Below are 63832 nucleotides of genomic sequence, written 5' to 3'. Positions count from 1 at the left end.
CCTTTGTCTACGTGCTTGTTGACCCCCTCAAAGAATTCTAGTAGATTGGTGAGGCATGATTTCCCTTTCCAAAAACCATGTTGACTATTTTCCAAAAATTATGTTCATCTATGCGTCTGACAATTTTGTTCTTTATGATAGTTTCAACCAATTTGCCTGGTACTAAAGTGAGGCTTACTGGCCTGTAGTTGCCAGGGTCACCTCTGGAGCCCTTTTTAAAAATTGGTGTCACATTAGCTATCCTCCAGGCATCTGGTGCAGAAGCTGATTTAAATGATAGGTTACAGATGACAATTAGTAGTTCTGCAATTTCACATTTGAGTTAGGTGAATACCATCAGGTCCTGGAGGCTTATTACTGTTTTTATCAATTTGTTCCAAAACCTCCTCAAATGACACCTCAGTTTGGGACAGTTCCTCAGAAGTATGAAGTATCCCGGTTCGATGTCTACCCGATACCACATACCGATGAGCTGGTGGATCGGTTAGGCAAGGCCAGATACTTGACCACCTTGGACTTAACAAAAAGCTACTTGCAGATCCCCCTGGCTGAGGACTCCAAGGAAAAAAACTCCTTCTCAACACCCGATGGCTTCTTCCAATATACTGTCCTCCGCTTCAGTCTCCATGGGCCCCCGCGACTTTCCGACGGCTGGTGGACAGATTACTTTGATCCCATGCCAAGTATGCCCACCTATTTAGACACTGTGGTAATCCATAGCCCTCACTGGGAGATGCACCCTGGGAAAGTGGAAGTGGTACTAGACACTCTTAGACAGGCCGCCTCACCGCTCCCTTCCAAATGTGCAATAGGGCTAGCCGAGGCCAGATACCTCAGGTATGTAGTCGGAAGGGGCCTGGTGAAACCCAAATGGAACAAAGTGGAGGCAATACAGGAATGGAGTGGAGGCGTTACCTAGGGAGGTGGTGGAATCTCCTTCCTTAGATATTTTTAAGGTCAGGCTTGACAAAGCCCTGGCTGGGATGATTTAGTTGGGGATTGGTCCTGCTTTGAGCAGGGGTTGGACTAGATGACCTCCTGAGGTCCCTTCCAATCCTGATATTCTATGATTCTATGAATGGCCTCGAACCGTCCACAAGAAGCAAGACAGAGCATTCTTAGGGATCGTGGGGTACTATCACCAGTTCTTCCCTCACTTCGCCACAAGGGCAGCGCCTCTGACAGACCTGATAAGAATTTGAGGCCCGGAGATAGTTAAGTGCAGCAACGTGGTGGAATAAGCATTCACAGACCTAAGGACGGCCCTTTGCAGTCATCCAGTGCTCACAGCCCCAGATTTCAAAAAGGAATTCATTCTACAAACAGAAACCTCAGAGGTAGGATTTGGGGCTGTCCTTTCACAGATTGTGGGGGATGAGGAGCACCCGATCCTTTACCTCAGCCGACGCTCCTGCCCAGGGAGCAACAGTACTGTAATAGAAAAGGCATGCCTAGCAGTTAAATTGGCCATGGAGATGCTATGGTACTATCTACTGGGGCAGTGGTTCACCCTTGTGACAAACCACACCCCCCACTCCAATGGATGCACACAAACAAGGAGAGGAAAGCACGAGTGACTAGATGCTTCCTATCTCTACAACCTTTCCGCTTCCGGTTACAGCATAGAGCCGGAAGCAACGCGGACGACCTGTCACGACAACACTGTCTCTCATCCCAAGTAGCCCAACCCAGTGTTGTCGAGTGGGGTGAGGTGGGGGTGGGGAGAGGGAGATATGTGATACAGCAGGGCCAGAGGGCAGTGGGAGAGTACTAGAGGGGAGACATAGTCTAATGTAGGCGTGGTTCCCGGTAGACTAGGGAAGGCTACTACAGGCTAAGTGAAGCACCTGTAGCCAAGTAAGACCCAGTCAGGAACCTAAGGTCACACAGCAGCCTAATTAAGGCGTGGTTCCCTGTAGACGAATTGAAGTGTCTGTAGCAAATTAAGGCCCTGTCAGGAGCCTATTTACCCCCCCTTCCCCCTGCTTCAGGCAGACAGGGGGAGTGAGGAAGGAGAGAGGGCTGGAGTTTGGAGATGTGTTGCTGAGATTTGAAAGACCAGAGATTTGGAGGAAGGGAGACCCTGTCCCAGCAGTGCAGGGAGACTCCCTCCCCCAGCGTCAAGGACCGAGGGAACCCTAATCAGGGGGCAAGAGGATTAGAAACCTACAGGGGTTGAGAGGGACTGGAGCTCAGATCCCTTCCCTGTTTCCCTTCTCTATCACCTTCCTGGGCCACTAGCAGGGCCCTCGGCACGCCAACAGCAGGGACAAGGAACGATGTGCGGGACCCACCGCACCAACATCAGACGTTTTGTCACAGTGCTTCGAGTAAAAGTCAGGAACAGGGAATTAACAGAAATTCATGGTCCGTGACCTATCTATGGCCTTTCTTATCAATACCCCTGACTAAACCTTGCCTGGGGGCCTCTGTGTGCTGCTGCTCTGGTGGGCCTCTGTTTGCTGCTGCTCCAGGAGGCCGGGGAAGCCCCACTGGCCACTGCTCCATCCATCCCATGGGCTCGTGGCACCAGCTGCTGCTTGGGCAGGACCTGAAGCCAGCTGCTGGGCATCGCCCAGCAGTGCCTGCTCCAGCCACACAAGCTGCTGCTCCCCATCTTTGTCGCAAGACCCACTGGGCCCAGGGAGGGGATCAGACCCTGCAGCGCTGAGGCAGGGGAGAGGGTTATGGATGCAGATTGGGGGAGCTGCTCCATGAGCCCGGTGGATGACACCTGAGGGTGAGGGCAGGTTGGGGGTGAGGGCTCTGGGGCAGGGGGCACAGTCAGAGTGCGGAGTGGGTGTCCAGACAAGGGATGGATTTGGGGAGGGGGTCCTGGGGAAGGAGGTGCACCTGAGGCAGAAGTCCAAGGGCAGGGTGCAGTCAAGGTAGAGGTCCCCAGGACAGGGGGTGCAGTCAGGGTGGGGTCCAAGGCTGTGTCCATCTCTTGGCTTTGACACGTGTTCACCATGGGGGCTCACATACAGGTTTGGTGCCAGGCCAACAAAAGGTTAATGCAGCCCTAGCCACAGGCAGAGCGGTCCCTTCGCCCACAGGGCTGGAGGGAGCGGGCTGGGGGGCCCGCTCCGCCAGAGATGAGGCTGCGCCCTCGGGGCTGATGCCGGCGGCTCTGCAGCCCTTGTGCCACCATCACGGCCGCAAGGGCCGTTTATTACTCAAGGTGCAGTTGTACCCACGGGGGAAGCCCAGCCAGGGCGGAGGTGACGGAGTGAGAGCTCAGGAGTGAGAGCTCCCGGCCGCACAGTTCTTGCGCCACCATCACCACCACAAGGGGCCGTTTATTTCCCAAGCTGCATTTGCAATAGCAGGGGGAACTAAGTCAACAGGGACGCCCTGTGCCTGGCCAGGTGTGGGGAGTTGGGGTGGGGTGTCACCCAGCCAGGCTGGGCCATGCACCCCTTTTCCAGGGTGAGCGCCCCACAGGGACAGACCCTAGCCCAGCCAATGCGTGACATGACCTGCCCTGCCCCATCGTTCCCTGTGGGGGTCTGGCTCCCACATGCAGCCTCCTGTGGCGGTGGCACCAGCTGGGCACAGACAGGGCAGGCAGCCCGATGGCTCCCCCGACTGTGAGGGGCTCAGTGCCTCCCTCCTTAGCCCTGTCCCCAAACGGCCTCCCCTCAACCACATGTCCAGCCCGTCCCCATGAGGCCATCGCTGGCAGGGACGGCACTGGGAACTCCTGGAGGTGGGGGCTGGTGGGGAGCCCATCCAGTGTCCTGCTCTCAGAGCAGAGTCCACAGACAGGACAGGGCTTGGATGGTCCAGCCAGACTCCTGCATCCCGGGTCTGGACCCCCTGCATCCAGCCCATGCTATGGGTGCAGCCAGAGTGAGAGCAACATGAAGCAACAGGGCATCACCCCATCCCTCCGGGGAGCCGCCCCAGTCCCGATTCTCCCCTGGCCACTGGCTCCCAAAGGACATGAGCACCGTGAAGCCCTGGCCAGTGGCTGTGGCCCTGCTCCGACCAGTCAGGGGAAAGGACCCTCCTGGGTCACGGCTCCCTCCTGGGGAGGGGCGTCCAGGCCAGGAGCACCCCAGCCCATAGACACCCTTGCTGTGCTGCTTTACCTCCCTCCGGCCCACCGGGACACCCACTCCATCCTGCTCCTTCCTCCTAACTTGGATCCTGGCCACATTCTCCTGGGGCCCATGGCTGGGGCCAGGGTCAGGGAGGTCCCTTTACCCCCAGAGAAGGGTGAGGGGCTCGGGAGGGAGGCCCTCGCCTGCTCCCTGCTGCAGACGATGTTGCCAGAGGCCATGGAGACCCCATGGTACTATCTACTGGGGCAGTGGTTCACCCTTGTGACAAACCACACCCCACTCCAATGGATGCACACAAACAAGGAGAGGAAAGCATGAGTGACTAGATGCTTCCTATCTCTACAACCTTTCCGCTTCCAGATACAGCATAGAGCCGGAAGCAACGCGGACGGCCTGTCACGACAACACTGTCTCTCATCCCAAGTAGCCCAAACCAGGGTGTTGAGTGCGGGTGTGGGGGGGGCGAGGAGAATGGATCCAGCAGGGCCAGAGAGCAGTGGGCAAGTGCTAGAGGGGAGATATAGTCTAATTAAGGCGTGTCTCCCTGTAGACTAGGGAAGGCTACTACAAGCTAATTGAAGCAGCTGTAGCCAAATAAGACCCAGTCAGGAGCCTAATGTCACACGGCAGCCTAATTAAGGCGTGGTTCCCTGTAGGCGAATTGAAGTGTCTATAGCAAATTAAGTCCCTGTCAGGAACCTAATTACACCCCCGTTTCCCCTTCCCCTCTACTTCAGGCAGACAGGGGAGTGAGGAAGGAGAGAGGACTGGACTTTGGAGGTGTGTTGCTAAGATTTGAAAGACCAGAGATTTGGAGGAAGGGAGACCCTGTCCCAGCAGTGCAGGGAGACTCTCTCCCCCAGCGTCATGGACTGAGGGTAACCCTAATCAGGGGGCAAGAGGGTTAGAAACCTGCAGGGTTGAGAGGGGCTGGAGCTCAGACCCAGATCCCTTCCCTGTTTCCCTTCTCTATTACCTTCCAGGGCCACTAGCGGGCCCTAGGTACCCAAAAGCAGGAACAAGGAATGATGTCCCAGCCCCTCACCAAGAAAAGTGCAGGACCCACCACACCAACATCAGACGTTTTGTCACAGTTCTTTGAGTAAAAGTCCTGCACAGATCATGGGGAATTAACAGAAATTCATGGTCCGTGACCTATCTATGACCTTTATGATCAACACTCCTGACTAAACGTTACCTGGGGGGCCCCTGGGGCTGCTGCTCTTGTGGGCCTCTGTGCTCCGGGGGCCCGGGAGCAGTCCCACTGGCCACTGCTTCTTCCGTCCATGGGGCTAGTGGCACCAGCTGCTGCTTGGGCAGGACCTGGGGCCAGCTGATGGGCATCACCCAGCAGCTGCTCCAGCCACACAAGCCGCTGCTCCCCATCTTTGTCCCAAGACCCACTGCCCCCTCCACTGGTGCACAGGGAGGGGATCAGACCCTGCAGCGCTTGGCAGGGGAGAGGGTATGGATGCAGATTGAGGGAGCTGCTCCCTGAGCCCGGTGGATGACACCTGAGGGTGAGGGCAGGTTGGGGGTGAGGGTTCTGGGCAGGGGGCACAGTCAGAGTGGGGAGGTGTCCAGACAAGGGGATGGAATTGGGGAGGGGTCCTGGGGAAGGAGGTACACCTGAGGCAGAAGTCCAAGGGCAGGGGGTGCAGTCAGAGTGGAGGTCCCAGAGACAAGGGGTGCAGTCAGGGTGGGGGTCCCCGGAAGAGGCAGTGCAGTTGGGGTGGGGTCCAAGGCTGTGCATCTCTTGGCTTTTTCACATGTTCCCCATGGGGGCTCACAAGCAGGTTTGGTGCCAGGCCAACAAAAGGTTGATCAAGCCCTAGCCACAGTCAGAGCGGTCCCTTCGCCCACAGAGAGGGTGAGGGGCTCGGGAGGGAGGCCCAGGCCCGCTCCCTGCCGAGATGAGGCTGCCAGCTGCTGCTCCCTCGGGGGCATGCAGCCCATGTGCCACCACCACGGCCGCAAGGGCCGTTTTTTCCCAAGCCGCGGTTGTGCCGGGGGGGGGAAGCCCAGCCAGGGCGGAGGTGACGGGTATGTGTAAGGCTCAGGAGCGAGGGCTCCTGGCCGCACAGTTCTTGCGCCACCGTCACCACCACAAGGGGCCGTTTGTTTCCCAAGCCACATTTGCAACAGCAGGGGGAACTCGGTCAGCCAGGACGCCCTGTGCCTGGCCAGGTGTGGGGAGTTGGGGTGGGGTGTCACCCAGCCAGGCTGGGCCATGCACTCCTTTTCCAGGGTGAGCGCCCCACAGGGACAGACCCTAGCCCAGCCAACGAGTGACACGACCTGCCCTGCCCCCTCGTTCCCTGCGGGGGTCTGGCTCTCACATGCAGCCTCCCTGGGGTGGGAGTGCTGGTTGGACACAGATGGGACACGCCTCCCTCCTAAGCCCTGACCCCAAACAGCCTCCCCTCAGCCACACGTCCAGCCTGTCCCCAAGAGACTGTCGCTGGCAGGGACTGCACTGGGAGCTCCTGGAGGGCAGGGGGCTGGTGGGGAGCCCAGCCAGCGTCCTGTCCTCAGCATGGGGTCCACTGCCAGGACAGGGAGAGGGAGGGATAGCTCAGTGGTTTGAGCATTGGCCTGCTAAACCCAGGGTTGTGAGTTCAATCCTTGAGGGGGCCATTTAGGGATCTGGGGCAAAAATTGGGGATTGGTCCTGCTTTGAGCAGGGGGTTGGACTAGATGACCTCCTGAGGTCCCTTCCAACCTGATATTCTGTGACAGGCCTGGGACCGTCCAGCTGGACTCCTGCACCCCCTGTATCCAGCCCAGGCCTTGGGCACAGCCAGAGAGAGAGCAACATGGACCAACAGTGCATCGCCCCATCCATCTGGGGAGCTGCCCCAGTCCAATTCTCCCCACTGGTCACCTGGCTCCACAGGGACTCCAGCACCCTGGACTCCTGGCCAGCGCTGTGGCACTGCTCTGACCAGTCGGGGGAAAAGACTCTCATGGGTCATGGCTCCCTCCTGGGGAGGGGTGTCCAGGCCAGGAGCACCCCACCCCACCCCATAGACACCCTCGCTGTGCTGGTCTACCTCCCTCCTGCCCGCTGGAGACTCCCGGTGCGCCCTGCTCCCCCCTCTAACCTGGATCCTGGCCACATTCTCCTGGGAGCTCACGGCTGGGGCCAGGGGCAGGAAGGTCCCTTTACCCCAGAGAAGGGTGAGGGGCTTGGGAGGGAGGCCCTCGCCTGTTGCAGGCGAGTTCGCCAGAGGCTGCTCCCTTGAAGGCTGCTGGCCCCCTGCCTCTTGCGCCACCATCACAGTTGCAAGGGCCGTTTATTTCTCAAGCCGCAGTCGCACGAGCAGGGGAAGCTGGAGCTGGGCCGTTGGAAGCTCGGTGCGTGGGAGGGAGAGTCCCACTCAGCCAGGCTGGGCTAGGGACCCGCTTTCAGGGTGAGTGCCCCACAGGAACCAGCATAGCCGCCAAAGAGCACAACTCACCCAGCCCCATTGTGCTGGGGGGGCACCACTTGGGCGCATAAGGAGCAGGCAGACCGGCGATCTCCCCAGGTGTGTCAGACACTCAGTGGGTCCTTCCCAAGCCCGGGTGGCTGCGTGACCCCAAACACTCTCCACCCCCCGGCTCTGCCTTCAGTCCCATTGTATGGAGCTTTCACTGGCGGGGCAGCACCAGGAACCCCAAAGGATGGGGATGTCTGGGAGCCCAGGCCCAGCTATGACCCAGGCTGGTCCTACCTATGCTCTTACCCCTCCCAGCACCTACACCTGCCCTGCATTAACCCTGCGTTACAACAGTATTGTGCCCGTTGATCACTGCCAAACCCCAGGCGCTGGACAGAAGCTGCTTGGTCTTAGCACAGGCCATCCCGTGCACCCTCTTAAGGCCTGCCTCAGTTTCCCCTCACCTGGAAAGCAGACTTTCAGGTACCCAACAGAGACCCTTCGGAGGGGACCAACGCAAATCAGACCTTCATCCTAGATTCCCCAAGAGGCTGTAGGGGGTGGAGATGCTGCTGGCGTGGGGCTCTCGGTTACATTTCCCTGTCCCAGACCTACCATCAGTCCTGGATCCTAGTGACTGAGAAACTCTGACTGGTCTAAGTTTCCCACTAGAACCTCTCCCCACCCCAGGGTGACCTTGGAGAGAGGATTCCCGGCTGAAGCAGCTCCATTGATGTCAGGGCTGATTGGCACCCATTGGGAGCTGTCCAAGATCCCATTTCATTGCACAATGCTGCTGGCACAGACAGCCACGATCCAATCTCGCTGAGTGACAGATGGGCATGTTCAGCCTCCTACCCCATCCCCATCCATCTGTCACTGGCCCGACAGGGTGGAAGAGAGCCGGACACACGGACAGAGACGCTGGAGCCTGTGATGGGTTTTCCTGGGGTGCAACCTGGAACTAGGGTACCACTAAGCCCTGTGTGCCACCAACCTGTGCTCCCTCTCACACTGTGATGCTGTGACAAGCTGCAAAGCCCTCCCTATCCTGCACTTACACAGCCATCCAGAGGCAGGGACACCCCAGCTGAGTTACATGAATTCTTCTCCCAGCCACTCATGAACCAACAACAGAGAGGATCCAGCCAATTCCCCCAACTCCACAGCCTTGGACCCTAAGACTATATCACCCTGTGTACATTTATAATTCAGTCCATTCTTCCCTCAATGTGGAGAAGACATGCTTTTGTACACTGAGCAGATTTCCCAAACACTTCAAGGAAAACACACTGTCTTAGGTAAAATATAAAAGAGATTTATTCACTCCAGAAAGACAGATATTAAGTGATTATAGTAGTGAGCATAGAGATCAAAGTTAGTCACCTAAGAAATACAACAAATTTGCAGTCTGAGTTCTATAAACTAAACCGGATTTGAAGCAGGCAGTGTCTCCCCGATAGATGGTAGAGTTCCTTAATACACAGGCTGGGATTCTTCTTTGCAGCCTGAGACCACCTCTCCTGTTCACAGTCTTTGTTCTCCAGACGTGCTTCTAGGTGTTGAGTTGTGGGCCAAGAGGCCAAAAGCCACTTCCCCTCTTTTAGGTTCTTCCAGCTTGCTGGAAAGATCTTCTGTGACATGAGACAAGCCGTGTCCATTGTCGCTGCGCTCCCTCTGAGAAGCCTTCATTGTACACGATCCTGGGATGGTCCTTGGGAGTCTGGATCCCTTAACGTGCCATCAGTGCTGTCTGGCTTCTCCATCGTTGTACCTGAAAGGCTGGTTGTGGGTGTTCCCAACTTCACAACATCTTTCAGTGACACACACAGACCAAAACTACTTCACTTCCTGTACAATACAGTGATAGCGCATGCACTCCAACAGGATATTAATGTTCAACAGGGCAAGGCTTTTCGAATGATGGCTAACAAGGCATGCTGGGTACAAAACATAGCATAATGATATCACCATGTAAATATGGGGGTGCCAGGGTACTGCTTTGGAGCACAGAGGGCCACAGAACCAGACACAGGGACAGAGATGTGAGGCCCCGGGATGCTCTGAAGCTTTATTGGCCTTGCTCCTGAGGCAGAGAATTGGGAACTTCATCCCATCAGCCCCAACATGACACAAACCAACCCCACCCAGACAGGGCTAACGCTACTGCCAGGAGTCTGCCTGGCCTTCGCCACCTCCCATCCACCACTGCTCTCTGCCCTGGCCATCACCATGCCTATCCCTCACCCCCATCTGCCCTAGTGCCCTTGCCACCTCCCATCCCCCACCACGTCTGCCCTGCTGCTTGCAACTTCCCATCTCATTCCCCCATCTGCCCCACCCCTCCTGGCTCAGCCCATGGAGTTTCCTTTCAAGGCAATATTGAATGAAGTAGCTAAGACCCACCTCCCCTGGCCCTGGGCTGGTCACGGGGACAGCAGGAGTGGGCACCACCCCTCTGCTGCATGGGAGGGTGGGGGAGATTGGACCTATAAGAAGAGGGGCTGGGAGATGAGAGCCCATCATTGGGGTCTGGTGTGAACATCCATCAGTGGGTGACGGCACCTCCTGCTCTGGCACCATGGAAACCCTGGTGAGTCCCCACTGCCCCTCATCTCCTGCCCCATGGCAACCCTTGTGAGTCCCCCATCTCCCTCTGCCCCATGGAAACCCTGGTGTATCCCCCCTGCACCTTACCTTCTGCCCCATGGAAATGCTTGTGAGACATCCCCCCCACCTCCTGTCCCATGGAAACCCTGGTGAATCCCCCCTAACCCTCACCTCCTGCCGCATGACAACCCTCATGAGGCCCTTCCACCTCCTCCTGCCCCACAGAAACCCTGGTGAGACGTCCCCTCCACCTCCTGTCCCACGGAAACCCTGGTGAATCCCCTCTAACCCTCACCTCCCATCCCATGACAACCCTCGTGAGGCCCTCCCACCTCCTCCTGCCCCATGGAAACATTGGGGAGGCATCCCCCCACCTCCTGCCCATAGAGGTGAATCCCCCTTTTCCCCCCCTCCTGGCCCATAGAGCCCCACGGAAGACCTGTTTGCCATTCACACCACATCCCATCAGTCTCCAGGGGGTTATCCCCTGCCCCCTCTCCTGTCTGTGGCACATCAGGGGTTAGGCGATGTGGGTTGGCAGGCTCTGGGTCTTTGCCCAGGCTCGGGGGTGCTGACACTGTGGGGTCCTGTGCAGGTGTCGGGGAGGATGCCCAGGGCTGGACTCCTGCTGCTGCCCCTTCTCCTCTGCTTCGGGCCAGAGACTGTCGGGAGCATCAACCCCGTCGTGCTTGGAGAGATTGTGGATCATGGAGATAAGTGAGTGAGGCCCCAGTGGGGCATTTCCCATCTGTCTGTGACCCCTCTGCCCTCCCTGGGTGGTAAATGAAGAAAAAAGGGGGGATGATGCTTCACGTTTGCCCTCTGTGATGTTCTATGACATAGGTGGCTCAGTGCATGGCAGAGCTGAGAGGGGTGATTCTGGGATGCAGGGGGAGCTAGGGCTCAGAGCTAGGAGGGCAGGGGGAGCTGGGGCTTGGAGCTGGGAGGGGTGATTCTGGGGTGCAGGTGTAGATGGAGCCTTGAGCTGGGAGAGGGGTAATTCTAGGGGTGCAGGGGGTGGTGGGGAGGTGGGTCTCATTACTATTATGAAAAACTGGTTGAAATCTGGAACTCCAATTCCCTCGGAAATTCTGAAATTTCTATTTTCTTTTCAGTACAAATTAATACTAACTCTTGAAAACTTCCACGGAATGGGAATTCCAAATTTTGTTTTGGAAAAATTAATAACAGATTTCAGTTAGACCATATCTGAATATTTCATTTTAGAAAGATCAAAATATTTCCATTTCAGCTTCAGCAACTTGACTTTCCTTCTTTATAATATAATATAATATATATAATATAATATAATATAATATATAATATAAATACATGAAAGTCCAGATGTTTTCACCTGTATATTATAAACAGCAATATAACGTAATGAAAGTTTTTTTAAAAAAAGTCATAACCAAATGTTTCAATCTAAACAGATTCTTCTAATAATTTTTCATCCGAAAACTACACAAAATCGATGTATTTGCTTGGAACATTTAGATTTTGTTGAATCAGCCTTTCCCTAAGGAAAACTGCTCTGTAGGAAAAATTTTGAGCAGCAGTAGTCATGTGCTTGCTGTACACTCCCTTTGGAATAAATGAGGACCAGGTACCTTGCACCCAAGATTCTTTAAAGAACTGGCCTGTAGGATAAGTGCCCCCCAGTATTATCAGGGTGAGGAGGTTAGATTTGGACACGGGAGGCTGAGCATTAGCATGAATATTCATGATAGCGCTCAGGCCCTCTAATAGGACAAGCCCCCATGAACCTGGCTTCATTCCCACCCCCTGCTCCGGAGGCTGGGGGCTGCAGAAGGAGGTGGGGGGGCTCAGCTTAGAGGATGAAGGTCTGCAGGGCTAACCCTGTCCCACAGGTGAAACCTGTGCTCCCCCAAGCCTATGCTGTATCCACCCAGAGCAAGATTCCCTCCCAGTAGATGGTAGCTAAGGCGAAGGTGCACTGGGCTGGGAACCAGGAGCTCTGCTCCCAAGTCTGCTGTCTAGCGCACATCACAGCCCTTGTTACTCATTTGTTATCTGCACACTCCACCCACCTTTACTCTTCTGTGGGCTCAAGGTATAACCCAGTTAATTTAGGCACCCCTGCGCTTTCCCAGTTCCTAGGGCTCAGGGAGTAATTTTCTGCAGGTTTGTGGGGCCTTTTACCAGTGAAAGAGCCTTGCCCAGTCATATCCTTAACTTCTATTTGTAAACAATTACCAAAACAGAATACACAGGGGAAGCAGACGATGCTCACCACTCCCAATAAGGAAGAGGAACTTTTCCTGGTGGCCAGGCAGTCTCAGGTCATCTGGGGCTCCAGCTGCTGCATTGAGGGCTGGCAGGGTGCTGAGGGCTAGCGGCTCTGATCTTGGGCTGTGCCTTGGAGTTAGCGTCCAAAGAACTTCCTTCCTTTTGGACCCCAGTTTATATAGTGAAACTTGAGTCCTGCTTAGCTGTACCTTATCCAATGGTAAACTAAAATACTACAAAATTGTGTTTTTCACCAACCCTAGCCCATTACAAAACAATTCTTTACCCAATCAGACCCCACCAGCTTAGATGATTTAAATCTTGCAAAATTAGTTATGCACCAGACAGAAACCACCCAAGAAGCAGACAGAGACCATATAGATAAACAATAGAGAAGTGGGGGACTATAAGGGCAAAACAATAGAAGTATCGATTGAACAATGACAGCTGCTGATAAATGGTTTCTTGCCAGACCGCTGAACGCTGTCAAACAAAGTTTTCTTTAAAGATCTTAAGAGCTGGTGATGGTGGGGACTATTAGGACAGAAATGCCTCCTTCACAGCCCAATGTTACATTGTTATTTTATAACGTAGAGGGGATGTGAGGACGTGACTCTCTGTTTCCTGGCTCCCGTCCCCCTCTTGCGGTGGCTCCGCATAAAAGCTCCGGTTTGCTCCTGGAGCTCAAGCGGTAACGCTCGGCCCTGGGGAGCTGAGGACCAAATCTCATACCGTGCTGATGATCCCCGGGGGGCACCTGTGGCAGTTTCTTCTTAAAACCCCTCCAAGTTTATTTCATTCTCCCAGGGAGCAAACATCCCTCGACCCAGGCTGGAGCCCTAAGAGCCTAGAAGCGGCCAGTGACAGCACCATGTGCGACCCAGCCCAAGTTTGCTGCTCAGGGCTGGGGGCAGAGCTGTTCAGAGCCCCACATGCCCTCACTGCCCTTCGCTTTGCCTTTGCTTAGGGGTGGGCTGGCTGTTGAATACGCCTTCGCCGTCAGCCTGGAGAAAGCCAGTTGCGAGAACACATCTGGTCTGGAACAGGTGCTGCCCAGGAACAAGCTGTGGGACATGCAGGCGGCCATTAACCAAGAGGGCGACCTGCACGACCCAGATGAAGGGCACATTGTGGCTCCCCGGATGAAGCAGCAGGGTGACCAGAACAGCCCGGTGCAGAAGCTCCTGGCCCAGATCTACAACGAGAGAAGCTGCCTGATCTTCTTCACCATCCGCTCGCCCTGTGCGGGGACGTGCCTGCTGGGGAAGAGGCCCGACAACATCCTGTGGCTGGTGAGCGACACCTTCCGCCCCCTTGACCACAACTACAAGGCCTTTGTCTTCCGGCAGATCTACCGGCACCGAGACCTGGGTCCCAAAAGCCTGCTGGAGGCCTGGCACCAGCTGCCCGACGTGCCCCTGCTGCGCTGTGACACCAATGGCTGCAGGGACTGCAGAGGGAACGACCCCAACACCGACACCAACGCCTGCCTGGATGAGATGCGAGCCATGAGGCAGCCGCTGCACCCACCTGGCAGGGGGCAGGAGAGAGAGCAGGGGGCAGAGGGGAGAGCAGAGGTGGGAGGGGAGAGCAGGGGGCATCTTCAGAGGGCTGGGGAGATGGTGGGCAGGAGGCCCCACTGGAAGCTGGGGGGACAGCGGGGCAGAGGGCGACATCGTAACACTGGGGGGATTGTCGGACAGTGCGCTCCTTCGGAAATGTTGCGGACGGGGGAGCTGCAGGCGCTTTAAGTGGGTGGTGCGCTGGAGTCGCCGTTTGAAGCGTTGGGTGGGGTGGTGCAGGAGGCGCTGTAGGAAATGGCGTGAGAGAAGGCGCCGCAGGAACCAGCGTGGCGGCAGGTGCCGGAGGGGACGGCGTGGCGGCAGGCGCCGTAGGGGACGGCGCTCCTGGAGGGTTGGGGGGATGGTTGGCCATGAGGCGCCGTTGGGGGAAAAGGTGGTGGAGGGTTAGGAGGCTCCATCAGAGGGTTGGGGGGGTGACGGGGCAGCGGGCACAGTTGGGGGAGGGTGGAACGGGGCATAGTCAGAAGATTTGGGGGATTAGGGGTAGGGGGTGGAGGGGGTGGGACATTTCTTCTCTCAAGGCCTGTAATTTTGTGGCTTCCCCCCCACCCTGAATGATTAACACCAATAAACTGTCGGAGCATCCTGCGGTCTCTTGTCTCTGTCCATGTGTCTGTCTCCCTCCTCTCTGTCCGTGTGTCTGGACTTTACACAGCGTGGGAGGCCTCCCAGTCTCCCTGGCAGTGCCTCCTTCATCGGGCCAGGCCTGGGCCCCCACTTTTTGCCTGGGGCTCCCCCTGAGCCCAGACCCCTGGCACAGAGCTCACTCCCTTGGGAGAGAAGCAGGGCAGCCTTTGCCAGACACCCAGTTCGCCATGGATTACCCTGGCCATCTGCTGCCATCTGCTGGTGATGTGAGGTAGACACATGAAAAACACAGTGGGCAGACCCCAGTTTGCACGTTTCCTGCCGGCCCCCCACTGGCTGGATCTGACGGGAGGGAAGCTCAGAGGGGGATGAGAGGGGTCGGGGCACATCTGCCCTGTAGGCTCTGGGCGGGTCAGGTGCCTGTTGCTAAAGCCCATGCTTCATAAGACAATTCAGAGGAGAAGAAACAGGTTTCTGTTCCAGGAAGGCAGCTCCAATCAAACACAAGAGAAACCCAGTAAAGCTTTAAAATCTGGACAATGAGCAGGGATGGGATTGTAGCAATCAGAAAGAATTCTATTTAATGGAAAATTGCAAGGATCGTTCAATCCCACAATCAGGAAGTGACAGGGAAAGACTTGTGCGTCCCTTCCCAGCTTCCCATTGCCCACAATGCTGCCCATAACTCTCCTTTCATGGCCTTCCCCGACAGACACCCAAGAACTATCCGTCCCCAGCGCCACCGAAGCTGCAGGGAAGTCAGAACCGACAGGACCTCTCCTGGGTCTGGGCACAAGGATGGTGCCAGGGCATGCAATGTGTGGCTGAGGGATGGGCTACTGTAACGGAGATATAAGCAGAGGGGTCACTGCTCAGGGGCTGCGTTAGCGGGGCAGTTCGGGGCACGTAGTGCACAATCTTCACTCACCTCCCAAAGCGCTCAGGGAAATTGGCTGTGGCCAGGAGCAGCTGGGCCTGTGCGGCACCAGCCGATCTGCCCGGGCTCTCCCCTGCCCTCCCGTGTGAACCAAACCTCACCACCGTGGAGCAGGCTGACGAGGGACACCTGCCCATGGGCTGGCTGCCACAGCAGCCAATGCTAGGGACTGGATCAACAACGCCAGGCTCGCAGGCTGAGCCTTGTCACAGACTCCCCGGGTCTGTGTGTGGGGCAGGAGGCCGACCGCAGACCCACCCTGGGGCTTCCACAGGCAAAGCATGCGACAAACATCTGATGTGTGTGGGTCAGGGATTCACACCGTAACTGACCCAGCGACCAAGTTGTGAAGCACAAACCTGTTTTCAAGGGGGCTTTTCACTGCACAAATCACATGAAACCAGAGCATGGTAGTGCCTCGGACCCCAGTCCTGGACCAGGCCCCATCGTGCTAGGCGCTGCACAAACCCAGAAGGAAAAGACACTCAGCTTCCGTGTCAAGGTTCCTTCCCCACTCTGAACTCTAGGGTACAGATGTGGGACCTGCATGAAAGACCCCCTAAGATTATTCTTACCAGCTTAAGTTAAAAACTTCCCCAAGGTACAAACTTTGCCTTGTCCTTGAATCGTATGCTGCCACCACCAAGCATTTTAAACAAAGAACAGGGAAAGAGAACGCTTGGAGACGTCTTCCCCCAAAATATCCCCCCAAGCCCTACACCCTCTTTTCTGGGGAAGGCTTGATAAGAATCCTCTCCAATTGGTACAGCCCCAAACCCTTGGATCTTCAGAACAATGAAAAATCAATCAGGTTCTTAAAAGAAGAATTTTAATTAAAGAAAAGGTAAAAGAATCACTTCTGTAAAATCAGGATGGTAAATACCCTACAGGGTAATCAGATTCAAAACATAGAGAATCCCTCTAGGCAAAACCTGAAGTTACAAAAAGACACAAAAGCAGGAATATACATTCCATCCAGCACAGCTTATTTTACCAGCCATTAAACAAAAGAAAATCGAACACATTTTCTAGCTAGATTACTTACTTACTAACTAACAGAAGTTCTGAGGCTGCATTCCTGATCTGTTCCCAGCAAAAGCATCACACAGACAGACAGACCGTTCCCCACCCCCCCTCCAGATTTGAAAGTATCTTGTCTCCTCATTGGTCAGGTGCCAGCGAGGTTATCTTAGCTTCTTAACCCTTTACAGGTGAAACGGTTTTGCCTCTGGCCAGGAGGGATTTTATAGCTTGTATACAGAAAGGTGGTTACCCTTCCCTTTATATTTATGACACCCCGCATAGATCAGCAGCCAGCTTTCAATCCCTCAGATCCCCAGCTTGTTCTCTGAGCTCCAGGAGCAATTAGTGGCCCCTTCCTCAAGGAGCCACCAAAGAAGGACATGGGCAATGCTGTCTCAGTGGGTTACCCAAGCAGTCACTTGTCAGCAGTAGCAAGTTAGCACCCAGGAATCCTGGATTCTTTCCACCCCTGGTTCTGGGAGAGGAGTGTGGCTTAGTGGTTAGAAATCTGAGACTCTAACTTGGATTGGTCATTCTGAAAGACAAGATGGGGCCGTAGCAGATCAGAGTGGCTTCTGTGATCTTAGAGACCTGGGTCTTGGAAATGTTTAGCCATTTTTCACACACCCCATTTTTGTCATCAAATTGAAATTTGGCAGCTTCAAACTGAGGCACAAAATTCACCGTGATCACTTTAAAGTATTTTTCAAAAACCCACATGTGAGTACTTAAAAATGGTATTCTTGGAGACCATAGACCTCGTCTGTGAACTATGATATCTGCAAATGTCACACACACACACACAGAGTCCGTCACGGGAAAAAATCACAACCCAGGTTTTGTTTTATTAGAACTCACTCAGCAACACAAGAGATTAGTATCCTTGCCACTGCCCAACACAAACGTGTTGCACACAACCCTCGCTCTGGTGTCGCTGCACCTCATCCAGACACATTCCAGCCTCTGGTTACGTTTTGCTTTTTGAAACTTGCTCAGGGCACTGATCAGACACCGGCCTTTCCACCGTGGAGGGTGGGAAGAATGATCCTGGGGGTGATGCCTGGGTCTGGGTGCCAGGACACCTGGGTTCTAGCCTTAGCTCTGCCCCTGTCTTTGGCAGGTCCCCTCCTGTCTGGGTGCCTCAGTTTGCCCCTCTCTAAGCTGGATCTGTAACATTTGTGAGGCTTCTAAGGGAGCTAACAACCAGCGCAAATCTGAAGGCAACCACAGAAATGACACCCCACCAGTGTGTGCCCAGAGCCAGTGCCCACACGTGACTGATGTGACAGGGAAGTATGTCCGCACAGCAACTTTAGGGTTGCCAACTTTCTAAGAGCAGAGAACTGAACACCCTTGACCCACCCCCTGCCCCGCCCCTTCTTCAAGCTCCTGCCCCCACTCATTCCACCCCCCTCACTCGCTCTCCTCCACCCTTGCTCACTCGCTCATTTTCACCAGGCTGGGGTAGGGGGTTGGAGTGTGGGAGGGGGTTTGGGGAGTGGGGTCTGGGGTGGGGGCAGTGGGTTGGGGTGTGGGAGGGGGGCAGGCTCTCGCCTGGGGATTTGGGCTCTGGGTTGGGGGCATTAATGAGGAGTTTAGAGTGTGGGAGGTGGCTCCAGGCTGGGGTAGGGGGTTGGGGTGCGGGAGGGGGTTCGGGAAGCAGGCTCTGGGTGGTGCTGATCTCAGGAAGCTCCCAGGAAGTTGCAACATCTCCCTCCAGCTCCCAGGCAGTGGCACGGCAATGGGGTTCCACATGCTGCCGCTATACACAGGCGCTGCCCCCACAGATCCCATTGGTTGTGGTTCCTGGTCAATGGGAGCTGTGGAGCCAGCGCTTGGGGCAGGGGCAGCGTGCAGAGCCTCCATGGCTGCCCCTGTACCTTGAGGCCGCACCCTGCAGGGACATGTCGGCTGCTTCTGGGAACTGCAAGGAGCCGGGTGAGGAGCCTCCTTGCACCACCCAACCGGACTTTTAACCCAGCCACCAGGGTCCCTGTTCGACCAGGTGTACCAGTTGAAAACCAGACACCTGGCATTGGGCAGCCCTAACTGGGAGGCGTGACTCTCAGCTCATGTAGAGGGACCCGTGCTTCTGCCTGTAAACATCACGGCAGCACCAGTTGTGTGGTGGGTGCTTGGCCCAGCCGCCCGAGTAATCGATCACTGTGGTCAGACATCCCCTGTCAACAGACAGATCCTCCTCCTACTCTCCCCTGTCGCGCCCCCCCTTCTCCCAGCCCAGGTTATTCACCATCCCCCCCTTTCCAGAAGAAAAGACTTTCCTGGTTTTCTCAGGTGTTTGGTTTCTAGCAAGGGGTTTAGGTGAGAATTTTCTGCTTACAGTGACGGGGCCTCCCCCACCCCCAGGCCTGGCCCCACGGTTCAGATCACAAGCCACGAATGGCAGCAGAAGGCCCCTGGGTGGCTCCAGATGTCTCCAGTCCAGAGCAGGGAGGAAACTGAGGCAGGGGTTGGGTAGGGAGGGGTGTGTAGATGTGTCAGACTTCTGTGCACAATGTCTGTGTGTCTGTGATGCACCTCCCAGGGGGGCTGATGAAGGGGGGCCCTCCTGGGGCTCCCACCTTTTGGTGGAGCTCTGCCAGGGGGGTGTTTAAGCTACAGGAGAGTCTGAGGGGTCACCCCTGGTTGCGGGGGCTGGGCAGGGCGCCATGTCTCTAAGCTGTCAACGGAGGTGCTAGGCAGAGGGTCTGCACCCTGAGAGTGTGCCCAGGGACCCCAAGAGAGAACCCGGGCCTGGGCTCTGTTCGGAGTGGTCAAGAGGGGGCGCTCGTCTGCCACTCACTGCCAGGCTAAGGGACCGGGGCGCTCTCCCTGGGGCTGTGTGGTGGCTTTGCTGAGTAATTCCAAAAAAACCCCAGCGGTCCTAGGCAGTGGGGCCAGCAGGAGAGACGGGCCCAGGCATGGAGAACGGAGAGGAAGGGGGTGAACTCTTTCTCTCTGTCACGGCCTGGGCCAGGCCTGGGCCAAGCCCCCTGACACCCAGGATGTGTTGTGTGTTGGAAGGGAGTTTGACCGTGTCTGAGCGGCCTGCCAGGGGGCAATCCCAGACGCCGCCCTGCCAGGGGCGCTTGGCATCTCAGCAAGGCTAGCGTGGGGAGAGCCATCCAGTTGGCACGCACAGGCCATGGCTCTGGAAGGAGGCTCAGCTGCTGGCCCATCCCCTGTGGAGCAAGGGTGTCTGCATGTGAGACTGGCCTAGCCAGGGGCATGGAGCTTCTGAGTGGGGTCATGGGGCAGAGACAGACCCCTATTGATGGGGGTGTTCTGCTCCGGGAGGCCAAACACCCCCCCAAGCCAGAAGGCCGTGTTGGGGAGACCGAGGCAGCGGCAGGGAAGCTGCATGTTCTGAACACGGGCAGACTTGGGTTCACCGAAGTGGGAGCTCGGTGGGATAAAGGAGAGCAAAATCCCAGCTCTGTGCTCACTGCTGATCAGGTAATGTCAGCCCAGGGCTGGCCTGTTGCTGGGAGTCATACGCCCCTTCCCAGCTCCTGCTGGCGTGTGCCACGTCCACAGGCACAACCAGGACCAACCCGCTGGAGTCGTTGTCAGACACATCTGTGGTGGGGCTGCCAGGACGTGCCCTCCTTTGCATGTTTCCTGGTGGAGTGGGGTGCACGGAAGTCTGTTCGTTCTGCCTGTCCTGGGCCATCAATCCATCCGCACCTGGAAGAGAAAGTCCTTCAGCGTTGAGCACCTTGTGTCTGAATGATGGGCTTCGGGAACGTGGGAGATCCTGGACCGCTCAGCCAGAGAAGCACAGAGACAGCATGGGATAGCAAGAGCTGGGAGGGGACTCAAGGGCTGGTCTAGATCCCAAACACACTGAGTTGGGGGTCAGGACAACTGGTTTCTTTCCTCAGTTCTGCCACTGACCCGTTCTGGGCCCCGGGGCCAGTCCCTTCCCCTGTCTCCTCTTGCCACCTGCCTATTTCCTGTTTCAAGGCAGTCCCAATATCTCGTCCCCTCTCTCATGCAGTCCCAGTCTGTCTGGGACAGGGTCTGCAGGGCCTGCAGGGCTACCAGGTGTTGTCAGACGTCACCGGTGTGGTGCTCTGCTCTATCCAATGTTGATAACAGTCGGCTGCGTGTGCTCCCTCTGTGTGCTGCCCCGGCTCTGCGCAGATCGCTGACACAGCTGACCCCGAGAGAACCCCCAGTGACCACAGACTCCGATAAGGTACGAAGGCACCCGGCCAGGTTTATTTTGCCTAATGAAACACAGTCTCCAGCTCCCCGGATCAGATGTCTACAGTTCTACTCGTACATGTGTGCTCCCTGACAATGGACCGGCTCAGTCAGTGTCGGGATTCTCCACTGCCCCCTAGGCCAGACAGAGACAACCCCTCTTATTCTTATACAGAGGGCCAAACAAGTTACACCTCACTCCTGACGCACTGAGGTCCAGCTCTTCTACGCGTTAGGGTGCCGCCTCTCTCCTGGTTATCTGTGTGGAATGTGCAAGTATCGGAGTGTTCTGGTACCAGCCTGGCACATGTTTCTATCTCTCGTGTCCAGGACCTTTTAGGAATGTGTATTTTTGCAACATCAGCCCTTTCCTTGCCAGACTCTGAGCAGAGCCTGCCTCTTGCTCACAGTTTAACTTGGCTTTATGTTAACAAAGGCTTGACCATTACTTTAGTACAGGCTTTAGGCCTCATACCAGGCCTCTGATAGAAGGGTTTATGTTTCAGGGCCTCATCTTACTACATTCCCCCACTTTTTGTTTTTTATGGGGAGAATGTTTACTCATCATCCCGAGAAGCATCGTGCATGGACTAAAGGTAACCCAGTGGGCTAGACACTGTTATGTGGTTACCTTATGTTACCATCCAGACACTCATGCCCCATCTGTTTTTTTCGCCTGCACGTTCCCTCGTACGACTGATGGACAGATTTCATTATCCAATTAGTTTTTAGTCCCTTATGGTGGGCCTGGGAATGTTAGGCCCGCGACTATGACTGAGGAATGCAGTATTATGATTGAGCCTTAGAGGCACTCCCAAATAATTAATATAAATGAATAATATGGATACGGCATATATATTTGTAGTGTATATGGGTATCTATGTATGTTTACATATCACAGCACTTTATATCCAAGCATAACAATTCTTTTCCAATCTGGTGGTGTAGTTTGGTCCTTGCGGTACTGCAGATAGCAACCCACTTTTATGAGGGCAATTACAGTTACCATCTGTATCATTATTAGCGGTAGGTTGAGTGTTTTGAAATACTTGGATAGGGATTGTGATAATGTGTCCCACAGTGCTAGGAAAAGGAGAAGTAAAAGAGAAATTTGGAGTAGTGACACTACCACTGAGGCCTTTATATATATATATTGTAATTAGTTACTACACAGGACTGTCCATTCATGTTGTAGGTTACCCTTCCTGCTGGTTGTCACCCTGTGGTAAGCGTCACTGGGCAGGAAACAGAAGTGGCCAACTTCTCTGTTCCATTGGTTGAACTGCTCTGTGATAGCCCAGTAGATGACGTAGATCCATTTGTTTCTGGTGGATGCTGTCTTCCAGATAAACCTACTGCATGGACAGTAACCAATTTAGCAAGTATTACAGTGTCAGGATGGAGTACTGGTATCCAGACACTGATCAGGATTGTTTTGAATAACATGTGCCTCAGTTAGGTTGCAGTGTCACTGACCCAAATTGTGACAGGTACTAACAGGCAATTTGTTTACCCAATCTGTAGTTACCGTGTAACTTAATATCTTTACCAGTTTGTTTTTTTCCTTGCCTTCATGTTTTTTGCTGCCGTTCATTTGTTAATTTTTACCTGTGTGTTGGCTAAACAGTTTAGCCATGTTATGCATGTTGTAAATGATATAGAGCAAGAATACAGCAATACAACAATAAGACAACACCACAACAATAATACAGTAATACAGCGATAATAGTTGCTTTTACAGAGTAGCCAAATTCAAATGAACTGACAGCGATTTCTAGCTGATGGCCAACTTAATTGTTCATATATGGAAGACTGAAGTGTATTTGGCCAGTCTCTTATTTCTAAAGACTTCATTTTTCTTTTCTTGATGCTTGGGGGGCTTCTTCACTGTATACTGAGATCATCTGGTATTTTGTGGTGCGATATCTTCTGGTGTCTTTGGTCTGTGGGGTGCAACCTTAAACAACCTAAGTTAGTTAACGTAATACATTTTTTGTTTGTTTGTTTTTACATTTCTCTTGTTTATAGCAACCCAGATTTAATACACAGATTAATTTAGTGTGTTTACAATGTAATAGGGACCAAGTCTTTTGTAACACAAGCTATACTTTTGCAATTGTTGTGTAGACGTTCATTTTCACTTGAGGTGCATTACTAATATGTTACACTAAATGTAATGCTTAACAGCTAAAATAGATGCTCACAATCTTCCATGAGAAGATGTATTGCTTTCCCTTGCTAAACACTTTGTTTTAGCAAAAGAGTTAGTCACAATATTTTAATAAGCTTTTTAGAGTTAATTTGCTTGTGATACCAATTTCACTTTTGTTGACTGTTTAGAAGCACAAATGTTAGCAACCACTACTTCCCTTTAACATAACTTAAAAGAGAATAACAATTAAACCAAAATGAATTTTAAATACAGGTCGATGCAAATAATTTGAAGGTGTTAAAGTTTTCTGACACTTGGTTGTGTTTGGGAGACAAAAGTGGAAGCGTGTTGAAAAGGTGGAAACCTGTTGAAATTGTTTGGTTAGCTTTATGAATAAATTGTTATGTTTAAACATTTTTGCTATGACATTTTTATCACTATATTTAAAAGTGCAAACAAGTTTTTAAAACCCCAAGCAAGAAATTAACATTGTTTTAATATTACCTTAATGTTGAGATTTCCCCTTACTTTTTTCTTTCTTTGAATAAAAAATAAAAATGAAACACAGAACTGTGATTAATAAAAGAAAATTCTTTTGGTTTCCAATTGCATTATTTGTTGAGGAAGATATATATATATATATATATATATATATATATATATATATATATAACTGAGACCTTTTTGAAATTTGAAAAAGAAATTGTAAAAGTATGCTGGTTATACCCTAACCATAATCTTAAAATAGTGTGGGGCCACTTACAGATGTTTTTAAAAAAGGGTAGAAACTTGACTGTTGTTGCAACAAAATAAAAATAATAAAAAGTAGTCATGTGACACTCACAACATACAACACAGGCCAACATACATGACATACAGGACAAACTTACAACTAAAAACAAATGGCTCCAGAATTCTATTTATAACTATACAAAATAAAGGCAAACAAAAATAAAAATAATTTTAAAAAAGGGTTAGACATAAAAAAGTGAGCGATTACCTTTTTATTTAAAACTTTTAATCAAAATTGGTATTAAGTTATTTGCCAGATTTCTTGTATTACTTTAGTAACTTAAGGCATTTTTATTACTTTATATCAAACTTTAGTTTAAAACTTTGCTATCTGAAAATAAGGAAAGCCCATGTTTCAAATCTTAGGCAGTGGTTAGGATTAGAAGCAAAGTCTGCATTTCTGTTGCTTGGCAACCGTATTTTCAAGAAAGTTAGGAGTAATTCCAGCTGTTGCATTCCTGAAGGGTTAAAATAATCTACTGGATTTATTTAAAGTAAAAGTTTTTAACCTTGTGTTGTTTTTGTTCTGTTTTCAATGGCTTTATCTTTTAGAGGTTTCTGTAAAACCTATAATTAACTTTTAAAACAAAGAGAGAGAGCCGAAGTGAGGAGAAGCAGGGGAAAGGGAGTGTGTGTGGGTGTGTATGTAAAAATATTTGAGAAAGGTGGTTGTATTTTTAGATATGCTCTCGGAGTGTGGTTCGGTGGGTCAAAGCAGTTTGGGAACCTGCACAGTTGGAAACCGCGCCCTGGTTTTTATCCTGACTTTGACAGGAGAGTACGGGTAGTTAGTTACCTGCTCTTGTAAAACCTGAATTTCTTCTCCCAGTGTCTGTTACTTTTGTGTGCATGCCAAATGGATTGCAGGAGTGCCCTTTTTTGCTGCAGTTAACTGTTTTGGGGCAGATCTATGTGTTAATGTATTAATTATAGGGGTTAACCCGCTTAATCTTGGTTTTTCACTTTGAAATTCTTTTTTATTTACTTCCCTGCCATTGAGTCACAGCTCCAGTCTCCTAATGTGGTCTGGGAACCATTTCATTTTTAGCTTCATCTGATTTACTAATTCAGTGACGGTATTGTTTGCTACTTTCCCTCCTGTGCACTTACTTGCCCCGTTCTGACAGGCACCAATCTAGGTTTAGGTTTTTATCATACAGTGGTGGTTGCAATAAAGTGGACACCGTTTCATCTTTTAATTTTGCTAGGGCCACCTTTTTCCATTTCTGTCCCCATTCTTCAGGCACAGGGTAGCTACCTGAAGCCAGCTGTTGACCGCAAATGTTTATAAGAGGGGACAGCACATTATTCTTCTGTGGGTTTTCCACAGCTGTCTCCAATTTTTTAAATTAATTATGATAAATTGCACTATTAATTGCGCAGTTAAACAATAATAGAATGCCATGCATTTAAACATTTTTGGATGTTTTCTACATTTCCTGATTTCAATTACAACACGGAATACAAAGTATACAGTGCTCACTTTATATTTATTTTTATTACAAATATTTGCACTGTAAAAAACAAAGGAAATAGTTTTTTTCAATTCACCTCATACAAGTACCATAATGCAGGCTCTTCCTCATGAAAGTTGAACTTACAAATGTAGAATTATGTACAAAAAATAACTGCATTCAAAAATAAAACAATGTAAAACTTTAGAGCCTAAAGTCCATTCAGTCCTACTTCTTGTTCAGCCAATCGCTCAAACAAACAAGCATGTTTAAATTTGCGGGAGATAATGCTGCCCACTTCTTGTTTACAATGTCACCTAAAAGTGAGAACAGGCATTCGCATGACACTCTTGTAGCTGGTGTCGCAAGATATTTACCTCCAGATGTGCTAAAGATTCATATGTCCCTTCATGCTTCCACCACCATTCCAGAGGACGTGCATCCATGCTGATGACGGGTTCTGCTCGATAACAATCCAAAGCAGTGCGGACCTACGCATATTCATTTTCATCATCTGAGTCAGCTGCCACCAGCGGAAGTTGATTTTCTTTTTTGATGGTTTGGGTTCTGTAGTTTCCACATCAGAGTGTTGCTCTTTTAACACTTCTGAAAGCATGCTCCACACCCCGTCCCGATCAGATTTTGGCACGCACTTCAGATTCTTAAACCTTAGGTTCAGTGCTGTAGCTATTTTTAGAAATCTCACATTGGTACGGTCTGCGTTTTGTCAAATCTGGAGTGAAAGTGTTCTTAAATGACCAACATGTGCTGGGTCATCATCTGAGACTGCTACAACATGAAATATATGAGAGAATGCGAGTAAAACAGCAGGGGACATACAATTCTCCCCCAAGAAGTTCAGTCACAAATTTAATTAACGCATTTTTTTAAAATGAACATCATCAGCATGGAAGCATGTCCTCTGGAATGGTGGAAGAAGCATGAAGGGGCAACACGCATGTTAGCATATCTGGCACTAAATACCTTGTAAAGCTGGCTACAAAAGTGCCATGCAATCGCTGTTCTCACTTTCAGATGACATTGTAAATAGAAGTAGCAACAGTATCTCCCATAAATGTAAACAAATTGTTTGTCTAGTGATTGGCTGAACAAGAAGTAGACTGAGTGGATTTGTAGGCTCTAAAGTTTTGCATGTTTTGTTTTTCAGTGCAGTTATGTAACAACCCCCTGCCTACATTTCTAAGTTACACTTCAGGATAAAGAGATTGCACTACAGTACTGTTTGAGGAGAAAGAAAAATACTATTTCTTTATTTATCATTTTTACAGTGAATATTTTGTAAATAAAAATAATATAAAGTGAGCACTGTAACTTTGTATTCTGTGTTGAAATAGAAATCAATATATTTTAATGTAGAAAAAAACATCCAAAAATATTTAATAAATTTGAATTGCACTGACCACTGACAAGCACTGAACAAGGATCTGTACTATGTATGTATTATTATAGTTTGCTTCTATAGTTCACTCAGTGTGGGAAAGCATGCCCAACAAGCTTGTGTTAACCAAACCGAGATTTCCCCAGACACTTCATTCTACTACTATAAGGGCCCTACCATCATCAAACCCTAACCCCGCCCCTTGACCTTAGCCCCGCCCTTTCCCCTTAGCGCCACCCACCGGAAGCCCGCCCCATGGGTTTACTCCGTCAGGCGCCACATGACCGGAAGCAAGGTATGTCATGTGACCCCTCTAACAACTCCTCCCACTGCCCTCTACCAATCAGGATGGGTTTCGCCCCTGTAGGACTTCCCCCAAGAGGAGCTTTGACCAATCAGGGCGAGTTCCGGAGCGGGGTGTCCTCTCCGGAAGTGGGTCTTGTGACCCTCTAACAACTCTCCTCCCCCCCCACCTCTACCAATCAGGATGGGTTTCGCCCCTGTAGGACTCCCAGAGAGGAGCTTTGACCAATCAGGGAGTTCCGGGGGGGGGTGTCCTCTCTGGAAGTGGGTCTTGTGACCCCTCTAACAACTCCTCCCCCAACCCCGCTACCAATCAGGAGGGTTTTGTTCCGATAGGACCAAGAGGATTTGACCAATTAGGATGAGTTCCGGGGGCGGGTGACCCGTCCGGAAATGATTCGTGTGACCCCTCTAACAACTCCTCCCACCAACCTCTACCAATCAGGCCGGCCCGAGAGCAGATTTGACCAAAATAGGGCAGGTTCTGGGATGGGGTGAACCGCCCAGAAGAGGGGCGTATGACCCCTCTGCCAATCAGAGCGCAGCACCATCACCCCATAAGGCCCAGCGTCGGCAGAAGAGGCTGTCTTTTACCAAGAGCGCGTGTTTTAGAAATCGTGGAAACATGGACTCCTTCACCACCCCCGTGAGAACTTCGGACTTTGTTTTAGCCCCAGGGCCTTCAACAAACCGCGGAGAAAGCGCTACATCAGCGACAGTTCCGAGGAGGAGGAGGGGGCGATTGAGGGGAGCCCTTTGGCCCAGCCATTGATGGATACCCCGGACCCTGAAACCCAGCCGCTTGTGGGGCCCCGCGATGAGCGTGATGGCCTCTTGTTGTCCACCCCCCGGGAGGAGGAAGGTGATCGCAGCTCGGGGAAGTCACTAGTGGACAAGATGAACGCTCAGGTAAATGAATGCTTAAGAAGTGACGGTCGGGGTGGGGGTGTAACGGGGCTAGGAACCAGGGATTGTGTAAATCAAAAACCAAGCAGTGGGGTGCTTACGCTGTTTCTTTTTGAAAAAAATCTCTCAACAGCTCGATGATGCCTTTCTAGAGGACCCGGAGACTCTGGACAGCGTTGCACCAAGCAGCGAAGATGAACCGGGCCCACCTTGTTTTTGCTCAACGCCGATACAAAATGTTGAAGAGGACTCCGAGGATGATGGCTATGAGGAGTTTAGGAGGAGGCTTGGCATGGAACTGACTGAGCCCGTGCCAGGTCGTGAGCGTAACAAAGTCATGCGGACTATTGTACGCGTTGCTGTTTATTCTGTTCTTAATCACTGTCTTAGGGAAAAGCTTTTTGAAGATTGTGAGGGCTGTGTCATAGATGCACCAGGCCAGCGGCACCATGACTGTGTGACTTGGACTTCAGTGGATATAAACTTCAAGCTCCGGGGCCTGTGTGCTGAGCTGTGTTTGGAAAGCTTATTAAACACTGTGATTGCCATAGGTTATGCTATGCAATGTCTGTGCCTAACCCAAGAACATTTAGCACAAGGGGTGACCTTGATAAATGCTGTGCAATTCAGTGGAGACCCTGACCATGTTTTAAAGAAAATGACCAAACCGGAAGATGCCTGCTTAGAGCGTTATATTGACCGTCTGGTCCGCACAAAAAGTTACAGAACCCTGCTTAAGAAAAAGGCTATTTGTAAGAAATCTAAAAGGATTAAGTTAGAAAATGGTGAGGTGCCAAACATGCGATATAAAACTTGGTAGCTGTAAATTTAAAAAAAAAATCTATTGAAAAGGGCTTTGTGACTATTTGTATTTCTGTTAAAAGGTCTCTGGCCCTTAAGGGAGCTTAAAGTCTTTTTTTCTTTTTTTTTAATGGAGCATCTTGGTTTGTTTTCAAGGAGCTGTATGTCTTTTAAATAAAAAAAAATTGTTTGTGAGAACCTAGCTCTTGTGTCTTTTGTGTAAGAGAGACCCATTTACAGCAAAAAAAAAAAAAAAAAAGCTGAAATGTATGTTGTGGGAGGGGGAAAAATACCCTAAAAATGTGTTTACAATAAAACAAACAGGGATGGTTCAGACATGTGGTTGAGTACAATAGAGTGACTTATTCTGTTGAACTGAACGGGTTTAACCACCCCCTCACTGAATAGCCAGGGTGACTGTGATTACTCACCCTTGTTGCCATAGGGTTAATTTTGATGGGGGTGCACCCATAGTAAGGGAGGTGGGTGGGTGAGGATGGTGAGTTCTGATTAATATGAAATGAAATAAAACCTCAGGAGTTTGCAGATGCTATTGGGCAGTTTAAATATAACCCCTGGAGTTGGTGGAATGCTATAGGCCAGTTTAAATATGGCCCAGGAGTTGGTTGAAGGCCACGGGGCACTTTTTCTAGAAATCACCCACCCCCCGCCCCACCAAACTTTAAGCATGAAAGAACATGTTTTTAAAAACAAAAACAAGCCCCAAGACATTCATTGATATCTGCAAAGGGCCCCTCACTTGAAATGGTTACTGTAAGAAGGCCCTACAGGGGGGGGGAACAAAAAGTATTTGAACTTAAAAAAAAAAAAAGAAAAGCAGCCCAATTGTGCAGAAAAACTTATTCCCCACCCCCGATCACAAAAGGGAATGCTAGGGAGGGGTGATCCAATCAACCTGCTAACTATTTTGAAACAAAAGAGTTAGGATGGTGTAAAAAAAAAAAAAACCTCAGGTAGCTTGGAGACTGTCTCTTTCAACAGAAACTCTCTTGAATTGCTGCTGGGCTGCAAGTGGAGGTATGTTCCCTGGTTTTTTTTTAACTCTGAAAATATATATATATATATAATGCCATTTTTTGGCCATGCTATCTTAGTAAATAATGGTGCATATCTTTATTGCAGTGTGATCTGTTTAGCATGGAGCCAGTAACTTTAAGTTGCAGTTCATCACCAGGCCAAGGTAAAAACCATTTTTAACTTTACTTGTGCTTAATAACTTCAGGTATTACATAGGTTGAATAGGGATTTGGGAGCTAATACTAACTAACATTTTGGCTTGTTTTTCTTACCCCAAAGACCCCAAACACACATGGCTGGGGCGGGGGGGGCCAGAACAACCAGGGATCTTTTTAAAAGCATGTGGGTTTATTGAAAAGTATTTTGTTGCAAACAGTGTTTTAAACTCTGTGTGTGTGTGTGTGTGTGTGTGTGTAAAACATAGGTGGTTTTTAAAAAGTATATGTCTACAAACTGATGGTGATGGTGTGTTTCCAATTAACAGGGTTTTTACTTTGCAAAATGAGATGTATTTTTAAAAAAAAAATATTTGTGGGGGTTGTTTTCAAAGTGGTAGAAATAAACTCAAAACCTGTGTTTGTTGTACAGCCTGAAATGGATTATTTTGTTTTAAAGCTATGACTTTTTTAAATAGAAAAAACACCCTAATGGATATTTTTTTATTTTATTTTAAAGTTTACTAGACAGTTTCATGTGTTTTATTAGAATGTTGTTTGCTTTACAGCACGGTCAAAACATGAGCGGGTAAAAATGCTCAAAAGAAAAAGGAAAGAGACAATGAAAAGAAAAATTCACAAGTATCAGTGACAGATGGATGGATGAAGCCGGGTAAATATATTTTGCTTATTAGTCTGGTTAATTTATGAGGTTTTGTATTTTAAGTACATACATAGGTGTGGGTGAGAAAGCTGGCAAAGTTACGTTTTTGTAAAATGCTTTTTCCCCCCCCCGCCCCAAGCAGGCATATGCAGCCCTTCTGACAAGGCTGTAGTGGGAGCTACAAGGACCCCTCCCCGAGAACCACCAAAGAACCAGGAATCTGCTTTGAGACCTTTAACAACGCAAAACAGCACAAGAGTGCAGATGAAGCATCAGCCCAGTCCAAACCTCATTTACGTCAAACCCAAGGACAAAACAAAACACTCTGGTAAAAAACATCCATGCAAACACAACTCCAGTTCCTCAGCGGCCACCGCCACGCCAAGCCCTGAGAAAACTGTGAGCGAAAACGCCCACATTCACAAACCCAGAACAGGCGCTCTAGGGGTTGTGAATAAAAAACCAAGGATTGAAAACACCTGCGATGCCAAGGTATTGCAACCATGCAAACACAACTCCAGTTCCTCAGTGGCCACCGCCGCACCAAGCCCTGAGAAAACTGTGAGCGAAAACGTCCACATTCACAAACCCGGAGTAGGCACTCTAGGGGCTCTGAATGTGTGCAGAAACACACACATTCACAAACCCAGAGCAGGCGCTCTAGGGGTTGTGAATAAAAAACTAAGGACTGACAAAGATCCCCCATATTCTAGTATTTGGGAAGAGTTTGATGCTTCATTCAGAAAACTGATGGACGCTGTATCCTCGGGGGTCTAAAATTACGGCATTCTAAAAAGATTTGGAAAAAATACGACGCTTTGTTCAGAAAACTGATGGACACTGAATCCTCAGGGGGCCTAAAAGAAAGGGGGGCTGGAAAGGGGGGCTCTGATCAGGCATGACTAGGTGTGGAAAGGGGTACCCTCAAGGGTGCACATCAGCTCATGTGTAAACAAAAGGGCAGACGGCGCTTGGGGGATAAACAGATGGCTGCCAAAAAATTCCAGGCCAGGGTCGCTGTAAAAATTTTAAAAAGGGCTAAAGAGGTAATGAGGGAAAAAAAACAAAAAGAGATGCCCCCTACCAGAGGCTCTCAAACTGGCATGTCTGAAAATGGGGAGGTGAAATCAGACTCTGGTTTAGAAAATTCCCCAGAGTGCTCTCTAGACGGAGTCCCATCGACTCCCAATGCCCCTCACGGAGGCGTCTCAGAGTCTGACTCTCAATTAGTATCGGATGTAGAAGATGCCACTGATGGTTCCGTAGAGGAACCCCCAGTAACCCTGAAAATGCAGAGGTGTATACGGAGAGAGTGAGAAGTTGGCAACGTGAATTACCTAGATTTGGGGGGTCGGTGTATTGTGAGGAGTTTCGTTTTGTCCATCTTGAGCAAATAAATTCAGCTCAACAGGCTGTTGAAGCCATACACAGAGGGATACAGCTAGTTCTTGATGACGTTAATGGTAGGGTAGGCCCTGATGATTACGTACAGTTACGTTTAGAGAGCCGTCGTTTAACTAACCCTTTGTTTTCAGTCAGAAGAACTAGGGATGAGCTGTCCGCTGAGGATTTCTTAAACCAGACCTCAAAGCTGCTTCAGAGCAATAGAGAATTGCATCTCAATGGGACGTTGCGCCTCGTTGTGACAGTTGTAAAAAATAGGGGTGGGGGCGCTCGAAGAGTTTTAAATTCTATCCTTAGTAGTCAGATTATTCATAAAAAGAGACAATGTTTAGTAGACCTGACTTACACCGGTACCAATCTATGTTTTGCGGGAGGGCTCTTGGCTGTCATGGCCGGTCATAAACCTACGGATGCAGAATTGTTAGCAGAGGCGAGAAAGTTGCACGAGAAACTGGGGTGGTCAGATCAAAAAAAGGTTATGCTCAGTGATGTAGCACAGTTTGAACAGCATTTAGGAGTTAACATACAGGTGGTGCTGTATGCGGTGAAAGGTGGCTGGGGTTTTTTTAAAACGGGGGGCCCCGTGTACCCTAAGACTTATTTCATCCTGTTGCACAATGAACATTACTATGGGGTTCTGGATGTGAAAAAGTTGTTCGGAGCAAGAAATTACTGTGAGTTTTGCCACACGGTGTACAGTCACGACCATTCTTGCAGGTATCGTTGTCGTCTCTGCTTGAGCGCAACATGCTCTGACAACATGGGTGTGCAGCTGAGGTGTCCTAGCTGTAAACTGTATTGTCGGTCCAAAGAGTGTTTAGACAGACATGTCAACTGTGCGTCAAAAAACCAAGTTGAATGCCTGTCTAAAACTTTGTGCGATAAGTGTCAGGCGTACGTGGACAAGCGGCACAGGTGTAAAGGGAGGCGCTGTAAGCAGTGTCAGGGTTTGACCGTTGGAGATGTAGACGTTCACCTCTGTTTTATGGACAGCCTTAGAAAGCCCGAATCATCAGAAAAGTATATTTTTTATGATTTTGAATGCATGCAGGAGACTGGGTTGCACACTCCCAATTATATTTTTGCGATGTCCTAAAGCCGGAAAAATCCTGGGAATTTAAGGGTGACGAATGTCTTTCTATGTTTGTTAAGACCTTTATTGGCAAAGAGTTCCGGGACTACACGTTCCTAGCACACAATTCCAAAGGTTATGATGCGTATTTCTGCGTTAGACAGTTACTGAAGGAAAAGATGTGCATAGAACTGATCACTCAGGGCAGTAAACTAATGTGTGTGGAAGTTAAGGCCCTTGGCATTCGTTTTATAGACTCTTTAAACTTCTTGCCCATGAAGCTTAGCAAGCTCCCACAGGCGATGGGGTTTGAAGGTTGCAAAGGGTATTTTCCACATTTTTTTAACACTTTAGAAAATCAAAATTATGTGGGGCCTATGCCCGGTGTGGAGCACTACGGTGTAGAAAGCATGATGCCCAGGGAAAAAGCAGAGTTTCTCGACTGGTATCAAGACCACAGCTCTGAGACTTTTGACCTGCAGAAAGAGCTTGCGTATTACTGCCAGCAGGATGTAAAAATTTTGAGACAGGCTTGTATCCTATACAGAAAAGAAATTATGAATATGACGGAGAAGGTCGATCTAGTAGAAAGAACCCGGTAAATTCACCGAGATAAAACTGTGTATAGATCCGTTCCGGTACATAACGCTGGCATCCGTCTGCATGGCTATGTACAGGTTTATGTTTTTGGAGCCTAACACGGTAGCTCTTCTCCCTCCAGACAACTATCACAGACAGAAAAAGAGATATTCGACCCCATCTATCCAGTGGCTGTTGTATATCTCTCAAAAAGAAAATATACAAATACGGCACGCTTTACAGGGTGGGGAACTACAGGTAGGCCCCTACTTTTTAGACGGTTATGCCAATATTGACGGGGTGCACACAGCCTTTGAGTTTAATGGGTGTTTTTTTCACGGCTGTGTCGCCTGTCATTGTGAAAAAGCACAAAAGCCTATGATGGGTACAACTTTTGGATTTCTTTTACAAGACGCAGCTCAAGACCGACTATCTAAAACGGCTTGGTTTTGTAGTGAGGACTCTTTGGGAGCACGAGTGGGTGGTGATGAAAGAAACAGACAGGGAGCTTGCGAGCTTTTTAAACCGAGCCCAGTTACCCCAACCTCTCATGCCTAGGGATGCTCTTTTTGGGGGAGGACGAACGCCATCCATCTATATTATAAACCTAAGCCCGGCGAAGAAATCCACTATTATGATTTTACCAGCTTGTACCCTTTTGTAAACAAAACCAAAGACTACCCTATCGGGCACCCCGATATAGTTTATGACAAATTTGGACCCCTTGCAAATTATTTTGGAATTGCAAAAGTTAAAGTGTACCCCCCACGAGGCCTCTTTTTCCCATTGTTACCTGTCAGAGTGGGCGGCAAGCTTATGTTCCCGCTATGCCGAACCTGCGCGGAAACCGTGCAGCGGGAGACGTGCACCACACTGACGAGGAGAGGGCCATCCTGGGGACTTGGTGCACTGTGGAATTGAACGCAGCCATAGCGAAGAGGTACGTGGTGGCTAAAATCTATGAAATCTGGCATTTTAATGAAAAATCTGATGAACTCTTTTCGGAGTACATAAAATTACATCTCCGCCAGAAACAAGAAGCTTCAGGGTATCCCAGCTGGTGCACAGACGAAGACAAACAAAATAAGTATGTTAACGATTTCTACCAGAAAGAAGGCGTGCTTTTACGCCGACACGAGATCAGGCTAAACCCTGCTCAACGCCAAATTGCTAAACTGTTTTTAAATTCTCTGTGGGGTAAATTCGGCCAAAGAACCAACCTACCCAATACCAGCATCGTGAGAGACCCCGACGAACTCTTTCAGTACCTATTTTCCCCCAACTACGAGGTTTCATCCTGTGAGTTTATCGACGATGAAACAGCGTGCATATCTTGGAAGCACGCAAAAGACCGTTATTCTGTCTCTGGCAATACCAATGTTTTCATAGCCTGTTTCACCACCGCTTATGCCCGCTTAGAACTATATAACCTCCTAGACGGATTGCAAGAGCGGTGCCTGGTACCCACGACACTGACTCTGTGATATTTGTGAAAAGGGAGGGGGCCTGGAATCCCCCTCTGGGGGATTATTTAGGGGACCTCACGAGCGAGATCCCACCAGATCAACACATCACCGAGTTTGTGTCGGCAGGCCCAAAAACATACGGGTATAAACTGTCGGGAGGAAAGGCTTGTTTGAAAGTCAAAGGTATTACCCTGAACGTAGCAAACTGTGAAAAGATCAACTTTGACAGTTTGAAAGATCTAGTCCTGGACTATTGCACGGGTCTGTGAGAGAACCCTCAAAAAAGATAGAGGTGCAGCAACCCTCTATTGTAAGAAACAAAAATCAGTGGCAATAGAGACAAAAAACCCTTAAAAAAACACAGAAAGTCGTTTACAACAAGAGGTCCTAGGAGAAGGGTTTAAAACCCTGCCCTCCGGCTTTTTGAAAAAATGGATACAGGTGGAAACACCCCTTTTCCTTGCAATTCTCGCGGGGCCTAGCAACTGCGGGAAAAGTTACTTTATAAAAAAATGTATTGGATAACGCCAAACAAACATTGTCTGTTACGCCTGAGAGATATTGTGTGGTGTTACAGTTGTTGGCAACCTCTGTATAAAGAACTGCTCTGTAAATATCCCTTTATCAATTTGTTGGAGGGTCTGCCTGATGCTTTTGACGATGACCGTTGTTTCCTACCAATAAAGGTGAACATGATTATCATAGACGATCTGATGAACTCCGCTTGTGAAAGCGATGAAATCGAGAAGCCTTTACCAAGTACGTGCATCACAGGAGCTGAGCATTATGTATATAGTTCAGAACGTATTTGCCAGGGAAAAAAAGAGTCCGCACTATTAACCTAAACACAAAATACATGGTTCTGTTCAAAAAACCCCAGGGACAGATTACAAAATTGCTACACTCACTCGGCAAATGTACCCCGGCAAAGCTCAGTTCTTTCTAGAAGCTTTTGAGGATGCTACCAAAAGGCCTTATGGCTACCTGGTGGTGGATTTAAATGCTTCCACACCAGAAGCTTATAGGCTAAGAACTGGTTTTTTCCCTCCAGGCTGGCCGGCAGTTTATACTTTAAAAAGAACAACAGCCCGGTATAAAAAGAGATGAATTATTGGCAGGCCCCTTTTTAGCAGCCGGGGTTGCTGACTGAAAACATGTCTAGCAGCGTGAAAAGAAACCTGGGCCTTTTAAAATTACTTAGCAAATCGTCCCCACAGCAAAGGAGGGCTTATACTGTGCTCGGCCTCTGACGATCTAGTAGCAGCCATCTCAGAAATAGCGCTCAACACCTTAAAAGGAACGTACCTTTAACACCGAAGCAAGTGCGTGTGCTGAAAAAGAAACACACGCTTCTAAAAACTTTGTGTAATAAAAGGGTTCACTTAAAAGAAAGAAGCGTCTGGTGAAGCAGTCTGGGGGTTTATAGGACCCCTGTTAAGTTTTGCTATCCCTCTGATAACGGGGCTTTTAACTATCGATAATGGAGTATGCAGAAAAAATGTACCTGGTGCCCAGCCGGCAGTTGGAGCAATTAAGTGCTCCCCCTCCGGCAGAGGAAAATATCAGAACGACCGCAACGCGCTTACTGGATGCTGAAATGAAATCTGTTCTTCAAAGAACTGACTTAGGTGAATATGAAAAGGCTAAACTTTACAGCACCGTGCTTCAAATGTACCTAACGTACGTGAAGCAGAGCGATGTGGACAAAGGAAAAATAAGTCTGTTTCTACCAGAACAGGAACAGAGTGTGACTGCCAAACCCTCCGAAACACCAAAGACCTCAGACTCTGTTGCTCAGGAGGTGTTGGATAACGTGAATAAGCGTTATAAGAAAAATGCATCAGTATTGCTAAATAAGCTGGGCCAAGATAAAAACCGATAAAGGGTCTTTTGTGTACAAAGGCTCTGTGGTTAATGGTTCTAACATGCTCGACTTAGTCAGGGCCGTCACCCAGACGCGCTCTGTTCCTAGCAGACATGTACCTAAAGGATGGGATGTGTTTATGAATGCCATGGCGGAACTGAACATACCATCTTCCGTCATGGGCAACGCGACCAACAGAGATCTTTTGGAATGCCTCAAGGCCTCAATCGCTGACACCGGTGTGGACCAAGAAATAGTGACCCCTTTTTTGCCATCTAAAAAACGAAATGTGGCTAAAAGAGCCAAATGGCTCAGTTTGTGATCTTTTTCACGTTCTATTTTTTTTAAAAAACTGGTAATGTTTTGCTTTAAATAAAACATTTCTGAATTGGGTCATTGTGTTTTGTTTTTTTTAAAAAAACCACACCAAACATCGATTGTCTTTAAACCCCTCACCTGGGGTGCTTTATTGGGTAACATGACTATGAAAATCGTTGCAAGATACGCATGTCTGGGCTTGCTGAAACATGCTTTGAGCAAGGCTAGGCATGGCCAAGTATTTAAATTTATTTTTTACAAAATTCATCACCATCCGGTCGTTTTGCACTAAGTCATTAGAATACAATTTTAAAATCCGGTCAAAAGATCAACCCTTGCTACGATGGTGTAAGAAAAACACGCAGTGATAGCCGCAGGCAACGGAGCTGGGGTCTTGTAATTGTCTGTTGTGAAACACAATGTCTGTGGCATTTTTGTTTAAAAATTTCATAATGCTCTTAGGAAAGAACACACTGTTCGGGGGATGCCCGTATGAGTCAAAAAACTCTCCAAGGTTACGCTCCACCAGATACACGGCAAGCCAGTGTTCACCTGGTCGACTGTGTGGATTCATGTTGACCACCAAACCTAGGGGTCTCTGAGACAGCTTGCCGCCAGGGAGCCAATCGCAGGGAAACACGTCTAAGAAATTCTTTTTCGTGTAAAGGTCCGTTGATAAGACACGTGAGAGCTGCACGGTGTCCATGTTCACATGTAGTCAAACAGAACATTTCTCCTCTGATTTATCTCTATGACGTTGTCAAAAACCCCATACACGATCATATTGACGGTAATGGTTAAAGCCTTCCCAAAACGAATTTCTGCTCTCAGGTTCCCGGTTTTAATCAGGGAATAGTGATCGGCGCATTCCTGGTCAGGGGACAGGTCAAAGGCAAACATGGTGTAACCCTGTGCAAACTGCTCACGGTCGATTAACAGAGAACGATCTTTCATGTGTTTACCGGCCGTCTGTACCAGATTCATGCATTCTCTCACGCAGCGTCCTGCCTCGAAGTCTGGTTGCAGAGGCTTGGTCGGTATCTGCTCACCATCCACATACAAGGCCACAAAATTAATATCGTAATGCTTAAAATGAAAGGGATTTTTAGCGTAACTTCCGCTAAAGGCATCGTTATCCACGAACCCCAGGACAAGCATTTTGGGCAACTGTCCCAAGAACAGGTTCTCCTGGTTACTGACCCTGCTGCCCGGATCAGTAGGCAGGGATGCTAAACACTTTCATTCCCACACGGTCCACGGGGTATTTGGCATTAGCAGTAAGCAGGGCCTCGGCGTGCCCCAGACGAACGCTCGGGGCCACACGTACTTTCTTCACAAAAAGGGATGCTGATAGAATGCGCGGTTTAAAGCCTTTGGTTCCGCTGCCCATTAAACAGAAAGGATCTTTACTGCGCGTCAGTTTAATTTTCACATCCACTCCGTACAACAATAGTTTTTCTTGAAAAAACAGGTCGCTGTGTAGATGACCCAGAAGCTCTACTGTTCTGCTTTGAGCGGTCAGCTTTGCACGCCTCACAAACCCTAGATTCTCGCCATCCAAGTCTGTGTCTTCCTGTTGTCCGGCAGTGTCTTTGTAAAAGAGGCCAGCGGAAAATTGTGTGGCGAGGGTGTCGTTGCTGTAATTGAGCACCGATTCTATAAAGGCCCTGTAAGGGTAACAGTTGTTGCTTTGGCTTACAAGACGGTCTCCGAGCGTGACATCCAGCTGACTAAAAATAGAGGCCACTGGGTAATTCACCAGGCCCTCCTCGGCGTTCATGTTGAGTTCAGTTCCGTCTCCTTTTACAATCTTGCAACACAGGTACAGCAGTGTGTTGTTTAAATCCATATAATCTACGCCATTCCCTGCTATAAAGAAGTCAATGGGGGCAGACTCCGTAACGGCCGACAGAGGTGGCACCTCGATGTAGATGCTTTTCTCAATGCTGGTCTGCGTAGGGGCTATTTGGAACAAGTCTAGTTCGGATTTGGTGCATTCTTCAGACCCGCAGTGAACGAAAGCCTTGTTGATTAAAATATATCTCTCGTATCAGCCGGCGAGTGTTTCCTCTTTCGCCCAGGCTTCCTCTTGGACTTTAGCTTATGGCCGACCCTGCGGGTCAAAGCCCTTCTTTTAAAGGGTTTCGGGGGACCTGCGCGTCGTGGGTATGACGCATTTCTCTTTCTCTTCTTCCTCCTTTTAATGTACATCAGCCCCGATCCTTCCTGTGAAGCTGTGTTCCCCACCTTCTCCAGAACAGCGCGGGAGACGTGACCTACCACGTCTTTAGCTATGTTTTGAGCGGCGGTTTTTACGTGGGGTTTAATAATCTCTAGCCCCCTCCTCAAAAGCAGTACGGCTTTTCAAAAGAGGCTACGGAATATTCCACCCACGCCTGCCCCATACATCACGGGGGCCCCATGATATCCGGGAAGGGCGTATCCCGCCTGGGCTTTGTAATAGTTTCTGTAGACGTTGGGGTCGCCGTAATTTTTTAGGATCGCCATAATACTGTTTTGCTTTTTTAGAAAACTCGCTCTCTCCGGGGGCGCAGGTGTAGCTTGATGATCACCTTGCCAAAGCGAAATGAGACGCTTTTGTTCTGATCTGTCTTTATTTCAATGGTAATGGTGTCGATGTGGTGTTCACTGATAGGGACGTAATGAGGTTTATCGTAGGTGATGGTGACAAACTCGTTGTTCCTTCCTTGGACGGGGACACAACGTAACAGGGGAACAGAAAAATCCCCCACAAACTGATGTTCTACGATATCCGTGTACAGATACAAGGAATTAAAACCCCCTGTAATGTCTGCCGAGAAAGGGAATTTTTGGACGTTGTGTTTGGGGCCCAAGCCCAGAATGTTAGCTAGCTCCCCGCTGGTAGAAAACATATAAGTAAAAGTGGCGGAGTTAAGTCTAATTTTTCTACCCACGGGGTCATAGTTCATGACCATCTCAGGCGGTCCGGGGTGACGAGCTATGATCTTGTTCATATGATCCAGTAATTCGGGTATGGACGTGTAATAACCTCGTCGTAGGATGAAACTCCATGCCATATCTCCAAAGGTGACTTCAAAAGGGGTGTCTTCGTTGATAGTGTTCCAGCTGTGCGGGTATTGTATTTCCACTAACCCCACCTCCCAGGCACTCCGGAGATCCAAGGGCTTAATTAGCCGTATTGTAAAGTTCGAGCTGGTGTTTTGGGGAAAAACTGCAGAGCTGGCATTGCTGGGCAAAGTAATGTAAAACCCGCCGTCGCTCATCTTCTCTGACTTTGCGGGGAGGAATAACTTTTGTTTGTTTGTTGTTTGCGTCTAAATGTCACAGAGTCGAGAAGCTTTCACCCAGCTGTTAAACTTATCAGGCCACCCCAACCATTTTACCAGTAGTTGCTTTTTTCTCCCTTTTCCTTTCTCCGCTAGAACTTTTTCAACCCTGTAAATCCTGTCTTGTTTGGGGTTTACTTTTTGTAATTCTTCAGGGTAAAAAGATCCCGTAACTGTCTCACCCTCGTAGTCTTTTAATCGGTATACAGGTCTCTGACCCCTGGTTAAGGCTTCATCCACTATGAATATCTCATCGGTAAATGTCTGTTCATAACCTTTTTCAAAAGCTCCTTTGGTTTTAGATAGTCTCAGGTGGTCGCCTTTTCGAAAAGGGCAACAACCGGTTTTATTTTAATATCATCTCCATAAACCATTTTCCATACCTTCAGAGAATTTGAAGGGTTAACATCAGCGGGTCTGGTATGTATAGTTCTGTGAAAGCTCTGGTTGTAACTCTTTATAAAGTCAGGTAACACATCGATGTAGCCAAAGGTGTTATGGGCTGTAAAATATCTCCACATCCTAGTTTTTAAAGTTCTTTTAAACCGCTCCACAACCCCTGCTTTGACTTCATTATTAGTAACAAAATGGTGAATGCCATGCCGTTTTAACAATCTGCTTAAGGGTTTGTTTAAAAATTCTTTCCCCCGATCGGTTTGTAATTTTTGAGGCACACGCCCTTCGCTAAAAATAGCTTTAAAGGCCTTGCATACCTCACCACTCGTCTTGTCTCTTAGGCCTAAGGCCCAGGCATATTTGGATAGAATGTCTACCACTGTTAAGATGTACTTAAAATTGCTGTTCCGTTTGGAGAACTGGTGCATATCCACCAAATCTGCCTGCCATTGCGCATCCACATCTGAAACAATGGTCTTGTTTCTTTTAAAACGTATTCGAGCCGGTTTGTGTAAAGTATAAGCATCCTGGTCTGAAAGCCAAGCTGTTACTTGTCTTCTATTTAAAGTTTTACTATGCTTTTTGGCCACTTGAAAAAGAGGGTTCACCCCGCCAAAGCTCCCAACTTCCCCGGGGGTGTAATATATTTTCTTTAACAGAGCCGCCTGTGGAGACATGACTGTTACTGGTACCATCTTTTACTAACACAAGTGTGGGTGGGGGACAACATTCATATTAACACATTTAAATAAGTTTTATTAATCGCCTGGTTTAACACAAGCTTTTACAACCGCCTGTAAAAATGGACGCCATGACTCCTAACATGAGGGTGTCTGTGCTGGTTCATTCTTCCATTTTGTCCTTTTCCTCTTGAGATCTGTGTCTCATACATGAGCAAAAACAGCTGATGCATGATACATTTACTCCCACAGGGCTACCGATGTGTAAGTTTTCAAAGGCCTCCAGAAAGGCATCATCGAGCTGTTGAGAGATTTTTTTTCAAAAAAGAAACAGCGTAAACACACCACTGCTTGGTTTTTGATTTACACAATCCCTGGTTCCTAGCCCTCCCACCCCCCACCCCCCGCGTTACACACCCCCACCCCGACCGTCACTTCTTAAACATTCATTTACCTGAGCCACGTCTTTTTCATTCACCTTGTCCGACCGTAACTCCCCCAAGCCGTGATCACCTTCCACCTCTCGGGGGGTGGACAACAAGAGTCCATCACGCTCATCGTGGTGCCTCACAAGCAGCCGGGTTTCGGGGTCGGTTTCCGGTGTGTCCATCAACGGCTGGGCCAAAGGGTCCTCCTCAGAACTCTCGCTGATGTAGCGCTTTCTCCATACAAGTCCAAAGGCCTTCAGGGCTAAAACAAAGTCCGAAGTTCTCACGGGGGTGGTGAAGGAGTCCATGTTTCCACGATTTCTAAAACACGCGCTCTTGGTAAAAGACAGCCTCTTCTGCCCGACACTGGGCCTTATGGGGTGATGGTGCTGCGCTCTGATTGGCAGAGGGGTCATACGCCCCTCTTCTGGGCGGTTCACCCCATCCCAGAACCTGCCCTATTTTGGTCAAATCTGCTCTCGGGCCAGCCTGATTGGTAGAGGTTGGTGGGAGGAGTTGTTAGAGGGGTCACACAAATCATTTCCGGACGGATCACCCCGCCCCCCGGAACTCATCCTAATTGGTCAAATCTGCTCTTGGTCCTATCGGAACAAAACCCCTCCTGATTGGTAGCGGGGTTGGGGGAGGAGTTGTTAGAGGGGTCACAAGACCCACTTCCGGAGAGGACACCCCGCTCTGGAACTCGCCCTGATTGGTCAAAGCTCCTCTTGGGGGGAAGTCCTACAGGGGCGAAACCCATCCTGATTGGTAGAGGGCAGTGGGAGGAGTTGTTAGAGGGGTCACATGACATACCTTGCTTCCGGTCACGTGGCCGGGGCGGGGTTAGGGTTTGATTGATGGTAGGGCCCTTATACTACTCCCGCCCTATCACCCTGCTCCTCCTCTGTGGTGGGGTGAGGATATTCCCCCTGCCCTCCCTTATGAAGCTGGCCCCCCAAGCCCTGCCCCTTCCCCCCGCCCTCCCACACAGAGATGCCTCCCAGCCCACTCTCCTTTCCCCCTCCCTTCTCCACAAGGCTGCCCTCCCCCAACAACCTCTCTCCTTACCCCACATGCGCTGGCTCCCCCGAGCCCATCTCCTTCCCCCCTTCCTCCCATGTGAAGCTGGCCCCCTGAGTCCCTCTCCACCCGACATTGTACACCTGGGTAGAGTGAAACACCCAGTGGTCAAGTGAATTGCTTACAATCTCGCACAAAGTGAATCAGGTATCGCTGCTAGTTAGAGAACTCAAGAGTCCCGACTCCCAGCCTCCAACACTGACCAATAAACAAGACTGTTTTAATACAGAACCTCATGTCTCATCTACAACATTTGGCACACAGGCAGAGTTCTCTGGCATAATGCTGTGTTAGTCCCGCCTGCAAGGTCTCTTGGCTGGGGGAGTCTCTCTGCACTGGGCCCTCTGCTCCGTGTCCCCCGTGCTCTCCCCAGCTGCTCCCTGCACCCAGCTCTGGACTGCTCCAGCCCCAGAAGTACTGCAGCTCTCCTCCCAGCACGGATCTGCTCCCTGGCCTACTTCTCTAGTTCCCCCTGGCCGGCACGGCCCTGCCCCCAGCTCAGTCTAGCCCAGGCTCCTGCTCTCTCCGTAGCTCTGCCCTGTTCTGGCCCAAGTGGCTCCACCAGCTCACAGGGAGGATGGGACCCCCCTCCCTCCCTCGTTAGCCTGTCTGCCCTGTCAATCAGGCTGCCCGGGAGCATTGGCCTCTTCCCATTGTCCCTGGGATTGTCACAATCAGTGTCCTGGTTTCCCATAGACCCTTCTGCTTGGTACTGGGAGCTACCCAACCAAAAACCGCACCGAGTTTAGTAAGGGGCCAACAGTCCCCTTACATAAAGGACAGATCCACCGCAAACCAGCCCTGCTAGGGGCCAGCACTGCTCCTATGGGGTCAGTGGGGCTGGGCTGCTCACGCCAGAGCTGGGCTAGGCCTGGCGGGAGCCAGCACCCCCACAATGGGGTCAGTGGGGTCAGGTCTGGGAGGCCCCGTCACCGTGAACAGCTTATTCTCACCTAAAACCCTTGTTACAGACCAAACACCTGAGACAGACCAGAAAAGTCTTTTCTTGGGGAAGGGGAATAAGTTGGGAAGGGGGAAGGGTGGGATGGGACGGGAGACAGGATGGGAATGGGGGCTGAGGGTGGAAGGGGGATGGGGCAGGTGACACGTAGGGATGCCAACTGTCTAATCACCCAAACCCAAACACTCTTGCCCTGCTCCCTGCCCCACCCCTTCCCGAAGCCCCACCCAGCTCCCTCCATCCCCCCTCCCTCCGTTGCTCACTCTCCCCTACTCTCACTCACTTTCACTGGGCTGGGGCAGGGGGTTGGGGTGCAGGAGAGGATGCCAGCTCTGGGAGGGAGTTTGGGTGCAGGAGGGGACTCAGAGGCAGGGCAGGGTGTTGGAGTGTGGGAGAGGGTTTGGGGTGCAGGCTCTGGGAGTGGTCTGAGGGCTGGCTCAGGAGGTTGGGGTGTGGGAGGGGACGTAGGGCGCTTACATCAGGCAGATCCCAGTCCACGGTGCAGTGGAGCTAAGGCAGGCTCCCTGCCTGCCCTGGTCCTGTACCGCTCCCAGAAGTGGCTGGCATGACCAGATGGTCAGGTCAAGCTATTTAACTGCACTCTCAAGAGCATGATCTGAAAGGTGGTGGCCCAAAATGGAAAAGACTGGGATACCCTTCTACCATGCCTGATGTTTGTGATATGAGATGTTCCCCAGGCATCTACTGGATTCTCCCGCTTTGAGTTACTGTATGGACGCCACCCATGTGGTATATAGGACATTGCAAAGGAGGAATGGTGGGGACAACACAATCCAGGAACGAACGTCATCGCACACATGGCCCAGATGAAAGAACTAATAGCCTGAGTGACCTCCATAGAAAGCACAAGAGGCCCCTCGAACCTACCACAACCGTCAGGCGAAAACACGGAAATTTCAACCAGGAGAACGAGTGCTGGTGATGATACCAACAACAGAAAGCAAACTTCTGGCCAGCTGGCGTAAACCCTATGAGATCATGGAAGCTGTTGGAAGGTAAATTATAAGGTGAAGCAGCCAGACCGTCGAAGGCCAGAGCAGATCTACCATGTCAACTTACTGAAACCCTGGCGTGAAAGGGAAACGTCTATGACCATCTTGCCGGCCCCACCCCAGGCAGATGGCCCACAAGGGCTGGTAAGGATATCCCCCGAACTAGCCCTAGAACAACAAACAGAGATCACTGAGATGATTCAGTGGAATCAAGACATGTTTTCCACACAGCCAGGCCGTACAACGCTGATCCAACATCACATCGTCACCTGTCCCAGAGCAAGGCTGATGATAAAACCCTAACGCATATCAGAGGCAAAAAGAGAAGAAATTAGGGCAGAAGTAAGGAAGGTGCTGGAGCTCGGGGTGATTAAGGAATCGCACAGCCAGTGGTCCAGTCCTATCGTCTTGATCCCCAAGCCTGATGGCACCCTGAGGTTCTGTACTGACTTCTGGTAGTTAAGAACATAAGAACGGCCATACTGGGTCAGACCAAAGGTCCATCAAGCCCAGTATCCTGTCCTCTGACAGTGGCCAATGGCAGGTGCCCCAAAGGGAATGAACAGACAGATTATCATCAAGTGAGCCATGCCCTGTCACCCAATCTCAGCTTCTGGCAAACAGAGGCTAGGGACACCATTCCTGCCCATCCTGGCTAATAGCCACTAATGGACCTATCTTCCATGAATCTATCTAGCTCCCTTATGAACCCCGTTATAGTACTGGCCTTCGCAACACCCTCTGGCAAGGGGGTCCAGAGGTTGACAGTGCGTTGCGTGAAAAAATACTTTCTTGTGTTTGTTTTAAACCTGCTAATTTCCTTTGGTGGCCACTTGTTCTTGTATTATGAGAAGGAGTAAACAACACTTCCTGATTTATTTTCTCTATACCACTCATGACTTTATAGACCTCTATCAGATCCCCCCTTAGTCGCCTCTTTTCCAAGCTGAAAAGTCCTAGTTTTATTAATCTCTCCTCATACGGAAGCTGTTCCACACCCCTCATCATTTTTGTTGCCCTTTTCTGAACCTTTTCCAATTCCAAAATATCTTTTTTGAGATGGGGCGACCACATCTGCACACAGTATTCAAGGTGTGGATGTACCATGGATTTATAGAGAGGCAATATGATATTTTCTGTCCTATTATCTATCCCTTTCTTGATGATTCCCAACATTCTGTTGGCTTTTTTGACTGCTGCTGCACATTGAGTGGATGTTTTCAGAGAACTCTCCACAGTGACTCCAAGATCTCTTTCTTGAATGGTAACAACTAATTTAGACCCCATCATTCTGCATGTACAGTTGGGATTATGTTTTCCAATGTGCATTACTTTGCATTTATCAACATTAAATTTCATCTGCCATTTTGTTGCCCAGTCACCCAGTTTTGAGAGATCTTTTTGTAGCTCTTCACAATCTGCCTGGGTCTTAATTATCTTGAGTAGTTTTGTATCATCTGCAAATTTTGCCACCTCATGGTTTACCCCTTTTTCCAGATTGTTTATGAGTATGTTAAATAGGACTGGGCCCAATACAGATCCCTGGGGGACACCACTGTTTACCTCTCTCCGTTCTGAAAACTGACCATTTATTCCTACCCTTTGTTTCCTATCTTTTAACCAGTTACCAATCCATGAGAGAACCTTCCCTCTTATCCCATGACTGCTTATTTTGCTTAAGAGCCTTTGGTGAGGGTCTTTGTCAAAGGCTTTCTGAAAATCTAAATACACTATATATACTCCATCTCCTTTGTCTACGTGCTTGTTGACCCCCTCAAAGAATTCTAGTAGATTGGTGAGGCATGATTTCCCTTTCCAAAAACCATGTTGACTATTTTCCAAAAAATTATGTTCATCTATGCGTCTGACAATTTTGTTCTTTATGATAGTTTCAACCAATTTGCCTGGTACTAAAGTGAGGCTTACTGGCCTGTAGTTGCCAGGGTCACCTCTGGAGCCCTTTTTAAAAATTGGTGTCACATTAGCTATCCTCCAGTCATCTGGTGCAGAAGCTGATTTAAATGATAGGTTACAGATGACAATTAGTAGTTCTGCAATTTCACATTTGAGTTAGGTGAATACCATCAGGTCCTGGAGGCTTATTACTGTTTTTATCAATTTGTTCCAAAACCTCCGCAAATGACACCTCAGTTTGGGACAGTTCCTCAGAAGTATGAAGTATCCCGGTTCGATGTCTACCCGATACCACATACCGATGAGCTGGTGGATCGGTTAGGCAAGGCCAGATACTTGACCACCTTGGACTTAACAAAAAGCTACTTGCAGATCCCCCTGGCTGAGGACTCCAAGGGAAAAAACTCCTTCTCAACACCCGATGGCTTCTTCCAATATACTGTCCTCCGTTTCAGTCTCCATGGGGCCCCCGCGACTTTCCGACGGCTGGTGGACAGATTACTTTGATCCCATGCCAAGTATGCCCCACCTATTTAGACATTGTGGTAATCCATAGCCCTCACTGGGAGATGCACCCTGGGAAAGTGGAAGTGGTACTAGACACTCTTAGACAGGCCGGCCTCACCGCTCTCCCTTCCAAATGTGCAATAGGGCTAGCCGAGGCCAGATACCTCAGGTATGTAGTCGGAAGGGGCCTGGTGAAACCCAAATGGAACAAAGTGGAGGCAATACAGGAATGGAGTGGAGGCGTTACCTAGGGAGGTGGTGGAATCTCCTTCCTTAGATATTTTTAAGGTCAGGCTTGACAAAGCCCTGGCTGGGATGATTTAGTTGGGGATTGGTCCTGCTTTGAGCAGGGGGTTGGACTAGATGACCTCCTGAGGTCCCTTCCAACCCTGATATTCTATGATTCTATGAATGGCCTCGAACCGTCCACAAGAAGCAAGACAGAGCATTCTTAGGGATCGTGCGGTACTATCACCAGTTCTTCCCTCATTTCGCCACAAGGGCAGCGCCTCTGACAGACCTGATAAGAATTTGAGGCCTGGAGATAGTTAAGTGCCGCAATGTGGTGGAATAAGCATTCACAGACCTAAGGACGGCCCTTTGCAGTCATCCAGTTCTCACAGCCCCAGATTTCAAAAAGGAATTCATTCTACAAACAGAAACCTCAGAGGTAGGATTTAGGGCTGTCCTTTCACAGATTGTGGGGGATGAGGAGCACCCGATCCTTTACCTCAGCCGGACGCTCCTGCCCAGGGAGCAACAGTATGCTGTAATAGAAAAGGCATGCCTAGCAGTTAAATTGGCCATGGAGATGCTATGGTACTATCTACTGGGGCAGTGGTTCACCCTTGTGACAAACCACACCCCCCACTCCAATGGATGCACACAAACAAGGAGAGGAAAGCACGAGTGACTAGATGCTTCCTATCTCTACAACCTTTCCGCTTCCGGTTACAGCATAGAGCCAGAAGCCAACGCGGACGGCCTGTCACGACAACACTGTCTCTCATCCCAAGTAGCCCAACCCAGTGTTGTCGAGTGGGGGCGGAGGTGGGGGTGGGGAGAGGGAGATATGTGATACAGCAGGGCCAGAGGGCAGTGGGAGAGTACTAGAGGGGAGACATAGTCTAATGTAGGCGTGGTTCCCGGTAGACTAGGGAAGGCTACTACAGGCTAAGTGAAGCACCTGTAGCCAAGTAAGACCCAGTCAGGAACCTAAGGTCACACAGCAGCCTAATTAAGGCGTGGTTCCCTGTAGACGAATTGAAGTGTCTGTAGCAAATTAAGGCCCTGTCAGGAGCCTATTTACCCCCCCTTCCCCCCTTGCTTCAGGCAGACAGGGGGAGTGAGGAAGGAGAGAGGGCTGGAGTTTGGAGATGTGTTGCTGAGATTTGAAAGACCAGAGATTTGGAGGAAGGGAGACCCTGTCCCAGCAGTGCAGGGAGACTCCCTCCCCCAGCGTCAAGGACGGAGAGGAACCCTAATCAGGGGGCAAGAGGATTAGAAACCTACAGGGGTTGAGAGGGACTGGAGCTCAGATCCCTTCCCTGTTTCCCTTCTCTATCACCTTCCTGGGCCACTAGCAGGGCCCTCGGCACGCCAAGAGCAGGGACAAGGAACGATGTGCGGGACCCACCGCACCAACATCAGACGTTTTGTCACAGTGCTTCGAGTAAAAGTCAGGAACAGGGGAATTAACAGAAATTCACGGTCCGTGACCTATCTATGGCCTTTCTTATCAATACCCCTGACTAAACCTTGCCTGGGGGGCCTCTGTGTGCTGCTGCTCTGGTGGGCCTCTGTTTGCTGCTGCTCCAGGAGGCCCAAGGGAAGCCCCACTGGCCACTACTCCATCCATCCATGGGGCTAGTGGCACCAGCTGCTGCTTGGGCAGAACCTGAAGCCAGCTGCTGGGTTTCGCCCAGCAGTGCCTGCTCCAGCCAGAAAAGCTGCTGCTCCCCATCTTTGTCGCAAGACCCACTGCCCCCTCCACTGGTGCACAGGGAGGGGATCAGACCCTGCACCGCTGGGGCAGGGGAGAGGGTTATGGATGCAGATTGGGGGAGCTGCTCCATGAGCCCGGTGGATGACACCTGAGGGTGAGGGCAGGTTGGGGGTGAGGGTTCTGAGGCAGGGGGCACAGTCAGAGTGCGGAGCGGTGTCCAGACAAGGGGATGGAATTGGGGAGGGGGTCCTGGGGAAGGAGGTGCACCTGAGGCAGAAGTCCAAGGGCAGGGGTGCAGTCAAGGTAGAGGTCCCCAGGGACAGGGGGTGCAGTCAGGGTGGGCTCCAAGGCTTTGTCCATCTCTTGGCTTTGACACGTGTTCACCATGGGGGCTCACATACAGGTTTGGTGCCAGGCCAACAAAAGGTTAATGCAGCCCTAGCCGCAGGCAGAGCAGTCCCTTCGCCCACAGAGAGGGTGAGGGGCTCGGGAGGGAGGCCCTGGCCCGCTCCCTGCCAGAGATGAGGCTGCGCCCTCGGGGCTGAGGCCGGCGGCTCTGCAGCCCTTGTGCCACCATCACGGACGCAAGGGCCGTTTATTACTCAAGGTGCAGTTGTACCCACGGGGGAAGCCCAGCCAGGGCGGAGGTGACGGAGTGAGAGCTCAGGAGTGAGAGCTCCCGGCCGCACAGTTCTTGCGCCACCATCACCACCACAAGGGGCTGTTTATTTCCCAAGCTGCATTTGCAATAGCAGGGGGAACTAAGTCAACAGGGATGCCCTGTGCCTGGCCAGGTGTGGGGAGTTGGGGTGGGGTGTCACCCAGCCAGGCTGGGCCATGCACCCCTTTTCCAGGGTGAGCGCCCCACAGGGACAGACCCTAGCCCAGCCAATGAGTGACACGACCTGCCCTGCCCCCTCGTTCCCTGTGGGGGTCTGGCTCCCACATGCAGCCTCCCTGTGGCGGTGGCACCAGCTGGGCACAGACAGGGCAGGCAGCCCGATGGCTCCCCCGACTGTGAGGGGCTCAGTGCCTCCCTCCTAAGCCCTGTCCCCAAATGGCCTCCCCTCAACCACATGTCCAGCCCGTCCCCATGAGGCCATCGCTGGCAGGGACGGCACTGGGAACTCCTGGAGGCGGGGGGTTGGTGGGGAGCCCAGGCAGTGTCCTGCTCTCAGAGCAGAGTCCACAGACAGGACAGGGCTTGGATGGTCCAGCCAGACTCCTGCATCCCGGGTCTGGACCCCCTGCATCCAGCCCATGCTGTGGGTGCAGCAAGAGTGAGAGCAACATGAAGCAACAGGGCATCACCCCATCCCTCGGGGGAGCCGCCCCAGTCCCGATTCTCCCCACTGGCCACTGGCTCCCAAAGGACATGAGCACCGTGAAGCCCTGGCCAGTGGCTGTGGCCCTGCTCCGACCAGTCAGGGGAAAGGACCCTCCTGGGTCACGGCTCCCTCCTGGGGAGGGGCGTCCAGGCCAGGAGCACCCCAGCCCATAGACACCCTTGCTGTTCTGCTTTACCTCCCTCCGGCCCACCGGGGACACCCACTCCATCCTGCTCCTTCCTCCTAACTTGGATCCTGGCCACATTCTCCTGGGGGCCCATGGCTGGGGCCAGGGTCAGGGAGGTCCCTTTACCCCCAGAGGAAGGGTGAGGGGCTCGGGAGGGAGGCCCTCGCCTGCTCCCTGCTGCAGACGATGTTGCCAGAGGCCATGGAGACCCCATGGTACTATCTACTGGGGCAGCGGTTCACCCTTGTGACAAACCACACCCCACTCCAATGGATGCACACAAACAAGGAGAGGAAAGCATGAGTGACTAGATGCTTCCTATCTGTACAACCTTTCCGCTTCCAGATACAGCATAGAGCCGGAAGCCAACGCGGACGGCCTGTCACGACAACACTGTCTCTCATCCCAAGTAGCCCAAACCAGGGTTGTTGAGTGCGGGTGTGGGGGCGGGGCAAGGGAGACATGGGATCCAGCAGGGCCAGAGAGCAGTGGGCAAGTGCTAGAGGGGAGATATAGTCTAATGAAGGCGTGTCTCCCTGTAGACTAGGGAAGGCTACTACAAGCTAATTGAAGCAGCTGTAGCCAAATAAGACCCAGTCAGGAGCCTGATGTCACACGGCAGCCTAATTAAGGCATGGTTCCCTGTAGGCGAATTGAAGTGTCTATAGCAAATTAAGTCCCTGTCAGGAACCTAATTACACCCCCCGTTTCCCCTTCCCCTCTACTTCAGGCAGACAGGGGGAGTGAGGAAGGAGAGAGGACTGGACTTTGGAGGTGTGTTGCTAAGATTTGAAAGACCAGAGATTTGGAGGAAGGGAGACCCTGTCCCAGCAGTGCAGGGAGACTCTCTCCCCCAGCGTCATGGACTGAGGGTAACCCTAATCAGGGGGCAAGAGGGTTAGAAACCTGCAGGGGTTGAGAGGGGCTGGAGCTCAGACCCAGATCCCTTCCCTGTTTCCCTTCTCTATTACCTTCCAGGGCCACTAGCGGGGCCCTAGGTACCTCAAAAGCAGGAACAAGGAATGATGTCCCAGCCCCTCACCAAGAAAAGTGCAGGACCCACCACACCAACATCAGACGTTTTGTCACAGTTCTTTGAGTAAAAGTCCTGCACAGATCATGGGGAATTAACAGAAATTCATGGTCCGTGACCTATCTATGACCTTTATGATCAACACTCCTGACTAAACGTTACCTGGGGGGCCCCTGGGGCTGCTGCTCTTGTGGGCCTCTGTGCTCCGGGGGGCCCGGGAGCAGTCCCACTGGCCACTGCTTCTTCCGTCCATGGGGCTAGTGGCACCAGCTGCTGCTTGGGCAGGACCTGGGGCCAGCTGATGGGCATCACCCCAGCAGCAGCTGCTCCAGCCACACAAGCCGCTGCTCCCCATCTTTGTCCCAAGACCCACTGCCCCCTCCACTGGTGCCCAGGGAGGGGATCAGACCCTGCAGCGCTGGGGCAGGGGAGAGGGTTATGGATGCAGATTGAGGGAGCTGCTCCCTGAGCCCGGTGGATGACACCTGAGGGTGAGGGCAGGTTGGGGGTGAGGGTTCTGGGCAGGGGGCACAGTCAGAGTGGGGAGTGGTGTCCAGACAAGGGGATGGAATTGGGGAGGGGGTCCTGGGGAAGGAGGTACACCTGAGGCAGAAGTCCAAGGGCAGGGGGTGCAGTCAGAGTGGAGGTCCCCAGAGACAAGGGGTGCAGTCAGGGTGGGCGTCCCCGGAAGAGGCAGTGCAGTTGGGGTGGGGGTCCAAGGCTGTGCATCTCTTGGCTTTTTCACATGTTCCCCATGGGGGCTCACAAGCAGGTTTGGTGCCAGGCCAACAAAAGGTTGATCAAGCCCTAGCCACAGGCAGAGCGGTCCCTTCGCCCACAGAGAGGGTGAGGGGCTCGGGAGGGAGGTCCAGGCCCGCTCCCTGCCGGAGATGAGGCTGCCAGCTGCTGCTCCCTCGGGGGCCTGCAGCCCATGTGCCACCACCATGGCCGCAAGGGCCGTTTATTTCCCAAGCCGCGGTTGTGCCGCGGGGGGAAGCCCAGCCAGGGCGGAGGTGACGGGTAGGTGTAAGGCTCAGGAGCGAGGGCTCCTGGCCGCACAGTTCTTGCGCCACCATCACCACCACAAGGGGCCGTTTGTTTCCGAAGCCACATTTGCAACAGCAGGGGGAACTCGGTCAGCCAGGACGCCCTGTGCCTGGCCAGGTGTGGGGAGTTGGGGTGGGGTGTCACCCAGCCAGGCTGGGCCATGCACTCCTTTTCCAGGGTAAGCGCCCCACAGGGACAGACCCTAGCCCAGCCAACGAGTGACACGACCTGCCCTGCCCCCTCGTTCCCTGCGGGGGTCTGGCTCTCACATGCAGCCTCCCTGGGGTGGGTGTGCTGGTTGGACACAGATGGGACACGCCTCCCTCCTAAGCCCTGACCCCAAACAGCCTCCCCTCAGCCACACGTCCAGCCTGTCCCCAAGAGGCCGTCGCTGGCAGGGACTGCACTGGGAACTCCTGGAGGGCAGGGGGCTGGTGGGGAGCCCAGCCAGCGTCCTGTCCTCAGCGTGGGGTCCACTGCCAGGACAGGGAGAGGGAGGGATAGCTCAGTGGTTTGAGCATTGGCCTGCTAAACCCAGGGTTGTGAGTTCAATCCTTGAGGGGGCCATTTAGGGATCTGGGGCAAAAATTGGGGATTGGTCCTGCTTTGAGCAGGGGGTTGGACTAGATGACCTCCTGAGGTCCCTTCCAACCCTGATATTCTGTGACAGGCCTGGGACCGTCCAGCTGGACTCCTGCACCCCCTGTATCCAGCCCAGGCCTTGGGCACAGCCAGAGAGAGAGCAACATGGAGCAACAGCAACAGGGCATCGCCCCATCCATCTGGGGAGCTGCCCCAGTCCCAATTCTCCCCACTGGTCACCTGGCTCCACAGGGACTCCAGCACCCTGGACCCCTGGCCAGCGGCTGTGGCACTGCTCTGACCAGTCGGGGGAAAGGACTCTCATGGGTCATGGCTCCCTCCTGGGGAGGGGTGTCCAGGCCAGGAGCACCCCACCCCACCCCATAGACACCCTCGCTGTGCTGGTCTACCTCCCTCCTGCCCGCTGGAGACTCCCAGTGCGCCCTGCTCCCCCCTCCTAACCTGGATCCTGGCCACATTCTCCTGGGAGCTCACGGCTGGGGCCAGGGGCAGTAAGGTCCCTTTACCCCCAGAGGAAGGGTGAGGGGCTTGGGAGGGAGGCCCTCGCCTGTTGCAGGCGAGTTCGCCAGAGGCTGCTCCCTTGAAGGCTGCTGGCCCCCTGCCTCTTGCGCCACCATCACAGTTTCAAGGGCCGTTTATTTCTCAAGCCGCGGTCGCACGAGCAGGGGAAGCTGGAGCTGGGCCGTTGGAAGCTCGGTGCGTGGGAGGGAGAGTCCCACTCAGCCAGGCTGGGCTAGGGACCCGCTTTCAGGGTGAGTGCCCCACAGGAACCAGCATAGCCGCCAAAGAGCACAACTCACCCAGCCCCATTGTGCTGGGGGGGCACCACTTGGGCGCATAAGGAGCAGGCAGACCGGCGATCTCCCCAGGTGTGTCAGACACTCAGTGGGTCCTTCCCAAGCGCGGGTGGCTGCGTGACCCCAAACACTCTCCACCCCCCGGCTCTGCCTTCAGTCCCATTGTATGGAGCTTTCACTGGCGGGGCAGCACCAGGAACCCCAAAGGATGGGGATGTCTGGGAGCCCAGGCCCAGCTATTACCCAGGCTGGTCCTACCTATGCTCTTACCCCTCCCAGCACCTACACCTGCCCTGCATTAACCCTGCGTTACAACAGTATTGTGCCCGTTGATCACTGCCAAGCCCCCAGGCACTGGACAGAAGCTGCTTGGTCTTAGCACAGGCCATCCCGTGCACCCCCTTAAGGCCTGCCTCAGTTTCCCCTCACCTGGAAAGCAGACTTTCAGGTACCCAACAGAGACCCTTCGGAGGGGACCAACGCAAATCAGACCTTCATCCTAAATTCCCCAAGAGGCTGTAGGGGGTGGAGATGCTGCTGGCGTGGGGCTCTCGGTTACATTTCCCTGTCCCAGACCTACCATCAGTCCTGGATCCTAGTGACTGAGAAACTCTGGCTGGTCTAAGTTTCCCACTAGAACCTCTCCCCACCCCAGGGTGACCTTGGAGAGAGGATTCCCGGCTGAAGCAGCTCCATTGATGTCAGGGCTGATTGGCACCCATTGGGAGCTGTCCAAGATCCCATTTCACTGCACAATGCTGCTGACACAGACAGCCACGATCCAATCTCGCTGAGTGACAGATGGGCATGTTCAGCCTCCTACCCCATCCCCATCCATCTGTCACTGGCCCGACAGGGTGGAAGAGAGCCGGACACACGGACAGAGACGCTGGAGCCTGTGATGGGTTTTCCTGGGGTGCAACCTGGAACTAGGGTACCACTAAGCCCTTTGTACCACCAACCTGTGCTCCCTCTCACACTGTGATGCTGTGACAAGCTGCAAAGCCCTCCCTATCCTGCACTTACACAGCCATCCAGAGGCAGGGACACCCCCAGCTGAGTTACATGAATTCTTCTCCCAGCCACTCATGAACCAACAACAGAGAGGATCCAGCCAATTCCCCCAGCTCCACAGCCTTGGACCCTAAGACTATATCACCCTGTGTACATTTATAATTCAGTCCATTCTTCCCTCAATGTGGAGAAGACATGCTTTTGTACACTGAGCAGATTTCCCAAACACTTCAAGGAAAACACACTGTCTTAGGTAAAATATAAAACAGATTTATTCACTCCAGAAAGACAGATATTAAGTGATTATAAACTAAACCGGATTTGAACCAGGCAGTGACTCCCCCGATAGATGGTAGAGTTCCTTAATACACAGGCTGGGATTCTTCTTTGCAGCCTGAGACCACCTCTCCTGTTCACAGTCTTTGTTCTCCAGACGTGCTTCTAGGTGTTGAGTTGTGGGGCCAAGAGGCCAAAAGCCACTTCCCCTCTTTTATAGGTTCTTCCAGCTTGCTGGAAAGATCTTCTATGACATGAGACAAGCCGTGTCCATTGTCGATGGGCTCCCTCTGAGAAGCCTTCATTGTACACAGATCCTGGGATGGTCCCTGGGAGTGTGGATCCCCCTTAACGTGCCATCAGTGCTGTCCGGCTTCTCCAACGTTGTACCTGAAAGGCTGGTCGTGGGTGTTCCCAACTTCACGACATCTTTCAGTGACACACACAGACCAAAACTACTTCACTTCCTGTACAATACAGTGATAGCGCATGCACTCCAACAGGATATTAATGTTCAACAGGGCAAGGCTTTTCGAATGATGGCTAACAAGGCATGCTGGGTACAAAACATAGCATAATGATATCACCATGTAAATATGGGGGTGCCAGGGTACTGCTTTGGAGCACAGAGGGCCACAGCGCCAGACACAGGGACAGAGATGTGAGGCCCCGGGATGCTCTGAAGCTTTATTGGCCTTGCTCCTGAGGCAGAGAATTGGGAACTTCATCCCATCACCCCCAGCATGACACAAACCAACCCCACCCAAACAGGGCTAATGCTACTGCCAGGAGTCTGCCTGGCCTTCGCCACCTCCCATCCCCCACTGCTGTCTGCCCTGGCCATCACCATGCCCTATCCCTCACCCCCATCTGCCCCAGTGCCCTCGCCACCTCCCATCCCCCACCACGTCTGCCCTGCTGCTTGCAACTTCCCATCTCATTCCCCCATCTGCCCCACCCCTCCTGGCTCAGCCCCATGGAGTTTCCTTTCAAGGCAATATTGAATGAAGTAGCTAAGACCCACTTCCCCTGCCCCTGGGCTGGTCATGGGGACAGCAGGAGTGGGCACCACCCCTCTGCTGCATGGGAGGGGTGGGGGAGATTGGACCTATAAGAAGAGGGGCTGGGAGATGAGAGCCCATCATTGGGGTCTGGTGTGAGCATCCGTCAGTGGGTGACGGCACCTCCTGCTCTGGCACCATGGAAACCCTGGTGAGTCCCCACTGCCCTCATCTCCTGCCCCATGGCAACCCTTGTGAGTCTCCCATCTCCCTCTGCCCCATGGAAACCCTGTGTATCCCCCCTGCACCTTACCTTCTGCCCCATGGAAACTCTTGTGAGACATCCGCCCCACCTCCTGTCCCATGGAAACTTCTGAGTGGGGTCATGGGGCAGAGACAGACCCCTATTGCTGGGGGTGTTCTGCTCCGGGGGGCCAAACACTCCCCCAAGCCAGAAGGCCGTGTTGGGGAGACCGAGGCAGCGGTAGGGAAGCTGCATGTTCTGAACACGGGCAGACTTGGGTTCACCGAAGTGGGAGCTCGGTGGGATAAAGGGGATCAAAATCCCAACATTCCCAAGGTGCTCAACACTGAAGGACTTTCTCTTCCCGGTGCGGATGGATTGATGTACAATGTAGTGTATTATTATAGTTTGCTCTATAGTTCCCTCACTGTGGGAAAGCTATGCCCAACAAGCTTGTGTTAACCAAACCGAGATTTTCCCCAGACACTTCATTCAAAACACACTGATAAAGAGAAAACATAAAACAAGTTTATTAACTACAGAGAATAGATTTTAAGTGAGTGTAAGTGATAGCAAACAGATCAAAGCAGATTATCTAGCAAAAAACAAAAATGCCTATTAAGCTTAACATACTAGATGAATAGGATTTGAATTAGCAACTTTGTACCCTGACTAATGAATCAAGCAGTCCACCATACACAGGCTAGAAATCTCTTTACCTGCGACCAGCACTTCCCCCACTTCAGTCTTTGGTCCTCAGGTGTTTCCAGGAGTTCTCTTGTGTGGGGAGTAAGGCCCTGAGATGATGTCACATCATAGGTTTTCCATATGCCAGGAACCCTTTGTTCCAGACTCAGTTCCCAGGCCAGTTTGTGGAAAAATACAGGTACGAAAATGGAGTTTAGCGTCATGTGGTCTGGTCACATGCCCTTGCATGTCATAGCAGCCATTATCCATAGGCTGTCTGGAGAGTTTCCAGGAAGGTTCACCAGGTGCAGGATAAGCTTCTTCAAAGGCTATTGTTTCCCCTAATGCACCATTACCTTGAATAGGCCCTTCACAACCAGCTGTCTAGACTGGAAGCATCTTGCCTAGTGGGTGTCACCCAGATCTAACTACATGTGAATTACAGATAGATCATCAATATTCATAACTTTAGAAACAAAATTGATGCATGCATACAAATAGGATAATCATATTCGGTTCTCTTGCAGAAGTAAAACCCAAACCAAAATAAGTTATGTGATAAAAAGGTACTTTTTACTTTGCAGGCTACATTTCTAAGCAGCACAATAAACAATGGGAATCACTTTTTAGCTTTCGCTTTTAGAAATGTACCTGCTGAAAAAAAGAAGGCCCAAGTGGTTAAAGGTGTAAATAAAAGACTTGAATAAAACTCAACGCGTCCTTTATTGATGCACATTTTAAACTCATCGCAAGACAGATGTGTCTGGATTACCATGTAGTCTGAAGGGGCCTGTGGCCATGGGCCTTGACAAATTGGGGGGCTCCCACAGGCCGGAACTCCAGCCCTACCACTCTGCCCCTCCTCTGTGGTGGGGTGAGAATATTCCCCCTGCCGTCCCATGTGGAGCTGCCTACCCAAGCCCCGCTCCTTCCCCCTTTCCTACAGCATGGGGTTGCCCTCCCGAGCCCCTCTCCTTCTCCCCTCCCTCCAGTGTGGCACTGGCCCCCTGAGTCCCTCTCCCCCACACATTGTACACCTGGGTATAGTGAAACACCCAGAGGTCAAGTGTATTGCTTACAGTCATGCACAAAGTGAACCAAGTTTCACTGCTAGTTAGAGAACTCAAGAGTCCCGACTCCCAGCCTCCAACACTGACCAATATACGAGACTGTTTTAATACAGAACCTCATGTCTCACCTACAACAATACTTGGCACATAGACAGAGTTCTCTGACATAATGCTGTGTTAGTCTGGCCTGCAAATTCTCTTGACTGGAAGAGTCTTCTGCACTGGGCCCTCTGCCCAGTGTCCCCCCGTGCTCTCCCCAGCTGCTCCCTGCATCTGGCTCTGGCCTGCTGCATCAGCTCATGTGGAGGACGAGACCCCCTGCCTCCTGACTCCCTTGTCAGACTGTCTTACCTGTCCATCAGGCTGACCTGAAGCATTGGCCTGTCCCCATTGCCCCTGGGGACTGTCACACTCAGGGTCCTGATTTCCCATAGACCCTTCTGCTTGGTACTGGGAACCACCCAACCAAAAACTGCATGGAGTTAAGTTAGGGGCCAACAGTCCCCTTACATAAAGGACAGATCCACCCCAAACCAGCCCTGCTAGGAGCCAGCACTGCTCCCATGGGGTTAGTGGAGCTGGGCCCCTCACCCCAGAGGTGGGCCAGGCCTGGGAGGAGCCAGCACCCTCCCCATGGGGTCAGTGGGGCCAGGCCTGGGAGGCCCCATCACTGTGAACAGCTTATTCTCACCTAAAACCTTTGTTAGAGACCAAACACCTGAGACAAATCAGAAAAGTCTTTTCTTGGGGAAGGGGAATAAACTGGGATGGGGGAAGGGTGGGATGGGATGGGAGTCAGGAGCTGGATGGGGGCTGAGTGTGGAAGGGAGATGGGGCAAGTGACACACAGGGATGCCAACTGTCTAATCAGAAAAAAAAATTGTCCTGCTCCCTGCCCTGCCCCTTCCCCAAGCCCCACCCAGCCCACTCCATCTCCCCTCCCTCCGTTGCTCACCCTCCCCTACTCTCACTCACTTTCACTGGGCTGGGGCAGGGGGTTGGGGTGCAGGAGAGGGTGTGGGCTCTGGGAGGGCTCAGAGACAGGGCAGGGGTTTGGGGTGTGGGAGGGGTTGTGGGGCGCTTTCCTCAGGTGGATCCCAGTCCTCGGTGCAGCGGGGCTAAGGCAGGCTCCCTGCCTGCCCTGGCCCCGTGCCACTCCCGGAAGTGGCTGGCATGACCAGATGGTCAGGTGAAACCATTTAACCACACTTGCAAGAGCATGATCCGAAAGGTGGTGGCCCAAGACGGAAAAGACTGGGATACTCTTCTACCGTACCTGATGTTTGCAATATGAGACATTCCCCAGCCTTCTACTGGATTCTCCCCCTTCGAGCTACTGTATGGACACCACCCACGGGACATATCGGGCATTGCGAAGGAGGAATGGGAGGGACAACACAACCCAGGAAAGAACGTCATCACCCAGACGTTGCCCAGATGAAAGAACGAATAGCCCGAGTGACCTCCATAGAAAGCACAAGAGGCCCAGTGAACCTGCTACAATTGTCAGGCGAAAACACAAAAATTTCCACCAGGAGAACGAGTGCTGATGCAGATACCAACAACAGAAAGCAAACTCCTGGCCAGCTGGCTTGGACCCTATGAGATTATGGAAGCTGTTGCAGAGGTAAGTTATAAGGTGAAGCAGCCAGACTGCCAAAGGCCAGAGCAGATCTACGATGTCAACTTACTGAAACCCCACGCATGATCGTTAAACATGTGTGGCCATCTTGCCGGCTCCACCCCAGCCAGATGGCCCACAAGAGAGGAGGTAAGGATATCCCCCAAACTAGCCCCAGAACAACGAACAGAGGTCCTCAAAATGATCCAGTGGAACCAAGATTTGTTCTGCACACAACCAGGCCATACAATGCTCATCCAACATCACATCGTCACCTGTCCTGGAGCAAGGCTGACGATAAAACCATATCACATACCAGAGGTAAAAAGAGAAGAAATTAGGGCAGAAGTAAGGACGATGCTGAAGCTTGGGGTGATTGAGGAATCCCACAGCCAGTGGTCCAGCCCTATTGTCTTGGTCCCCAAGCTTGATGGCACCCTTGAGGTTCTGTACTGATTTCCGGTAATGAAATGAAGTATCGCAGTTCGATGCCTACCCGATACCACGTATCGATGAGCTGGTGGATTGGTTAGTCAAGGCCAGATAGTTGACTGCCTTGGACTTAACCAAAGGCTACTCACAGAAACCCCCGGCTGAGGATGCCAAGGAAAAACCCCCTTCTCTGCACCCGACGGCTTCTTCCAACATACCATCCTCCCTTTTGGGCTCCATGGGGCTCCCACAACTTTCCAATGGGAGATGGACAGATTACTTCAACCCCATGCCAAGTACGCTGCCACCTATTTAGATGATTTGGTAACCCGTAGCCGTGACTGGGACATGCACCTGGGGAAAGTGGAAGTGGTACTAGACTCTCTTAGACAGGCTGGCCTCACTGCTATCCCTTCCAAATGTGCAATAGGGGTAGCCGAGGCCAGATACCTCGGGTATGTTGTCGGAAGGGGCCTGGTGAAATCCCAAGGGAACAAAGTGGAGGCAATACAGCAATGGCCCCGACCGATCTGCAAGAAGCAAGTCAGAGCATTCTTAGGGATCGTGCGGTACTATCACCAGTTCTTAACCTCACTTCACCACAAGGGCAGCACCTCTGATGAACCCGATAAGAACTTGGGGCCTGGAGATAGTAAAGTGCACCAAGGTGGTGGAATAAGCATTCACAGACCTAAGGACGGCCCTTTGCAGTCTTTCAGTGCTCACAGCGCCAGATTTCAAGAAGGAATTCATTCTACAAACAGACACCTCGGAGGTTGGACTTGGGGCTGTCCTTTCACAGATGGTGGGGGATGAGGAGCACCCGATCCTTTGCCTCAGCCAGAAGCTCCTGCCCAGGGAACAATGATATGCCATAGTAGAAAAGGAATGCCTAGCTGTTAAATGGGCCATGGACATGCTATGGTACTACCTATTGGGGTGGTGATTCACCCTTGTGACAAACCACGCCCCACTCCAATAGATGCACACAAACAAGGAGAGGAAAGCATGAGTGACTAGATGCTTCCTATCTCTACAACCTTTCTGCTTCCGGTTACAGTATAGAGCCGGAAGCCAACGCGGACGGCCTGTCACGACAACACTGTCTCTCATCCCAAATAGCCAACCCAGTGTTGTTGAGTGGGGCGGTGTGGGTGGGGAGAGGGAGATATGTGATACAGCAGGGCCAGAGAGCAATGGGAGAGTACTAGAGGGGAGAGATAGTCTAATGTAGGCGTGGTTCCCGGTAGACTAGGGAAGGCTACTACAGGCTAAGTGAAGCACCTGTAGCCAAGTAAGACCCAGTCAGGAACCTAATGTCACACAGCAGCCTAATTAAGGCGTGGTTCCCTGTAGACGAATTGAAGTGTCTGTAGCAAATTAAGTCCCTGTCAGGAACCTAATAACCTTCCCCCCTGCTTTAGGCAGACAGGGGGAGTGAGGAAGGAGAGAGGACTGGATTTTGGAGGTGTATTGCTGAGATTTGACAGACCAGAGAATTGGAGGAAGGGAGACTCCTTCCTGCAGCGTCAAGGATGGAGAGTAACTCTAATCAGGGGGGAAGAGGGTTAGAAACCTGGAGGATTTGAGGGGACTGGGGCTCAGACCCAGATCCCTTCCCTGTTTCCCTTCTCTACACCTACCTGGGCCAATAGCGGGGCCCTTGGCGGCCCAAGAGCAGGGACAAGGAATGATGTCCTAGCCCCCCACCAAGAAAAGCATGGGACCCACCACACCAACATCAGCCATTTTGTCACTCTATTTTAGTAAAAGTCCTGCACAGGTCATGCGGAATTAACAGAAATTCATGGTCCATGACCTATCTATGACCTTTATTATAAATACCTCTGACTAAACCTTGCCTGGGAGGCCCCTGGGGCTGCTGCTCTGGTGGGCCTCTGTGGGGCCTCTGGGTGCTGCTGCTCCGGGAGGCCCGGGGTCAGCCTCACTGGCCACTGCTCCTTCCGTCCATGGGGCTAGTGGCACCAGCTGCTGCTTGGGCAGGACCTGGAGACAGGTGCTGTGCTCCAGCCACACAAGCCGCTGCTCACCATCTTTGTCACAAGACCCAGTGCCCCTTCCATTGGTGCACAGGGAGGTGATCAAACCCTGCAGCACTAGGGCAGGGGAGAGGGTTATGGATCTAGATTGGGGGAGCTGCTCCCTGAGCCTGTTGGATGACACCTGAGGGTGAGGCCATGTTGGGGGTGAGGGTTCTGGGACGGGGGGCACAGTCAGGCTGGGGGTCCCTGAGCAGGGGCACAGTTAGGTTGGGGGGTCCTAGGGAAGTGGCTGCAGTTGAGGTGGGCCATCCCAGGCAGGGGTCAGAGTCTGTGTGGGGATAGAGTTCCTGGGGCAGGGGGCACAGTCAGAGTGGGGAGTGGTGTCCAGAGAATGAAATTGGGGTGGGGGTCCTGGGGAATGAGGTGCACTTGAGGCAGAAGTCCAAGGGCAGGGGTGCAGTTAGAGTGGAGGTCCCCAGGGGCAGGGGGTAAAGTCAGGATGGGGGTACAATGCTGTGTCCTGAGGTTTTACACGTGTTCCCCATGGGAGCTCACAAATAGGTTTGGTGCCAGGCCAACAAAAGGTTAATCCAGCCCTAGCCACAGGCAGAGCGGTCCCTTCGCCCACAGAAGGGTGAGGGGCTCGGGAGGGAGGCCCGGACCCGCTCCCTGCCGGAGATGAGGCTGCTCCCTCGGGGGCGGGAGGCCGGCGGCCCTGCAGCCCTTGTGCCACCATCACGGCCGCAAGGGCCGTTTATTACTCAAGGTGCAGTTGTGCCCATGGGGGAAGCCCAGCCAGGGCTGAGGTGATGGGTAGGTTTGCGGCTCAGGAGCGAGGCCTCCCGGCTGCACCGATCTTGCGCCACCATCACCACTGCAAGGGGCCGTTTATTTCCCAAGCTGCATTTGCAACAGCAGGGGGAACTCGGTTGGAGGGCAGGGGACTGGCTGTGTCCTGGACCTGTGCCCTCTGCCACCAGCCCAGGCCTTGGGTTCATCTGGAGCAAGAGCAACGTGGAGCCCCAGCGATGGGGAATTGCCCCATCCCTCCGGGGAGCTGCCCCAGCCCCGATTCCCCTGACTGGCACCTGGCTCCCCAAGGACTCTAGTGCCCTGGAGCCCTGGCCAGCAGCTGTGGCCCTGCTCTTGCCTGGCACCTTCTGGGCTGAGCTGAGCTCTC

At 51.4% G+C, this 63832-nt stretch overlaps 1 protein-coding gene across 1 annotated transcript; it reads left to right on the top strand.

Moving 5' to 3' along the window:
- The first annotated feature begins 9993 nt into the window (after window positions 1-9993).
- Window positions 9994-28524, top strand: LOC122463703. Its single transcript, XM_043534887.1, has 5 exons — window positions 9994-10082; window positions 10695-10816; window positions 13317-13982; window positions 27461-27698; window positions 27829-28524. The coding sequence occupies exons 1-5, from the start codon at window positions 10071-10073 to the stop codon at window positions 28513-28515; spliced, it is 1725 nt and encodes a 574-aa protein (XP_043390822.1). The 5' UTR covers window positions 9994-10070; the 3' UTR covers window positions 28516-28524.
- Window positions 28525-63832: the final 35308 nt, after the last annotated feature.

This window comes from Chelonia mydas, chromosome 23 (assembly GCF_015237465.2).
Source record: "Chelonia mydas isolate rCheMyd1 chromosome 23, rCheMyd1.pri.v2, whole genome shotgun sequence".
NCBI classification, from domain to species: domain Eukaryota; kingdom Metazoa; phylum Chordata; order Testudines; family Cheloniidae; genus Chelonia; species Chelonia mydas.
This window is presented reverse-complemented; position numbering and strand designations above follow the sequence as displayed.

What these genes read in the sequence shown, in the direction of transcription:
- LOC122463703 (XM_043534887.1), top strand. An exon ending in GGGGAGATGGTGGGCAGGAG is followed by an intron (nt 13,983 to 27,460) that starts GCCCCACTGGAA and finishes ACTTTGTTTTAG; the next exon opens with CCCCAGGGCCTTCAACAAAC. An exon ending in TGGACAAGATGAACGCTCAG is followed by an intron (nt 27,699 to 27,828) that starts GTAAATGAATGC and finishes ATCTCTCAACAG; the next exon opens with CTCGATGATGCCTTTCTAGA.